This window comes from Tachysurus vachellii, chromosome 21 (genome assembly GCF_030014155.1).
Source record: "Tachysurus vachellii isolate PV-2020 chromosome 21, HZAU_Pvac_v1, whole genome shotgun sequence".
Lineage (NCBI taxonomy): Eukaryota > Metazoa > Chordata > Actinopteri > Siluriformes > Bagridae > Tachysurus > Tachysurus vachellii.
In genome coordinates this window covers 3619593-3690695 of record NC_083480.1, presented here as the reverse complement: position 1 = coordinate 3690695, position 71103 = coordinate 3619593, and the positions used below count along the sequence as shown (strand labels likewise).

At 39.2% G+C, this 71103-nt stretch overlaps 7 protein-coding genes across 9 annotated transcripts in view; 3 read left to right on the top strand and 4 right to left on the bottom strand.

Moving 5' to 3' along the window:
• Nucleotides 1-12055: 12055 nt before the first annotated feature.
• On the bottom strand, nt 12056-17097 carry pla2g10 (phospholipase A2 group X). Its single transcript, XM_060857119.1, has 4 exons — nt 16841-17097; nt 15413-15581; nt 14485-14591; nt 12056-12232 (listed from the first exon to the last, which is right to left on the bottom strand). Exons 1-4 carry the CDS (start codon nt 16869-16871, stop codon nt 12084-12086), a joined length of 456 nt encoding a protein of 151 aa, XP_060713102.1. The 5' UTR covers nt 16872-17097; the 3' UTR covers nt 12056-12083.
• Nucleotides 17098-20050: 2953 nt separating this feature from the next.
• On the top strand, nt 20051-33103 carry zc3h7a (zinc finger CCCH-type containing 7A). The gene is made up of 23 exons (XM_060897130.1): nt 20051-20225; nt 20933-21040; nt 22078-22117; nt 22199-22396; nt 22516-22674; nt 22764-22844; nt 23184-23237; nt 23353-23392; nt 23505-23788; nt 24510-24738; nt 25241-25287; nt 25391-25544; nt 25638-25796; nt 28255-28460; nt 28997-29082; nt 29234-29415; nt 29501-29571; nt 29663-29796; nt 29885-29990; nt 30086-30194; nt 30514-30638; nt 30864-31027; nt 31104-33103. The coding sequence occupies exons 2-23, from the start codon at nt 20973-20975 to the stop codon at nt 31291-31293; spliced, it is 2886 nt and encodes a 961-aa protein (XP_060753113.1). The 5' UTR covers nt 20051-20225; nt 20933-20972; the 3' UTR covers nt 31294-33103.
• Nucleotides 33104-34233: 1130 nt separating this feature from the next.
• Nucleotides 34234-37108, bottom strand: snn (stannin). The gene is made up of 2 exons (XM_060897352.1): nt 36924-37108; nt 34234-35344 (listed from the first exon to the last, which is right to left on the bottom strand). Exon 2 carries the CDS (start codon nt 35258-35260, stop codon nt 34997-34999), a length of 264 nt encoding a protein of 87 aa, XP_060753335.1. The 5' UTR covers nt 35261-35344; nt 36924-37108; the 3' UTR covers nt 34234-34996.
• A 4518-nt stretch (nt 37109-41626) lies between these two features.
• litaf (lipopolysaccharide-induced TNF factor) lies at nt 41627-44746 on the top strand. Of its 2 annotated transcripts, none has more exons than XM_060857371.1 (4): nt 41627-41755; nt 42168-42396; nt 44020-44173; nt 44276-44746. In XM_060857371.1, the coding sequence occupies exons 2-4, from the start codon at nt 42177-42179 to the stop codon at nt 44382-44384; spliced, it is 483 nt and encodes a 160-aa protein (XP_060713354.1). In that variant the 5' UTR covers nt 41627-41755; nt 42168-42176; the 3' UTR covers nt 44385-44746. The 2 variants fall into 2 exon arrangements, with proteins under 2 accessions (XP_060713354.1, XP_060713353.1); XM_060857370.1 differs by having other exon boundaries at nt 41667-41827.
• Nucleotides 44747-44966: 220 nt separating this feature from the next.
• Nucleotides 44967-47310, bottom strand: rmi2 (RecQ mediated genome instability 2). Its single transcript, XM_060857372.1, has 2 exons — nt 46914-47310; nt 44967-45198 (listed from the first exon to the last, which is right to left on the bottom strand). Exons 1-2 carry the CDS (start codon nt 47212-47214, stop codon nt 45047-45049), a joined length of 453 nt encoding a protein of 150 aa, XP_060713355.1. The 5' UTR covers nt 47215-47310; the 3' UTR covers nt 44967-45046.
• An 8177-nt stretch (nt 47311-55487) lies between these two features.
• On the bottom strand, nt 55488-66008 carry ubfd1 (ubiquitin family domain containing 1). 2 transcript variants are annotated; one of them, XM_060857368.1, is made up of 7 exons: nt 65890-66008; nt 64814-65095; nt 63542-63750; nt 63315-63380; nt 63047-63152; nt 62856-62938; nt 55488-55906 (listed from the first exon to the last, which is right to left on the bottom strand). In XM_060857368.1, the coding sequence occupies exons 1-7, from the start codon at nt 65903-65905 to the stop codon at nt 55796-55798; spliced, it is 873 nt and encodes a 290-aa protein (XP_060713351.1). In that variant the 5' UTR covers nt 65906-66008; the 3' UTR covers nt 55488-55795. The 2 variants fall into 2 exon arrangements, with proteins under 2 accessions (XP_060713351.1, XP_060713352.1); XM_060857369.1 differs by lacking the exon at nt 65890-66008 and adding an exon at nt 65609-65723.
• Nucleotides 65973-71103, top strand: part of LOC132837607 (UNC93-like protein MFSD11) — a 16411-nt gene continuing 11280 nt past the window's right edge. Inside the window, exons 1-4 of the mRNA XM_060857367.1 lie at nt 65973-66798; nt 69830-69885; nt 70051-70158; nt 70257-70336. Coding sequence (XP_060713350.1) covers nt 66709-66798; nt 69830-69885; nt 70051-70158; nt 70257-70336 — 334 coding nt within the window. The 5' untranslated portion in view covers nt 65973-66708. The remainder of the gene's footprint in view (nt 66799-69829; nt 69886-70050; nt 70159-70256; nt 70337-71103) is intronic.

Sequence of the window (71103 nt, the reverse complement as noted above, 5' to 3'; positions counted from 1 at the left end):
CTAAAACGGAAAATAACGATGTTTAATAGGCCAAAGTATGACCTACATTTTGGCCCAGTTCACCATCATTATAGCCCAGTAAGAGATCTGAACTGGGTTCTCCAAATCCTAACGTTTTGAAATAGATCAAAAACTTTATAAAGGGAGTGTCAAGTCATTCACGAACGCTGTATGGTTTAGTTAATTTTTCTACAATGCTCATACTCATAATCATAAAAAAAATATTTTTAGGCTCCATGTTCATTAGAGAATTTCGAATACAAAAACTAATGTTAGTGATTTAATGAAGTAAACAACTTCAGAAACGGAGCATCCATACTCGTAAAGAAAATCGGAAAATATATTCATTCACTCATCTTCTACCGCTTATCCGAACTACCTCGGGTCACGGGGAGCCTGTGCCTATCTCAGGCGTCATCGGGCATCAAGGCAGGATACACCCTGGACGGAGTGCCAACCCATTGCAGGGCACACACACACTCTCTCATTCACTCACACAATCACACACTATGGACAATTTTCCAGAGATGCCAATCAACCTACCATGCATGTCTTTGGACCGGGGGAGGAAACCGGAGTACCCGGAGGAAACCCCCGAGGCACGGGGAGAACATGCAAACTCCACACACACAAGGAGGAGGCGGGAATCGAACCCCCAACCCTGGAGGTGTGAGGCGAACGTGCTAACCACTAAGCCACCGTGCCCCCCCTCGGAAAATATATGTGTTTGTGAAATATAGGATGGCATCACAGATAAGCATATGATACCAAATGTCCTGGGTTTGAGCTTGAGATTAAGTTACTGTTTCTGCACATGTTTCTCCCTTGTTACCTGGTGTTTCCTTCAAGTTCTCTGGTTTCCTCCCATTTCCCAAAAAACATGACAGTAGGTGGATTGGATAAGATTCATTTCTCTTAGGTGTGTGTGTGAGTGTGTTGGTGACCTGTGATCTCTTTGACTTTCTTCCAGTGTATGTTCCCACCTTATGCCTGGCGTTCCTGAGATACGCTCCGTGTCCATGAGACCCTGACCAGGATAAAGCATTTACTCAGTGAGTCAGTGCGTGAGTCAGTGCGCGAGTCAGTGCGCGAGTCAGTGCGTGAGTCAGTGCGTGAGTCAGTGAGTGAGTCAGTGAGTGAATGAGCTCATGAGTGACTGAATGAGATTGAGAGTGAATGAATGAGTGTCAGTGAGTCTGTGAGTGAATCGGTGAGTGAGTCAGTGAGTGAGTCAGTTAGTAAATGAGATCATGAGTGAGCTAATGAGGGACTGAATGAGATTGTGAGTGAATAAATGAGTGAGACAGTGAGTAACTAAATGAATGCGTCAGTGAGTCAGTGATTGAGTAAATGAGATTAAGTGAGCGAGTCAGTCAGTGTGTATGAGTGAGTCAGTGTGTGACTGAGATCATGAGTGAGTGAGTGAGTGAGTGAGTGAGTGAGTGAGAAAATATCATTGCTGTATTTTTGCTTTTTACTCTTAATACTTGTATAAAAAGCCAAACTGAAACTTTAATCAAAGTACTTGAACTAGAGTACCTTTTTAAAACTTGTAGTGATGGTAAATATGTCTACACTGGGAACATTACTGAAATGAACATCTAGTGCACTCGTGCCAACAGTGAGCTAAATAATAAATTAATTCCCATAAAAATATATAAATATACAGCCCATATACAGCGTACCAAGCCCATCCCTTAACTAAAAAATACACAATAGTCTAAACAGTCTGTATTAAACACAGCCGCTTTTCTTGTTATAATCTGCACCAAGAATAGATGGATAAGACGGAGAGTTTTTTTTTTTCAGATATATTTGTTCAATATCCCTCAGGTCAGGCTGGACTTAGTGAGAAGTTCAGATGGGAAAGTCATTATTGACACCTCACACAGCCAAGAGGTGCCTGCCAAACTGAACTGACTCCAGATAACACAGCGATGCAGAGGCGAACTCTTTTATTATGACTTATTACTATTCCTGTACGTCTTTGTATTGTATTTTTTCTGTCTCTGGGACACAAGATAGAATGGGAAATTGTTCATATTTACTCACAGCTGAATTGTGAGTCCTGACCTGTAAAGCTAAACATCAAGCAATATTGTGGTAATGCTACATACAGAACGGGTGATGCTGGAGGGATATCTGTTTCAAATTGGCCTGTACATACACAACACAATACAACTCAACACAACGGGGGGGGTTTGAGAGAGAGAGAGAGAGATTGATGTTAAACCTTATTGTGCTTATAATGTGTATGTATATTCTTCAGGACTGTTATATATTATCTATCTGTCTATCTGTCTGTCTATCTACGTGTGTACAGCTGAGAAATCAGTCCCGATTGCTACATTATATGTCATTTGTGATGAAATCAAGACTGAATTTATCGCACGGATGCCACAGAGTATTATTTGTGTCAAAAAACAACAACAACAAAAAACTTACCCATATTCAGAGACCTGATTCTTTTCTTCCTCTCTATGATTCTGTGACATTGGGATGTTGCAAGAGACAGAGAGAGCCTGTAGGCCAGGGCATGCTGAAAAACCTTGCATGACAAGTTACCCTCGTGCAACTCAAGAGGGATATGTTTACCCTTTACCCCTGCCTCTATGGTTATATTTAGAGTTCAACATGAGGGAAAGTGTAAACCTACTTCCACTGCTATCTGACACAAGTCACAGGTGGACCACACTAATGTGACCAATCCTGTGCCTCCCGTACAGGCTTGGCATGCTCTTTACAGCGTACTCTTTATTAAATACCGCTTTTTTTATTGACCTGCGAGATTCTGAGCAACTACAGTGTTACAAAATGTAGCCTTAGTTGGAGCAACATGTTCTGAATTTAACACACAGTATACTCTGTTCTAACGGCGAGGTTTTTGTTTTACTTTCCCTGAAGCATCCTACAGGAGCCTTTCCCTAAATAATACAACTACTTTTCACCTCATTTACAACTTCATAAAGTCACATGTGGTGTGGCTACCATATTGTCTAGTAGACTAAATGATAGCAGTCTTTCTTGTGATTGCCAAATCCTGGAGTCTAAGCCACCTGATGATTCAGCACAAAGCCACAGGGTGCTTTTCAGCCTGCTCACACATGCAGGCCTGTGAGTAAGAGCACAATGAAGTGCCATACTGCCAATCTGGCAATAATAGACTTTAATAGACCTTCCCAGTAATCGCAGAGCTTCAAACAGCAGTTCATACAGTATTGTGCATAGAGCTTTGTGTCAATTTCTATCATATAACTCCTGTTTTCAGTACTTTAACAAAGCATAGCAGTTGGTTACTGATACATTTTTATGTGTGACATCAAAACAGTTCAGTTTAAAATCAATTACTAACCGGTGATCCAGGCACCGAGCACCTTCATCGCCAAAAAGATATAAAGAAGATAAGAAATGGTCATAAAATGTAACATATATTTCCCCTTTCATTATTTATACATCAATTCTGAATGTTTAATCGTTTGTCAAATGCCTTTTCATTTTATTTTATTTTATTTTATTATTTTCTTCAAACTGCTTGTGTAACTTTTTTATAACTCCCACCAGCTGCCGTGTCACCGTAGGAGTCGAGTCACCTATTTCAACCGATTCTTGCACAACATAATCACTGGAAAGTGTATTACTAACAGTTGCATAAAAAAAGATTGATCAGAAATATTTTCATGGATAATTAACAAGACGATACAATACAATACATCTGTGCTATATCCAGTGTGGATGTATATATTCATATAATGACATTCCTTTTGTACAGCTATATCTGTCATACCACTTCATACTGTATCATACTTAAATGATACATAAAAACCACACTATATATACCCTTATTCAGTTATATGTACATATTACTACACCTTCTGTATAACCTCATACCCTTATTTATTACACTGCCACTTGTAAATAAGCTATCTATGCACTTCTGGTTACATGCTAACTGCATTTCATTGGCTCTGTACATGTACCTTGCACAATGACAATAAAGATGAATCTAATCTAATCTAATCTAATGATTGGACAGACCTGAAGGTGCTTAAGAACAACACACAGCTGAGATTCTTCTCTTTTTTTCAGAGCCTCTTAAGCTACATTCATATATTCTATCACTGTAGTCTCCAGTCTCTGTAGTATCGTCATCAGTAAGTGGTTCCTACTCTACTGCTGGTTGCCGAAGTAATATCATTTCTCAGCAGGTGAAACAACTAGCATTCTAAAGCAGAGGTATGGTGAAGTGGTGGGTCAAGTGGTTAAGGCTCTGGGTTGTTTATTGGAGGATGAAGGTTCGCGTCCCAGCACTGCTAAACTGCCACCGTTAGGCCCTTGATCAAGGCCCTTAACCCTCTCTGCTCCGGTGGTGCTGTATCACAGCTGACCCTGTGTTTTGACCCCCCAACCTCCAAAGTTGGGATATGTGAAGAAAGAATTTCACTGTGCTGTAATGTATTAATATATGTGACAAAATAAAGGCTTCTATTCTAACCGTGTGTGCAAACATACTGTCTTCACTCCCATCGATGCATGAGTCGCTCCATATTTGCATGAAGTTCAACTTTTCTCAGCTGTCAGTGGAAACGCCACATCTAGTCGCAAACAGTCACCGGACGTAAGCAGCTGTCATTGAATATGAAAATCAATAATCTCTGGTCGCGTTGTCGCTACGAGTCGTTGTATCTGTGAAAGTAGCATCGTTCGGTTCTTAAAGAGAAACACCTAAATAAATGAAAGATACTGATACTTCACATGCATCACTGATGTAAACACTGAGCACAGTAAAGGACACCAGTGATACCACCAGCGTGGGATGTGGTAGCTCGGTGGTTAAGGTGTTCGACTACTGATCGGAAGGTCATTGGTTCAAATCCCAGGTCCACCAAGTTGCCACTACAGGGCCCCTGAGCAAGGCCTTTAACCCTCAACTGCTCAGGTGTATAAACTGAAATAAAAAATGTAAGTCACTTAAGAGATAAGAGTGTCTGCTAAATGCTGTAAATGTAAACGTACCAGGTTTTCCTTGTTCTCCATCACTGAATACAAAAGCTGAAGAAGTAAATAAATTGGGAAGTTTTAAAAAAATGCTCACTAGCAATTCTGACCAAGAATGTCGCACTTCTGTTTTATCTTGTATTGGGATCACCCGTAAGCAAGCCATTAGTCTACATTCTTTGTCATTGTGGTTGTCTTTTTGGGTGGTAGAAGTATAGCGACACTTTCAACTCTCATGAGACCGAGGTGCAGAAAGAAAGAGAGAGAGAGAGAGAGAGAGAGAGAGAGAGAGAGAAAGAGAGAGGTAAAACAGCGCTGACGCATGCTTGTACTATGAAAACCAACACAGCTTAGCTTTTAACCAGAACCACATGCAAGTGCAGCCATGGCCAAACCAAATGAATGAACGTTTGTTCTGAACAAAACCAAGATGTGTAACAGCAAGCTGATATTTGCTAGCAAATGTCGCTGCCGTTTTTCTCATACAGCGCATTTACACATAAGAGCTCTGCAGGTTGTAATGGAATCTCAGAGAGACTATTCCCCAGTCATATTTTTAAAAAATCCTCTCATGGCTTTCTACATTTAAAGCTTTTATTAAATAGAGATTGGAAAGGTAGGTGGGGCAAACAGGTATCCAGTGTTTTATCCCACTAGACAGATTTATGGATTCTGCACACAGAGTGTTAGAGACTCTGTGGAAACTTTGTATGCAAAGATTGATGGGTTTCAAAGAGAAAAATCAAGATTTTTTTTTTTATATATATATATCTTCGATATATATATAAACGATCAAGAAATACTGTGAGATTTTTCATCACTCTGGTTTGAAACAGGTGAGACAGGTTAAGACATGAGTCATAGCCCAGGAGAAAACCTATCTGACACTATTCCCAGCTTTAACATGTTTAGACCTCGTCCACAGAGTAGATTGAGATTTATTTTATCTATGTTTATGTCCATGATGATTATCTGGTTTAGCTTGAAGATATTGATAAGCACTTTTTTTCATTCATTCATTCATTCATTCATTCATTCATTCATTTATTCTTCAAGTTAACAGAAAAAACTCTCACCACATACTGTAACATTAGCTATAATGGAATACATGGACGTGTGAAATGGGAGAACAGAAACAGGAGTGTTTAAGATGCACAAAATGGAAGGCCTGTTCCTAGAATAACTTAATGTCAGTCATGAGTCCGCAGGTGTGGTGACACAGCACCATGTACAGCCAGGAAATGCTCAGCTCCACAGGGCACACTCCTTGGCACCGAGAGACGGTCTTTCCTGGCACGTGCGGCAGGTAAAAAACAGCCGATACGCTTTCCAGACGGCACCGTGAGATCTCTAAAGAAGGAAGAGCCACAGCAAACTGGGATCAGATTGCACCAATTAAATCATGACTAGCTGTGTTCATGTGTAGTCATAATTCTGTTACAGAGTGCTGCCATTAAGGCACAAAAATACCCCGAAGCATATAACTTTATTGTCTTATCTCTTTTTCAGATACTCTTAAATTCCTTTCTTTTTCTTTATCCAAAATATATCTTCCTCTCAAATCCTCAGGCTTTCATGTGCCAAACAATAAACTATGGGAGTAATTATGTGTTCTGCTGTTGTGAGGCTAAATTCCTAGGAGGGTTTACACATGGGTTCAAAATTACACAGTTGGCTACTTACTTACTGCCTACTTACACAGCAATTATATCCCACCCCTCCCTTTAACCCGTCTATATTAAGCAACTTTTTGTGGTGTTTTAATGCCCAACCTAAACATGATGAAATATTAAGCCAAACATTTAAGCATGATAAGATAAGAGTCGCACAACTGTGATGTAAAACTGAATCTCCTTAATATATTATAAATTATATATCCGTGGAGGAAATGAACAAATTGGAGAAACTACGTTGAGGTTTGAGTAAAGTAAGGTCTGTGTGATGGATTATTTGAGATCCACACATTGTCTACCTTATAAAACCATGATTTTTGGATAATTAACATCGGTCACGTGTTCCCTGATGTGTCATGTGTTTTGCTTTAGCTTACTGGATGTAATATGTGAATGTACTGCTTAATAAACCTAAAATGAATAAACCTGCTTCATATGAATGTATTCATATTGTTTTATGTATTATGTATTATGAATGTATCAAAATTGCTTTTAATTTAATTCTGTAAAAATACATTTTCATTTAAACTCTTAACCACAATTTTTGAATGAATGATGTGATCATTATGATGTAACATATTTTTGACATTAGATTTTTTTCCATATTTCATTGTTCATTAATCCTCCGTATCATTTCTGATTTTTTTTTATTTTTTTTTTTTTATCAATTTGCGAAAATGTCCCACAGAATAACGTACGGAATGATTTTACTTATCACGCCGTCTTTCTTTTTCAACAGAATGATGCTGTATTCCTGTTTGAATTATTACTTGGTCGAAAAGATTTTATCTTTCCTTTCTAATCTTTAACAAATATGCATGATAGAGACTAAGTCAGGTAATATCATACACAAGGAGTTAAATTAAGTCTAATAAGAAACGCCACACGCAATTTCCAGATGCTCTCAAGGGAAGTAAACAAGCAAACACGCAGCCGTAAAATTAAGAGCTTCTTCTGTCCTGCTGCCATGTGACCGCAGTGGCATATGACCACCATAACTTTCCCTGCTCATTATCTGCTGATGGTAGTGCATAATTGAGTCAGTGTTGTTGCAGTTTGGCTTGTCCGTTACCTCGGCTTGAGAAGTCTCTGGCCTGGAAACATACCGTGAGGCACTTCACATGATAGTCTCATGCACAGAAGAGAGAAGCTGGGATACAAAGCCCAATTCTATATGTGAAAAAAGCTTTTCTTACAAAACCTTTTTTTTTTTAATCAGTCAGTCAGCAACCTTAACCACAAAATTATTACATTACACCCTCTAGGCTTGGCAATGTAATTAGAATACAAATGTTGCTAGGCTATTCCTGGTTGCATTTCGTCGGTGGTACAGAGCGAAAGGCCGTGACAAAGAGGTCAGTGTGAGGCCACAACGAGGACGGATACACACCCAGTGTACGGAGGTGGATTTGTGGGTTTGTCATGAGATATAAGATCGAGCTTTAACCACAACCTATCAGAAAGACGCACCAGATAACTTTCACAACTAAAAGTCCATAGTAGACTCTGTAACCCTAACCAGATAGTCTTCAGTATAATATCAGCTATAATGCCTTTTTATTTAACATCGCCTTGGAAATAGCCTTAAACAAAATGAGGAACGGTTCAGACAGATTCATATTATTATTTCGCAAATAAAATTAAACAAGATCATAAACATTTAAACTGCAAATATTATGTCACATATAATCATACTAATTAAGTGCAATAGAAAGTATTATGTGTTTCATTATTCGTGTCCATTGCAACAGCATGGATTCCAAGCTGGTTTATACTGGTTAATACTGGTAAAGCTGGTCTTAATGCAATTAACATATATTTCTGGTTGCTTTGTGCTGGTCTAAGCTGGTTTGTATAATAGAAAAGTGAGCATTAACACCACCTACTGGTTCGCCATGTGTCTCTGTGGACTGTCTCTGAGTGATTAAGATACAATCAGAGCGGTTAGGGGGTGTTTCAAAGCGTAATAGTCATAATAATAGTGATATAGTTTGGTTACAGAGGAAATAAAACGTTTGTTTAAAAAAAAAAATAGAAAATAGAAAAGAATGTGTAGAGTTGTGTTTGAACACTAGGGGTCGCCACCGTTTCTTTGTTTTCTTGCAAGGCACGTGGCTACGCAAGCGTAAACATTCCCAGCATTCCCTGGATGTTAACACGTGGATTATGTTTAGCGTGTGCTGTACACCACTCCGACTATGGTCACGTTTATCATCCATAACTGGTCAGACATCCATAACCGGGCATTTTTCATGTTAGGCATTACTCACAGACTGGGAATGAAGACTAAATGCTCTTCTTATTCCTGCCAATAATTACATCCCATAAAGAAAATGTATGATATAAACTTTTAGTAATTGTGGATGCAGTCTAGATGTCTTTGTGTCTAGATGTCTGCCAGCTGCGCTGGTTCCTGACTGTCTGAATACTGAATACTGAATAGAATCAAAATAATGAATAGAATCTAATACAATAAAAACAATGGATTGACATTATTGCAGATTATCGCTTTTGTATCTTGGACACTGGCAAATATTCTAGTACTGCAGTCACACTGTAAATGCTGAATGTTGATTGGTTCACGTGTAATTCATAAACTATTGGTAAACTTTTTTAAATAATTAATTGAAATAGATTTAGATAATAATAGAAACACTTAAATATGGGTGGATTTTGCATGCGCTCCACCATTCTTCAGGGTTTTTCCCCAGGTATGATGGTGTGTGTGTGTGTGTGTGTGTGTGTGTGTGTGTGTGTGTGTGTGTGTGTGTGTGTGAAAGAGAGAGAGAGAGTGTGAGAGAGAAAGTGTGTGTGTGTGCGTGTGTGAGAGAGAGAGAGAGTGTGTGTGTGTGTGTTAATGAGTGAGTGAGTGTGACTGTGTGTGAGTGAGTGAGTGAGTGAGTGTGTGTGAGAGTGAGTGTGTGTGTGTGTGTGTGTGTGTGTGAGTGAGTGTGTGTGATTGATTGAGTGAGTTAGTGTGTGTGTGTGTGTGTGAGTGTGTGTGTGTGAGTGAGTGAGTGAGTGTGTGTGATTGATTGAGTGAGTGAGTGAGTGTGTGTGTGTGTGTGTGTGTGTGTGTGTGTGTGTGTGTGTGTGTGAGTGAGTGTGTGTGACTGTGAGTGTGTGAATGAGTGTGTGTGTTTGCTCCACAATACCTGGGATGGACTCCAGGGCTCATATTTATAAAGATTATAAGCCCCTAATTTAGCTTAAACATTTCTAACTAGGAATCTTATCTTAAGGGTGATTGTGGACCTCAGATCTCAGAGCAGCTCTAAACAAGGAAAACACAACAACTTTAATCTTAGAGAGGAGGCGGGGCTTAACCCTGTTACTAGGTGACACATTATTTTGAAGACTGTGATTGGTTGTTCAATAAAAAAAGAGCTGGTCTATTATAAACTTTAATTTTGTCTCTATGTTAAGATATTTCAGTCTATATTGTATAGAGATTATATATGTGACCGATCATATTAGAGATGTTTATTACATGTAATAAATGTAATGTAAACATCTCAGACACAGAGCAGAAATGTCATAGAGACAAATTATATTATCATATCTCTAAATGCCATAGCAGCAGATATGTATATTATATATGCTCTGTGTCAATGTTACCTCTAATGTGATCTCTAATGTGATTGGTCATAAGAATAAGCCCTACAGGATCTAATCTGTGTCACTTTATTAACTCACTATTATTATTAAATATTGTATTCAACACATTTTTTCCTCTGCTAAAGAAACGCCTCTTAAAAGTCCTCCTCACTACTCCTAACAACTTTAAGCCTTTAAGATTAAGAGGGTTAAAATGCTCTATCTATCTATCTATCTATCTATCTATCTATCTATCTATCTATCTATCTATCTATCTATCTATCTAATCTTGTACAGGGATTTAAACTCAAAGACAGACTGTCTCTGACGCCCTCTAGTGGCTGACTGCAGCGCAATTATTTTACCCGCCCATTCACACGTAGGTAAATGGAAAGGGACCCAAACTTCCACTATAAAATGTTCACATCCACACCAATTATTGAAATTTGAGAATAGCGTTGTCATTTTTTCACAATCAGCTGATCTTCAGGTCTCATCCATTTTTTTTTCGTCTTGGACTGAACTGTTTTATTGGTGTTATGTGAAGACGGTGAACAGGACAACGAGCCTCATGAACTTTCCAACACACCTAAATTTCCTAGCAGTTCTGTAATAAAGCAGATGATTTGTTCGCCTGTAAACTCTTCTAGCAGACTCCTGGTTATTTTCTGATATGTTGCTCATTTTGATGTCTATTCTAGCTTATTATACCGATATTGTAACTAGTGAGTGATGACATAAACCAAGAAAGATAAAACTAGCTAAGGTTAGCTAGTCACTTGTTTTTAAACGAATTCCACTGACAGAACAAGTAAAGCATTAAAAACACTTCTACATAAACAACAAATGATGCAATGAAACAGTATAAAACAGTTTTGACATTTGTGGCTACAAATAACCTGTTAAGTTTAGAATCGATTACAAACTGCTGCTACTTACGTATAAGGCTCTTAATGTTTTAGCTCCCATGTATCTAACTAGTCTTCTAACACATTACAATCCTTTACGCTCTCTGAGATCACAAAACCCGTGACTTCTGGTAGTTCCCAGAGTATCTAAGTCTACTAAAGGTGGTAGAGCATTTTCATATTTAGCTTCCAAACTCTGCAATAGTCTTCCTGATAGTGTTCGGGGCTCAGACACACTTTCCCAGTTTAAATGTAGATTAAAAACTCATCTCTTTAGTCAGGCGTACACATAATACATCCCATAATATTGTGCATTATTACATCAGACTTGCACATTTTATGAACAGCAGTTATGTTAATCCCTCCGCACTGCTTCTCCCTTTCTACCCATCCCGAGGCATCCAGAAATTGTACCAGTCTTCCATGCCATGAAGATTTTGGACCTCCACTGAGATGAGGCTCTGTGAGGATCCTGAGACATCTAGAGATGTACCAGCTCCAGTCAGACTCTGCGATACTAAGAGGAGATGTGACCTCCATGTGGTCTTTTGCATCAATACAACATTTATCAGACTGTATATTTATAATCACACCCTCCAGTGTCACCCACATGAGGATGAGGTTCCCCTTTGAGTCTGGTTCCTCTCAAGGTTTCTTCCTTTACAATATAAGGGAGTTTTTCCTCACCACAGTCACCTGAGTCACCTCAGACTTGCTCATTGTGGATAAATACATACACATTAAATTATATCTAATATTAATCTTGAATTTTTATTATATTAATCTTTATATTATTCTTTATATTAACCTTTTGTTCTATGTTTATGTTATGTTTATGTTAATAATAAATCAATTTACCAAAACTTTTAATTTTTCCATTTAATAGCAAACATTGAAAAAATACACAAAATTAGTATATATTGCAGGTAGGATATAAACAGCCACACAAAAAGTCTGGCCAATAGGCATATTTCCTGTTGTATGGGGCTTTTCTTAAGCACCTGCCTGCTTCTCTGTCACACCGGCAGAGGATTTTCTCACATCTGTCTTTAAGGGAATCTGGAATGAAGCCACAGAAAAACACATCAGCAACTGTTTATTTTTGCAAAAAAAAAACAGTACTCTTAGGAAGATTATACCAGAATGATGATGTAATATGGGTTAAACTGACTGTGTTTATTTAATACTTCTGTACACCTGCTCATCCATGCAGTTCTTCAGCTGGTCTATCATGAGGAATCAGTTCAAAACATAAAGCCATTCAAGAAACAGGTCAAGAGCTTCGGTTCATGTTCACATTAAACCAGAGGTGGGAGTAAGTCACACATGTGCAAGTCACAAGTAAGTCTCAAGTCATGAATGTCGAGTCACAGTCAAGTCGAGTCTTTTTTAATATTTGTCAAGCAAGTCTCAAGTCTCAAATTTACGACTTAAGTCTGACTCGAGTCAAGTCGAGTCCCCCATCTCTGAGTCATTTAACTCAAGTCAGAGTCAACACTCAAGTCATGAATGTCAAGTCAAAGTCAAGTCGAGTGTTTTTTTAATATTTGTCAAGCAAGTCTCAAGTCTCAAATTTGCGACTTAAGTCTGACTCGAGTCAAGTCGAGTCCCCCATCTCTGAGTCAATTAACTCAAGTCAGAGTCAACACTCAAGTCATGAATGTCAAGTCAAAGTCAAGTCGAGTCTTTTTTTAATATTTGTCAAGCAAGTCTCAAGTCTCGAATTTGCGACTTAAGTCTGACTCGAGTCAAGTCGAGTCCCCATCTCTGAGTCAATTAACTCAAGTCAGAGTCAACACTCAAGTCATGAATGTCAAGTCAAAGTCAAGTCGAGTGTTTTTTTAATATTTGTCAAGCAAGTCTCAAGTCTCGAATTTGCGACTTAAATCTGACTCGAGTCAAGTCATATGACTCGAGTCCCCCATCTCTGCATTAAAGTTGGTGTCAGATGGGCCGGTTTGAGTATTTTCAGAGACTTAATACTTAATTATTCAATCATTTCACACACAAAAGTATATAGAGTTTACACAGGATGGTACAAGAAGGCTGGAACAGAGAATGACCTGATTGATCTGAGCTGCCAGGAAGTCTAAAGTTACTCAAGTAAGCTGTTTACAGCCATGTTTAGTGAAAAGCATCTCAGAACACAAAACACCTTAAGACAACAGCAGATGTCCATATCAGGTTCCTCTACTGTCAGCGAAGAGCAAGAATTTGAGGCCACAGTTTCATAGGTAACAGGAAAGTCCAGGTGGTTATCTAACCTTTAACTGTCCAGATTCACCCAAGAGAGCCTCGGATTCCTGTTCTTTGCTGCCAGGAGAAGAACCCGATATGATCTTCTGCAGTTGCACACTTACATACACTTCAAGATTCATTGTTCTGTGCATGCTGAGATGCTTTTCTGCTCAACAAGGCAGTAAAGAGTGGTTATACGATCCTATTTATGTCCTTCCTGGCCATTCTCCTCTAATCTCTTTCTTATCTTAAAGAAATACTTCCACCCACAGATCTGTCGCTCGCTCATGTTTTTTCCTGTATAAATGCAAGAGACTGCTGGGTGTGAAAATCCCAGGAGATCAACTGTTTTGTACTGAAACATTTTAATACTTCTGGTAGCAACATCAACACCACGGTTAACACCACAGAGATCAGAGATCATTAAGTAAAGCTCTTGAACTGTATTTAAAATGCATCGTTCTGATGCGACGCGACTGTCTGATCGGATTGCTGCGTGAACATGCAGATGTATCATGTGTTCATCTGTAGTGGACGGCGTATGGATAAGGAGTTGGCTAGAGGTGAAAATTCTAGTCGCTAAAGCATTGATGTTACTTGCCTTAATTCTCTGTGTGTATATAAGAAAGAGGAACACATTTTTAGCAATAATAAACATACTGCTTATTAAAATGTTGCTATGTGACTGCTTTCTAAGGACTCGACCATAAACATCCTCTTTCACCATGTATTTAGATTCGTACTGTGTGTTTACTCTTGCAGTTTCTGTGGTTTGTACAGACTTAAAATACCCTGGCACGAGACAATAAAATGACTCTTAGTCTTGCTTAGTCTCAGACCTACATTTGCCAACCTTCTCTTATAACGGCTCTACTGTGTTCCTCAAAACCGGTGGGAATTACTCATGAGGAGATTGAGCACCGCTAGACATTTCTCATGCGTTTCCATCAGCAGGTCCTCTTTCATTCTCCTGGTTACTTTCAGCTTTAATCTGGATTACACAAGACATGTTGAAGCTTGAGTGCTATTTAGCGTTTAGCTGCTAGTTTTCATTTCTCTACTGTAACACATACCACAATCAGCCTCTTTGTCTTCACAAGTCCATTGATACTTGTCGGTTGTTGTGTGGCAGCCTGCGACTTCAGCATCTCCATAGCAGCAGTCGTGCTTGTGGCAACACCTATAAGTGGATTTATATGGATGGAAACAAGTGCATTAGAGTTTCAACAAGGATTAAAAAAAAACAAACAAAAAAAAAAAAAACGAAACACAAGCATTCTTCAAATAGCAAGAAGTAACCAAGCAGTCTTAGAAGTTGAAGAAGGAACAACAGATTGCTAACTGATCCACAGTACCATGTGGAATCATGATCAATAGGTAACAACTGTCTGTCTTCATCAAAGCTCTATGCAAACTCAATATCTCCAAAACATCACTCTCCCAGAGTGTCACCAAGATGAGGATGGACCCCTTTGACTCTGGTTCCTCACAAGTTTTCTTACTCATATTCTCTCAGGGAGATTTTCATCTTCTCACCTCTGTATCATTTTTTAAATGTATATCCCTGTATAGCTGCTTTGTGACAATACGCATTGTTTAAAGTGCTCTACAAATTAAACTGAATCTAGACTGTGTGCTTTATTCTCAAAACAATAATCTTGTCATATAATCAGATCCCAAAGCATATGATGCTTTAACTGTGATTGCAAAATCCCTTATTTCTGTCAGGAGGAATGAAATGGATCATTGTTTCCTAAAAACTGAGACTAAAATAGAATATTTTGGTTCATGTGGCTTTTTGTATGTGGTGAGCGTTGGGTGGACCTTCTTTCAGAATCCCAGAACACAGCCAAGCATAGTGGTTTGCTCAACTATATATTACATCTTCACCAAATAAAAAAAAAAAAACAAGTTCATGAAATGTCTGCATATATTTTTAAAACCCTTAGTGGCACATTAACATCATTATGATATGGGTATTTGTATTGCATAATGTCTTACCAGTCTGCCCTGTCTCTGGGCCAGCCTTTACCTCCAAGCCCGCAGTAGCAGCCATACATGAGATAGGAGAACGCCGACCTTCCTGTGGTGCATTTGATGATGCTAGCAAGCTCCAATAGACCTCTCTTACTCCTCACATTCCTCTGGTCCACCAGTGAAGCCATACTGACTAATAAGGAAAGGATTATTATTTCTGATCATCATCAGGGATTCATTAAGGGATATTTAATAGTAGTGTTGTTTCTCTCACACTCTCAGGTGTGAATATACAACGGTTTTTAAGAAAAAGCTGTATATTGTGACTAATGAGCATCAGATGGAGAGCTGTACAATGAGCGTTTTCTGTACATAAGGCATTAACAACACACAATCACACACTTCAGACTTTACAGATATCAATCAGTGCATGTCTTTGGACCATTAAAGGGAAAACATGCAAACACATTCACGAACAGGTCTGAGACAGGAATCTAATCCTAAACCCAGGAGGCGTGAGGTCACACACACTATCTAACCAGCTGTACCCTTTTTATACCTCAGTAAAAATTTAACCATTCCATAAAGGATAATTGTGACGCCAGCTGTAGCAAACCGATCCTGCACATCCTCTTCGATCATATGCCTCGTCCCCTCGCTAAGCACCTCCTCCCTTTACTTTTCCCAACGGAGACCTCAATAACTCTGAATTTGATATTATAGCTGATGATTGAGGTCAGGTAACTACCAGGCTATCACCTATCATTGTGCGTTAATTGTGTTAATGAGTAATATGTGGATTTATATTTAGATTTATTCTATGATGTTAGATTTATTCTGTGATGTTAGATTTATTCCATGATGTATTAAAAACTTTTAGAAAATTCTTGGGAGGTCTGTGGTGATGGCTCCTGTGCCGAACACTACCATCTTGATATTTGTTGTAACTGTCTGTTGTATTATACTCAAAGCTAAACATTTAAAATTTGCTTTCTATTCTGAAAAAAAAATGTTATTCATCAGGCTATTTACCTTAACCACAGGTTATTTACCTATTACCAACTGCTTCATAGTGTCCTAAGGAATATAAGCTAATATGATCTAATCATGGACTGACAGCTCCGTAGCATGTGTCAGTATTGGCTTTAGCAACCAACAACAAACTTTATAGTTAACCTCTGCACTATTAAAAGAAAACTATACTGTCAGCATTTTAAATTCTTGCTGTACCAGAGAATAACTGGAAAAAGGTCTGTAGATGACAAACAGCAGGAAAAAATACATGATCTCATAAATAAATGATATAAAAGTAATATGTATATTTTTTACATAGTGTACTAAAAATCTTTATTCTAACAGCTACATCCATGCACCTTCTCAGTTTGATGGTATTATTTATGACCAGTGGGAATTTTGATAAAACTATATTTATAGACAAAACTTCAAACTGACCTGAGAGAAGCAGGAATGTCCAATACAGCATTGTGATTGTGGGAGCTGAACTTTCATCAATGGAACTGGAGCTTATGTACTTCCACAGGAGCAGGAACAGGACGACACAGCACTGAAGCCTATAAATAAATTGTTTGAGAATAAATGGAAAAAGTTCATTTGATCTTTGAGTTTCTTGGAATAAAACGTCATTTATTCTAAAACTACTTGTTTTGAAATTAATAAATAGTTATTTTGGGAGTAACTTAAATACACAAGGTTCATAAATCACCCCAAACATTTTTGCTGTGTGTTCTTCTGCTTGGATGTTTAAAGGATCTCATGGAGGGCGGGATCTACACTGGAACGTTTTTATTGGTCAAACTCAAGCAGGACTACATACAAACCACCCCCACTGTTCTACATCATTGCCAGGCATAGAATACACAGCATTCCTTGTTAAAATCTATTCCAATAGAGTTTAATCCAACTAATTAAAAATGACCAAATGTTTAATAATGGTATCGTTATGTATTCCGCTTTGCATTTTGGGTAGTATTGATATTTTACACAGGAAGTGCAACAACAGACATAACTGCAAACTTTTTAAATAAAAAGAAAGATTAGTCCGAGAGGTAAATTCTACTGGGATTCCATTTAATATTCTACATTAAATCTACCCTGTTGACTCCTCCATTTCTAAATACTTGCTCATGAGACTTGATCATTTTGTGGCCCTGTGGAGGAAACGGCCGCACATTATTTTTTGAATAAGGCATTAATAATAGATTTTGGGTTGATTTAAGTTCCTGTATTTTTAGACCCATAAACGTGTTATATAATTATGTCCTTAGAGATATTAATATATCTTATTATATTATGAAAACCCAAAACATGTATATCTTGAGTATGTTGTCAATTTCTTTATTTTACATGCAAAATTCTTTATCCACAAGCAAAAATGGTGTAAGTCCTCATTGTGTTTTCTTTTTTTTTTTCCTGCTGAATTTAACTCATTAATTTCATCTCTTAATCTTATGAACAACAAAATAGCACAAAATTGTTGATGCTTTTTGAGGACTAGTTTAAAGATTTGTGTTTACCGTGATAATGTCTGTGTACGCAAATCCTTCTTTGTCCCTTTTCCCTGATCATGTGTTATATATTTTATAAAATAATAAATAAATAAATAAATAAATGTGAGAATAATTATATAAAATACGTTAATAATAATGTAGCAGACTTTCTGTACAAAGCACAATGTTCTTTTCTTACACACACTCACATACACACACACTCTCTCTCTCTCTCTCTCTCTCTCTCTCTCTCTCTCTCATACACACACACACACACAGAGAGAGAGAGATAACTTGTCCTTAGCATAACCTCCTCTCCTTAGCACATCTGCTATGAAAGAAGTTATAAAAACATGATACTGCGGCTGGGAGGTTTCCTGCTTCATGATAACGGTCAAGGTATCTTCTGCAGATACTAGCATTAAGCTCCACACACACATTATGTCCTTCCTTTTTTTGTACTACTATATATATTCATGTTTTTTGGAAGTTTGAAGTTTTTTGAAGTTTGGACTTCTCTTTGAAAGACTGACTGGCGTGTTTCATTGAGACTTCCCCAAGGCCTTGTGGAGAACAGAAACCGAGCAGAGGGAGAGGGGCTCAGAAATCCTGTCCAAGCAACAGATGATAGAGATCCTTCCCAAGCGGCAGATGAGAAAAATAATTCGTTACAATAAATAAATAAATAAACAAACAACAACAAATGTTAAAAAAAAAAAAAAAAAAAAAAACACTAATAAAAAACTTTTTTAAAATCTATTTAAAATGACCTTATTTATTTAGTATTTTAGATTATATACTGTATGTATACATCGCATACATTTAATCATCATCATACAATTCTTAGTGATTGTAACTTTTTTTAATAAACAACACACACATCTCTATTGTAATATATTTATTGGGAATATGAAATCACCAAATTTGGTGTTTCAGCACTTTTTTGTTTTTTCTCTACAAGAAAAAGACCAGACAAATTTGCACAAGTCTGTTTCTCTGTTCTTTACTGACAGAAGTGAAGTGTGCTCTGCTGTTGTAGCCTATCCACCTCAAGGGTCAATGTTTTGTGCATGTTACGTTGCCTTTCTGCTCACTATACTTGTAAAGCATTAGTATATGCTTTATGCTTTCAAATGACAACAACAAATAAGTTATTATACCATTCCAGGCATAAGGGAATCAATCTGGCTATTTCTCTCGGAACTTTTGTATCAACAAAGAGTTTCCATTTAATTGGAATTTAAATTTTCCATTAAATTTTTATTTTGCTTTTTGCCCAATTCTGTGTAAACTCTACATGCTCTCTGAGCACATATATTTATCTATCCATCTGTTTACATGCTATTTTTGCATACCGTGCTCTTTGCACATGCCGTCTCACATTTCAGTCGTTTGCTGTTTTGCACAATCCTTTACAATATCTCAGGTAACTGCTGCTATAACACTGTGTTCATTCCAATATTGTTGAACATACAGTATTTACACTGGCACTGTATCTGTTTATTGTCTTTTGTGTATTGTCTTGTAATTTTTTGTTTGCACCATCTTTTTTCCTGCACTGTCTTGTCTGTCTAGTCCTGCACTGTTTACACCAGGTTGCACAGATGCACTTTATGTATCTAGGACTAACTTACTTAAGTTCTTTAAGCTCTTTGTGTTATGTAGCACCACGATCCTGGAGAAACGTTGTCTCATGTCACTGTGTACTGCAACAGCTATATATATGGTTGAAATGACAATAAAAGCTTCTTCACACTTGACTCTTGAAAATCTCAGGAGATCAGGAGTGAAATAACTTTAATTGATTTATCATTAGACCTAGATGGTTGCATTCAGTGTTCCAGTTCATCTCAAATGTGTTTACTGAGGTTGGGGTCATGGTTCTGTCCAGGACACTCAAGTTCCTCCACTGTATCTTCATATGGCTCATGCTGTGTACTGTGTCATTGTCATGCTGGATTGGTCCAGTGAGGGGAAATTACAATGCTACATCATACACGAATTGTGTGCTTCCAACTTTTTTGACAACAATTTGAAAAAGAACCACATATAAGTGTAAAGGCCATGTGTCCACATGCATAGTGTATTATAAGGTTTACCTGAACGAGTCGGTTCAAAGAGTCGACTCTTTCTAGAACGACACATACATTAACTCCTGTGTCTGCTATTGGCTGTGTTCAGCAGATGGCGCAATTCAAACGTAGACAAAGTCACATTATACATAAAGACCAACTCGTCGCAACACTTTATTTGATTCCGGATGAAACCGTGGTGGAATATTTCAACGATATTTACTTCTGTTTGATTTTATTTCTAGGCACTTCACAAAGGTGAGTCATCTGAGTAAACGACACAGTGTTCATACCGCACGGTTCGACTCTGAATGAAAACAGTAGCTTGGTTAGCTTAACTTTTATTCTGCACAGCCTTTTTTTTAATATATATATATATATATATATATAAATATATATATTTATATATTAACACCTAGATATGTTTTTTCTGTACGTCTAGAAAGCTAGGGGTTATGTTTTATAGGGTTAAACGAGTTATGACTCAGAATCACGTAACATTAAACACCATAGCGTCTGAATCATTAGCATCGCTTATTACGTGCTAGCAAACGAGTAAACACCTCAAAATAAACCATTTTTAGGTGTCTAACAGATAAGGAATGAAAATAACTCGTGATTAAATGTTCTGTAGCTAGTTTTGGTTTCAGAAATGAAAGCAAATGAAGGGTAAATTTCCAGAACGCATCACATTAGCATGGCCTGTCCGAGTCCTTAGATTAGTCAACAATACAAGAACACTGTTGATAAACCACAGTCGTAAATAACTTCCATTGAGACCTGTAAGCATTAATATGAACTTAATTGGCCGTAAAACAACCCATATTTTATGTAAAGACGTAACAGTGAAGTTAGCCTGCTAGCTAGCATAACTGACCCGCCTGACGTCACAGGCTGGAGCAGGAAGTGCTTTTAATTATGACTTGGTATTAACTTGTTTTCTTCTTATAATTGGTGTGTTACAGGTTGTGATATACAGTGAAGCTTCCTAACACGCATGGGAACATGTCAGGACTGTGTCAGGACCGAAGCAGCCGGTGGCAGAGTATTGAAAAAGGCCTGCAGTTCATCCAGTGAGTCCATTTTTCTCCATAACTTCCTTAGGTTCAGTGTAAAACAACCTGATGATGATGACCACATGATGTTTTGGGATCAGAGCTGATGTTGGTCTGGATCGCCAAACAGGTATGGGATCAGATATGAGGAGGCGTGGGTGTGAGGATAGGTTTTATTATAGATAGTGTTTATTATAGAGGGTTTTTACATCTTACTGAACATTTTATTTATTGCTTGTCCATGGAAGACTAGGATTTGGGGGTTCGGTGCTCTCACGGCTTTCCGGTCAACCTGACACGGTTTTTACTTATTCTCTGTGACAGGTGACCGTAGATGCTGCGCATTAAGATTTAATGTAAAGTCAAGAAGCTTTTATTGTTATTTCAAACATATATAGCTGTTGCAGCACACAGTGACATGAGACAACGTTTCTCCAGGATCGTGTTACATAACACAAAGACAGAGCTATAAGGACTTAGTAAGTTAGTCCTAGATACATAAAGTGCATCTGTGCAACCTGGTGTAAACAGTGCAGCACAAAAGACAGTGTAAACAAAAAAATACAAGACATCACACAAAAGCGGCGCTGATCAGCGTACATACTGTATGTCTAACAATATTACGTGTGCAGAAATACTGGAACGAACACATTAGTATTATAGCAGCAGTTACATGAGGTATTGTAAAGTATTGTGCAAAACAGCAGTTGACTGAAATGTGAGATAGCATGTTCAAAGAACAAAAACAGTGTGTAAAACAGCATGTAAACAGGTTGATGGATGTATATTGGAAGTGTGTGTATTTGGTGTAGGTCTGTACAGTCCATACACATCAACTGTATAGACTGTATTGATGGCTGATGGCTTGTGGAAAGAAACTGTTACACAGTCCGGTCTAACGTAAAGGACAAACAACATCAGAAAGCATGAGAACGTCCCAAACAGCAACTTTTGTAGAGAAGAAACACAATCACGATAACACTTCAAGTATATTGGAATGTATTCCAATATATTCATCTGTGGACTTGATTTAAATCCATCCGTTTCTTTTGTAGGTCTACCCTGCCATTCAATGGCTCTCAGGAGGATTATGAGGTTTGTAGCCTTCCTTCATCCATCCAGATATGTTCATTAAAGTAGACGCATTGGATTAACGTTACTTATGTGTTTTTACAGCTGTTTCTTCAGGACCTGGTGAGGAATCTGTTCGGTGAGGGCAATGACGTGTTCAGCGAAGGAGACTGGGCACGATCTGTCGAGCTTTACACCGAAGCTCTCGGCGTATCTGAATATGCAGCATCAGAAGACATCGACGTACCTCGTGAAACGAGGGAGAGGCTCCATGCTAACCGTGCCGCAGCCTACTTACACATTGTAAGAAGAAACTGTCTCAGGCCTGGACAATAATCCAACAAATTCCCAAATTTGTTCGGCATGTGGACATCATTTATGTTTGTTTATTTATTTATTTATTTTTGTGGGTTGTTTTGTAGGGTCTCCATGACCAAGCCTTGGAGGACTGTGACCAAGCTCTTCAGCTGAACGAGAACAATTACAGAGCACAGTATAGAAAAGCCAGATGCCTTAAAGAGTTAGGGAGACACCAGGAGGCCTATGATGTCGTCGCTAAGTGCTCCATGGCAGTGCCTCAGGTCAGCTCAGTTTACACTTTCCTGATGAACATGCATTATACATTTTTTTAATGCTTTTCTATTTATATATTCTCTATTGCAATTTATAGGATAGTAGAGTGATTGAACTGACACAGGACCTTGCCAAAGTATTGGGATTAAAAATCCGTAAAGCCTACGTCAGAGGCAAGGTACGTTCTACTGAGTCATGTCTTACGTCCGGAATAACACGTGCTGTGATACGTCACTCACAAACCTCAGGACCATCATCATCTCGGGGTGTGTCGTATTTTCGCACAGTCTGAAGTGTGTAATTTCACTTCTACCACATCGGTCGCACGTTTCGACGTAAATACACATTAAAACACAGATCGAATTCAATTCGACGGCACACAAAATGCAGCGCGATTTATGGTTTTGTTACATTTCTAAAGGACGTATCAACACGAATAAATTTGTTTGTTCATAGTAAATAAATATGAATGCAAACTTTTAATACAAATTTTTATTTGTTAAATAAATAAACACAGCCTGCCTTAAACGTTTTATCTGGACCCAGTGCATCGGGAGCAACAAATGAAAAGGTCTGAATAATAACATAATCATCTTGGTTTCTGTAATCTTTTTTTTAAATTGAATGCTACAGTATACCAACTACAATTATTATTTTTTTGTTAATTATTATTACTTTTTTAACAGTTTTCTCAGAGCTCTTCTTCCGTAGAAGACATCGAAATAGGTAAGACCTGTTGCACTTGTTTATTATTCATTTATTTCTATACTATCGGATGAAAAACCCTTTCGCATCCCCGAGGCCAATGACTCTACAATCTCTTTTCTCTCTTTCTCAGACGAGTGTCTACATGCTCAGGCCACTGGCACTTTGTTGCCAGTTAATATGCCAGTGTGTCCTCCTGGGAGGCAGATAACTGAAGCGGAGCCTCAGCCTGTAAATATAATATCCACCATAACCCCCGCTGTCCTGTCGAACCCTGAGCCCCATTTTTTGGTCCTGCCTGTGGTAAACGGATCCAAGCCCAGCGATTCTTTTGCACAGCTAGACTTGGACGGAGAGATTTTAGGAGATGATCTGGATGAACTGCTGGATAAAGCAGCTCCAGCTGACCCTCCCATGGTATTACAAGTATAATCTCTCATTTTTAGAGCATTAGATTGTTAAACGTCTTCTATTTCTCTTATGAAAGATGTTAGATTAGCGCTCAAGATACAGAAATGATACTTTTACACAGATGATGCATGATTGAAAAAAATGTATTCTTTAAAGAAAAAAGGAATCGTGACATTCGTAGGGATTTCCACAATTGCTCATACTTCTGTGTGGAGGAAACGTAGTCTGTGTGTTCGTGTAACCTTGAGAATACCAGCTCTATTATTGTATCTGCTGATTGGCAATCACAGAGTCGACTTGATTGTTTGTTCAGTTTTGGCGGATAACAGACCTCAGGCCTTGTCACTGGTTACGTAGATGTTCCCGGATGAAACGTGCATCCGTGTGTCATATGAACCGGTTGTGAAGGTTAGGATCAGAAAACATGACCTGAATAGAAAGTTAAATTGTACTGAAAAACTGTAATAGGTTTAAAATGTCTGATGTTCATTAATGCTCATTAATAAATAAAATGTTGTACTTGTTGGTAAATCACTGTGGTATAATAGCACAGGTAACTCTCTTAGCATCAGGTAACTCTGATTTAGGTTGTGCCATGTGAACTTCCTGTCACGTTTCATGTACGATTAATGTACAGCATTCGCAGTTTTGATTTTGAGAATTCTTTTAATTATATAATGTATCTTGGTTATAATTTATTTATTTTTTTTGTCTGTCACCCCTTAAGGTCATTCCGACAGTGACGGGTCCTCTTCCCTTAACGAGCAGTATGGTAACTCCGTCCTCCGTGGCCGCTACCCTTGGGTCAAACCCCTACATGCTCATTACTCCACAGTGCACCGTGACTCTGCCTGCACCTTATCACAAACCCAACGCATCCTACCCCTTCAACCTGAACACCTTCCCCTCACAGCTGGATTCACTGGACAGCTTGTCTATTTCTGATTCTCAGCCTGGTGTGTTGCTTCGTCTCTTCAGCGTAACCGTTGTAGTCATTGTTCTTATTTTGTTCGTCTGTATTTTTTTACCACTTTTTACGAGTAGAGCTTTCTTTTTTTTCTTTTTCCTCCTGATCATGATTTTTCCATTTTCCACATCAGTAGATTTTATACTTTTCACTTGGTCGGTCGGTCGATTCTCTTGGTGACACACATGCATGCACAGCCTTAACCCCCAACTACATTACCCAGAATGCAGTACTTCTAAACGTTAACTCTTTGTCTCTTGACTTTAAATTCTACATAATAAACATCACTGGATCTCAGACAAGTCAGGAACCAGTAACTGTAAAACGACCCGTACTTAAGTTGGACTTTTTTTTTTTTTTTTTTAAATCGGGAAATTGTGCTGAGAATTTACAGGAAGTCAGCTAGGCTCTTTTTAGCCCTTTTAATGGCCTCTTTTGTCTGTTTGCAATTCTTAAATGACACATTTCTTTTTTTCCAAAAACTGCAACAGAACCAGCCTTTCCACTGGAGATGGGTTTCGGCCAGCATTCCTTCATGGTGAGAGCTTTCTCTTTTTGTTTTGTATTTTTTCTTTCTCCCATCTCTCATGGAGTTAGATTATTGACACTGGCATGTACTTTTAACATTCTTGCATTTTTAGATGGCCAGCAGTGAAAGATCCCTGCCCACAGTGCTACCCATGGGAGCAAGCGCTTATACACAGGAGCCTCCACAGCAGGCAGACATGGCCACAAACCCACTATCCGAAAGCCACGAGTTTAAACAAGCCTGCTCTATGTGCTACGTTAAAACCGGTAAGAGACGGCCGTGCGGTAAAGCAGCGCGTTCGCTGTGTCGAGCAGCGCTTTCACAGAACACAGCACTTTAACAGCTCTTTGTACCTGCAGGTCCTGGGGTATTAGACTACACCTATCAGGACGATGACCATAAATGTAAGAAAGACTTTCTGATCGGAAAAATCAAACACGCAGAGAATCTGCCCTGGAAATTGATTCGACCGAGACCCACAAAAAACCAGTACATGGGGCTTTATTATATTTGCAAAGGTGAGTATTTAAATGAACACATTTTTTAAACACGATTTGATAAATTTACATTATGTTCTTTCGGTTGGACCTGAATATTTGAAATGTTTGCATATTAGTTACAATAAAATTTAACTATGTCTGGGCTTTATTTTTCATAAGGTATGTATTTGTTTGGGTTCAGTTGCCATCCATACCTCCTCTAACAGGCCACACTGTACTACAACCAGTAGGACGGAGGCATTTGTTTTTGTATTAATATCGTCCTAGACGGACCATCGCTACAGATCGGGCTTATTTTGTTCGCCCCAGAGAAGTCCAGCTTCTCTTCTCAGTCCCACACCTGAATATATATCCAACATCTTCACCTAGAACGACTATTAATTTTATAAAATAAGTGTGTGTGTGTATATATATATATGTACAGTATCTGACAGAAGTGAATACACCCCTCACATTTTTGTAAATACTTTATTATATATTTTAATGTGACAATACAGAAGAAATGACACTGTGCTACAGTGTAAAGTAGTGTACAGCTTGTATAACTGTGTAAATTTGTTGTCCCCTTAAAATAACAACACACAGCCATTAATGTCTAAACCGCTGGCCACAAAAGTGAGTACACCCCTAAGAGAAAATGTCCAAATTGAGCCCAAAGTGTCAGTATTTTGTGTGGCCACCTTTATTTTCTAGCACTGCCTGAACCCTCTTTGGCGTGGAGTTCACCAGAGCATCACAGGTTGCCACTGGAGTTCCTCTTGCACTGGTGCATGTTAGAGACCTTGCGCTCCTCCACCTTCTGTTTGAGGATGCCCCACAGATACTCAATAGGGTTTAGGTCTGGAGACATGCTTGGCCAGTCCATCTACTTTACCCTCAGCTTCTTTAGCTAGACAGCGGTCGTTGTGTCATGTCGGAATACTGCCCGGCGGCCCAGTCTCCGAAGCTCTGCTTCAGTATCTCACAGTACATGCTGGCATTCATGGTTCTCTCAAATGAACTGTAGCTCCCCAGTGCTGGTAGCACTCATGCAGCCCCAGACTATGACACTAATGCCCCTTTTCCCCTAATGCCCCTTGCCCACCAAAAAGAACCGGGTGCTGGTTCAGAGCTAGCACTGGTGCTGGTTCAAAGTTGGTTCCACTGGCGAACCTTCTAAGAACCGGTTTGTCTTTCCACCGGCTAGAGAGCCATCACAGAGCCGAGTGTGACGTCACTATACGTGTCACGTTACACAGCAACTTTAGCGCAGCAGCGGCAAACACATCAACAATGGCGGATGTTGCTTTACTGTTAATGCTCATGGCTTTGTGAACCTACATTAACACCCAAACTCGGCGAATCCAACGTGTACGTGCAGCTCCATGTAATTTGTATAAACGGAGGTTGTTATCGAGAAAGTACATAACGTTATTTTATCATTAACACAGAAAAAAGTTAGCCTTGGCATGTAGCTACTTACTATCATGTGTGCTGATAATGTATCATATCGTGGTAAAGTAAAAGTGTATTAAACATTAGTATACTTAAGGTACATTATCAAATGCGCTAACAGTAGCCCCGCCCACAGCCCCTGACACAAGCGGTTCTTAAGTCTAGACCAGCAACGTTTTGGTGCTACTTAAGAACCACTTTTCCTGGTTCAGAGCCGGTGCTTTGGCGGTCGAAAAAGAAAGAACTGGTTCTAAATTAGGCTCTGGCTCCGAACCAGCACTGGAACTGCCTCGGTGGAAAAGGGGCATAACACCACCATGCTTGACTGTAGGCAACACACTTGTCTTTGTACTGCTCACCTGGTTGCCGGCCACACACACTTGACACTCACTTCTGTGAGATACTGTGTGTGTATATGTGTGTGTGTGTGTATATACACATACTTAAAATATATAAAAATATATAGATCTTGCGTCTGGTTCACAGAGGTATCTTACTAATATGGTCAAAGGAAGATTTTCCTCCCCATTTTGAGATTTGTCACCTCTGGCTTCCTCATTAAACTTTCCCGCGTGAACCTATCGAGCAACATGAGAACCTCCTTAAGAAGCAAAGCAACAGGTTTCAGCCGATTCACATCTCTCCATCTCCAATAAACTCTTCTCTTCCTTTCAAGCTCGAGTCCTATTCTTTTCTTCTACTCCATCACATTGGAAAGGCTTCTGGTTAATGATGGAGGCCAGTGCAGGACACTCGAGTTCTTCACTCCAACCTTCACACACCATGACTTCATGGAGCTCTGTGCTTTGTGTACAGGTTCATTGTCATGATGGAACAAAGGTTTTGTTGCAGCGAAGGGAAACTTTAACAAAGACCTCCTACACAAGTCTAACAGTTTGGTGAAGAATCTCTTGTGTGTGATGGTCAGGGGTGTGGAGTGTGATTTGTAATCTGCATACGGACGATAGAATTGTCTGCGCCCATATACGTATTTTCCAAGTCTGCCACATTAACATCTCCTCTTTTGCTTAATCGTTTAAAGATGTGGCTAACGGAGACGAATGTAAGTACCCTGGTCACTGCACATTTGCTTATTGCCAAGAAGAAATCGATGTCTGGACTCTGGAGCGCAAGGGCTTAATCTCCAGGGACCTGCTTTGCGATCCGAGTGGGAGCCGAACCAAGCTTAATTTGACCGTTCCCAGAATCCTACAGGAGCACCAAGGGATATTTCTGTTCCTCTGTGAGGTGAGATCACGCATTAATTACCTACAGATTTGAATGTTGTTTTTTTTTCATGTCTAACTTTTTCCGAGTACATTTAATCCTTTGCTAAAGATAAATGAAAGTAAAACTATGGGGCAGACAAACATAATTCAGCACCATGAATTCATATAGTTTCTGCTAAAGTGCAACTTCCTCCTTTATAAGGAACAAGAGTCTTCATACAAGTAATAAATAATTCAAACCAGCCTTGGTTTAATATTTGGACCTTGCATTAGGATATTCTCGTATATTCTGACCTAAAAACGCACAAGAGTGTTAACTCTAGCAGCTGTATTTATTTGCCAGGACTCTTAAATGTCAAAATCTTTTATTTATGAAGTTAAACACTGCAGCAGGAGAGAGATTTTTAGCTTCTTGGTATTCAGGATGTAGAAATACCAAAGGAAGAAGAATCGTCAGCGCCCCGATACGAGACCAGGTCGTCCGTGCTCTATTGCCACAGTAAAGCATGTGTTCCATGTTATAAAGACCTCTAATAAGTGTGACCTGATTTGTAGGTGTGCTTCGATCACAAACCGAGAAAAATCAGCAAACCCGGTGTCTGCTCTCATCAAGTGAAATCGCATGGGTTTGATCAGAATAAGTAAGCATCTCTTCTCATAGTTCTGGTGCTGATTTCTGTGTCTTTGCCTTAAGTCACGGCAAACTTCACTCCTCAGTCGCCCAAGCCGTAAACGCCCCTGAACGCTGGCTTTGTTTTTTTTTTTTTTTTTCCCCCCTCTCTTTCCAATCAGGTGCCTTGTCCATCTATTGAGGAATCCTACGCTGAAGTACTCCAAAATTCGCCAATACCATCCGCAGTGCCAGCTGGATCTGTGTCGGCACGCGGTGCGCTACGGCTGTCAGCGAGAGGATTACTGCTTCTTCGCCCACAGCTTCATCGAGCTCCAAGTGTGGATAATGCAGCGTGACAAAGGCGAGTCCACGGCTAAGTACCGCTATAGTGCAACTATAGACGACCTGCACGTTTTGACTGTTAATTTGTTCATATTTGACAACAGGTATTACACATGAAGCTATTGTCCAGGAGGCAAAGAGCTTGTGGAGTACTGAGCACAGCTCACAAGAACAGGTGAGGTTTTTTTAACACTACGTTCACGCCGTTTAATCCTGGAACGTGTTTGTGTTCACCCCTGGGTTTACCTGTGTGTCGTGTTCCTCAGGAGCTGCAAGCCGTCATGAAGTTCGGCCCTCCGAACCTTAAACTGCAGTTTGTATGCGGGCAGTGCTGGAGGAACGGGCAGCTCAGTGAGGCCGACAAGCAGAAGAAGTACTGCAGCGCCAAGGCCAGACACCCGTGAGTTTTTGACTCGGATATAAACCGGAGCTTAAAGTTTTAGTCCTGATGAAGCGTGTGAGATGTTTGCTCCTTTTTTTTTTCTCAGATGGTCCAAAGAGAGACGAGTGGTTCTGGTGAGCTCGGTGGAACGGAGGAAGTGGATAGAGGTCCGTCCTCTCCCAACAAGAAAGCCTGCGCCTGCTCAGTTTGAGGTGCGCTTTATAGCACCAAGAAGCGATGGATTCAACGTTATTTCTTATTATTTATCGTGTGATATTTTTCAGCCGTGTAATTTTTCCATCCTCAGATTTGCTTGCACGTGGCTGCAGGTAAAAAATGTCAGTATATTGGGAACTGCACTTTTGCCCACAGCGTGGAGGAGAAAGATCTATGGACGTATATGAAAGATAACAATAGTAAGTCCACAGATCTGACCTTCTATCCATGACGTGTTATCTTAAGAATTCTGACACATGCTCTTCCAGTGGGCTCTTTCAGTTATACTGCTCTTTAGTAAACCAAAAAATTCTCCAGATTTAAAATAGCGTGATTGCAATTTCACTAATTCAAGTAGTTTTCCACAAATAGACTCTTGAACTCAACCAAAATGTCTGTGACTGTCTGTCTGTGTGTGTCTGTCTGTCTGTCTGTGTCTGTCTGTCTGTGTGTCTGTCTGTCTGTCTGTCTGTGTGTGCGTCTGTCTGTCTGTCTGTCTCTGTGTGTGTGTGTGTGTAGTTGCAGATATGGAGCAGCTTTATGAGAATTGGCTTCAGTTTCAGAAGCCAGGCAGCAATGACGAGAGCTCAAGGAAGGAGAATGGGAAGCAAATTCACATGCCCACAGACTACGCAGAGGAAGTGGTAAAGGAACAACCCCAGAGTGTATATTTGATTTAAAAAAATAAAAAAAAGATTTGTTATTCCACCAATTATTCCTAAATATGATGCACTACAATGGAAAGAAACTGCGATTCCCAACACAGGAAGAAGGCAGAAAGACATAAACCTCCTTCTCCTGGTACCCATGCACACCACGACTACACAGCCGTGTCACAGCTCACGATGATGATTTTTCTTCCTCCCCAGGCTGGTAACCACTGCTGGCTGTGTGGGAAGAACTGCAATAGTGAGAAACAGTGGCAGCAGCACATCACCTCAGAAAAGCATAAGGATCGCATGTTCAACTCTGAGGACGACCAGAACGGCTGGCAGTATCGCTTCCCTACTGGGGTTTTTAAAGTCTGTGATCGGTGAGTTCGCTTCCAATCCACACCATTCAAGACGTGTTAAACATGGACATGTATTTGATAGATGCGTCTCTTGCAGGTTCCTCAAGGGCACGTGTCCCAGCGGAGAGAGGTGCACTATGGCCCACGGCGACGAGGAGTTGAAGGAGTGGGTGGACCGCAGAGAATTTCTTTTGATGAAACTTGCCAAAGCCAGAAAAGATCACTTGATAGCGCCGAACGATAACGACTTCGGCAAATATAGTTTTCTGCTTAAAGACATTCAGTAAATTGCATTTATTAATTCAAGAACGTGCCAGAGATGTTTGAAAATCACATGTCTGGGATAGAGTGTTGAAGCGGACAAGCTTCGGTTCAGTTCGACGAGCTTCAGTTCGAGAGCTGAAGCTTTTTTTTTTTCCTCTGGTTGATGTTAACAGTAAACACGGAGCTGGTTTATTTAGCGCAATCTGCTAAATTATGGCTGCGTAAATGTTAGCATTTAACACGGGGGTTAAACTCATGTTCCAGCTCTAAGTGTTATACAACGGGCCTCTTTTCAGATTCCTTGACTTGTCAGGCCAAAGACACCAAAGAAAGAAAGACTCCAGTATAAATGATTAAATGATTATATAATTCTATTTGGTCATGTGATCGCAACAGGCTTTAAGAATTTATTGGGTTGGTTTCTTCCCATTTTATTTGAAATTGCATTGATTTTTTTTTTTCTTTCTTTCTGTCTTTACTGTTATTTTCTATTCCCTGGTGTTAGTATTAAATTAGCCTGTTGGTAATGGTCACTTTTCTGGTCTGTCACGTGACAGGAGCACAAACAACGTTAAGCGTTGAGCCACGTATGAGAAATAAGCTGAAAATAATTTCAGAGATAAACGCTTTGTTGGATAGTTGGAGATTTTTTGCTCTGAGATTAAGCTTCAGCATGATTCAGAAGTTTCTTTGTTTTTTTTTTTTTTGGGTTTTTTTTTTTAATATCTAAATGTTTTCCAGCTTTATGGAGCTCTCGTTCTACTTATTTTACGTTCTGATTTATTCACCAGTCTTGTGAAAAGCGCCAGTGCTCTTACTACGCTGTAATATTTATATTATCCAGGCATCTATGACAGACGCACATGAGACAGCGAGTCATGTAAGATTGGACCCTTGAGGTGCTGCATTTTCTCACACTCACACAGGACTCACACACTCACACAGGAAGTGTACGTGTCAACTGGCGACGAACGAACATGACTCGTTGTAGAAAAGCATGTTTTACTGCCTTGTCTATCCGACCTTTACGGAGCGTTTTAAACACAATTATCTTTCCCTAACTCTCTGTACCGACAGTGTAAATGCCATAAATTTCATAAACACCTCATCGTACTATAAAGAAAGACGTCACTCCGCGCTCCATATTACGGAAACAAATGATGTTCTGTATAGATCTCAGTATTTAATATTAATGTCCAGGTCTCACACTGTGTGAAGGAGCAATGCTGAAACAAAGCATTGTTTGTTTTTGCATGTTTGAATAAAAAAAAAAGCTTATTTTTTTTTAACACCAGTACATCGGTTATGTCAATTTAAAGTGTTACTGTGCAAATCACGATCTCTAAACCCCAGAGACCTAAAAAAATTGCCAGCGTCTGTTCAACCGTGCAGGAGAACTTCACTGAGTAACTTAGCCATTAGTCAGATGGTGTGTTTTTGAGGTTGTATTTCAAATTATGAGTCATGGCTTTGCTTGATCTTGGGTTGAAGAGAAATCACAGAATCTCTGATGTTCTCGCTTCCTCTGGCCTCCTGTCAAGCAGCTTTTGTCCATTTATGTTACCGTTCATTTATTTATTTTTCCCCTTCTTACACAGTTCACTTAATTCTTCACTTCAAATTTACAATCCTTTGTTTTTCTTTTCAGATACAAATCCTTTTTTTTTTTGGTTTGTTTCGAAGAGAGATTTTCAGATCTGATCTAGTTCGAGGTTGCTTGCTGAACCTTAAACCCTTAGCCACAGCCGTTAGGAGATGGGTTTTGTTTTTCTTTCTTTCTTTCTGCTTGACTGATCCAGACTAATGTGTGAATAAAACAGAACATGTTCAGAATTTTGTTAAATTGTTCTATTTTTTTTTTCCCCTAACAAAAAACCGTATGATAAATCTAATCGCAGAATGACTTGAGATCCTCAGAACTGTGACTTCACTTAGTCTTTTATTTCACACAGAATGAATATCATATAATCTTAAATGTAAATTTCAGGCTCTGTGTGTTAATTAACATTAAACCATCTGTGTTTAAGAAGGACATCTGTAATTAATTAATGAGATGCTGAAAGTGAAATGATCCACACTAAACCCCAACCTTTATCCCATTTCAGTCCCGACTGCTCGGCTTACTGTCTCAAAACGTGTGTGTGTGTGTGTGTTCCAGTATAAGCTTCACATCCACTGACATGATGAACAAATCATTCTTGACTTGATTACTAAACATATCAACAATTAAACCGGTTTATTTTGAGTCTCCTCTACTGTCACCGTGTAGACGTACAGCACCCTGGAATACCAGAAAGTGGTTTAATAACCTTTTCTGAACCATTTCCGTTCTAGTGGCATAAAATTTACAGCTAAACTAAAAACTACAGTCCCTTTAAACACCAAGGATATTGCTACAAATTGATAATGTAAGCAACAATAAACCATTTCTAAGACACGACTAAGAGAAACCTTATTCTAACCTTAGTAACCTTTCTATCCTCAGTCTAGATTTGCCATTTAGAAAGAATTATTACTCTGACCAATCCTGCCACAATATTGTCTAAAACACTTAATAAATTCTATTTCTAGGTTAGCTTGTATATTATTTAGAAATGACTAAATTAAGCCAGTGTCCTTGACCAGAAGAATGCATGCGTTACTGAGATGAACGGATGACCAGGTAAACGTGTAACTCATGTAAAAGCGACCCTCCTCACCCAGTGTGCTACTTTTTATTAATAAACATGGTCTTTGTTTGTCCTGCCAGCTTCATACGTGATCACATGACAGAACCTTATCGGGTCTAGAGAGATCTTTACAAAGGCAACATGGACACATACAGCTACATCCATCTGCACAGCTATACATCTCACACCATCTCAGAACTCGGCTTGCACGTGTGTTTGACCACATGGAGTTCGAGCGAAATCTGTCCGTGAACCAAATGTATTCATGCAACATAATAAGACCTAAGAAAAAGATCACACACAAATCAAAGTTTATTCACTCATACAGGAAATCCACAAATTCTCACAAAGATGTGCATCGGTCAGTTTCAGCATGACAGAAGTGAAAGACATATATATATATAAATATAAATAGAAACAGCTTTCATGAGACCTCATCTAATTCCATACACAGCAATGTGCTCAGCCACCGTAACGATCACCTCTGGGGTCTTCCTGGTGCAGCTCCACACACTGACACCCAGTCACTGGCTTTCGTTCACGAAGGCTTCTTAGCAGATCAGAGCATCAGGGCATCTAACGTCACGTGTAGAAATTAAACACGACTCGGATTTCCGTGCTAAAAAACGAGACGGCAGAGAGCCTTCCATATTCACTTACTATGATGATGTACGACTGATTTAATTGACATTAACATAGAGACTTTACACCAGAGCCTGCTCTGGCTAAAACTAGAGTTCATCTAAAACAGCACATAAGAAAAAGTATCTGCACCCAAGGACATAATTCAGCAGATAAATAAATGTCAGCAAGTTGTAAATTAAAAACCAAACAAAAACAGAAATGTACCAGTTTCACATTCTAACAGGGTTCCACTGGACTACCACAAAGTGCAAAAAACATTCAAGGAGACTTTTTACAAGCAGCTGGACAAAAACATACGTTAGCTTAGTTCTTCTACGTTTGATCTGAAACCAGTTCTCATTACAATAGGATGGAAACTCCATGAATCAACCACATTCCCACAAGCAGAACAGGGTTTGATGGAGGAGAACAATTAGCTGTGGCTCTCTGTGCCTATTGGAGCAAGTTTGCTCTTATGATCAGCCCGAGGGACACGGGCTGAGTACTGCACCAGGAGGAAGGGCTCTTTGGTTTCACCCTCACCAACGATGCTCTCCTCATCCTCTGACTGAGTGAAACGTTGCAGTCGCAAGTAGCACCAGCAGCCGAAGATCAGCGCTCCCAGGGCTGCAATGGCTATCAGGGTCACTATGATCGTCACGACACCGGTGGTGGGGCTGTGGTCCATTATCGACATTTTCTGCGTCGAGGAGAACTCAGTCTAACGAAAGCTTGGGTCCAGGTACAGGGTTGTCTTCCTGGTCTTCAGAGCTTAAAGAATCTGATGAAGTAAAACGATAGTAACGCAAATGAAATCTGCTCCAGCATTCATGCTAAAATACAACTAAAGCATGTTTTATAAATATCTCTGTATCTGATCTGTGCAGCATAATGACACAGGACTTCATGAAGCTCTGTGCTTTGTGCACAGGTTCATTGTCATGCTGGAACGCCGTTTGAGTTCCAGTGAAGGGAAATGCTAATGCTACACCACACAAAGACATTCGATACAACTGTGTTATTAAAAGTTTGGGGTAACAGTTTGGTGAAGAACCTCATATACATATAGCTGTGGTCAGGTGTTCACCTGCTTGGCCTACTTTGTTTACTGTTGATGATGTCGGCAGCCATGTTGTAATGACGTCACAATCGGAGAAGATACGCCAGAGTTCCTATTTATTTATTTATTTATTTCTGTAATAGCATCTAAGGAGTTATGAGTTACAACATCTAGTCGTATGCAGCACAAAAATGATATACATAAACCATTAATACGCAGCTTTATAAGCAACCACAAAGCCAGTAATGAGTAGTAAAGCAAAGCAAACAATACTGAGACAATCTGTTTGAGTATATTAATTGGAAATTGGTTTGGACTTACAATAATAAGTATTGCAATAACAATAAAATTAGTGAAGTATATTTTAAAATTATACACCTAATTTATCCAACAATCCAATTTCTACAAAAATCTAAAAATAATATATCAGATTCTTGTACATTCTGTAATATAAACACAGAATCTGCTGTGCACTTTTTTGCTGATCGTACGTACACTCGGATTTTTTTTTTTTTGGATTGATGTCGAAGATGTTTTTTGAATCATTATGTGGAACAAAAATGAATATACAGAAAAAAATATGTTATATTTATTTATGAGGAAAATAGTGAAATAAATAGTGAAATATTTTTATTTTAAACCTTTTTATTTTATTTGGAACGTTTCATATCCATAAATGTAAAGTGATCTGAAAAGAAACCAAACATTTTACATTTTGAGCTGGAAATGAAAACCTATTTTGAAACTTTAAAAGCCGAAAAAGCGTAAAAACTATGGACTTTTACAAAGCTGTTAATTTATATCCTCTTTTCTAAATAAATTGTATTGCTCGATTCCCTTCTTTGTATTTTTTTTTATTAATTTATGTTGTTATTATTTTAAGATTTGAATAATATGGCATTGCACTTTGTTATCTGTTATCATTTGTTATTGAAACAATAAAATAATAATAACAATAATTATAAACAAATACATAAATAATAACTAAATAACAATTAATAAAATAAATAAATAAATAATAAAATAAATAAATAAACAAATAAATAAATGACTAGTGTAACACCAGGCTCTTTATTAGAAGAGATCTGTGGTTATGTAGGTGTTATGAAACTCCAGCATCCTCATGACATCCTCATGAGAAAGTGCACCTAAGAAAAACAAGTGAAATGGAAACATTTTGCGCAAAAGGAGAACGCAAACTCTCCGAATCTGCGACACCTGGAACGAGCGCAAAAACGAGCCATTAAAGCAGTGAATCCGTCACATTTACACAGTGTGCCATGGAGAAGCAAACACTCACCACATCAGCTAATAATAGTGCTGTGTCGAGTCATGATCCGATACACCGTCTGCGTCGAGCCACACCGTGCATTACGTAACATTACAGTGCGACTGTATTACGTATAAAAACACACAGCGTCAATAACAAATACATTTCTTAAAAATAAAAATAAAAAGACAAGGAAGCTGTTGAGAGAGCTGTCACTTGACAGGAAGTGACGAATCCGCACCCAGCCAATCAAACACTGGCTCATGCTGACTGGCTCATGCACACTGGCACACACACTGACACACACACACACACTGGCTCATGCACACTGGCACACACACTGGCACACAGACACACACACACTGGCTCATGCTCACTGACACACACACTGGCACACAGGCACACACACACTGGCTCATGCTCACTGGCTCATACACTGGCTCATCCTCACTGACACACACACACACACACACACTGGCTCATGCACACTGACACACACACTGGCTCATGCTGACTGGCTCATGCTCACTGGCTCATCCTCACTGACACACACACACACTGGCTCATGCACACTGACACACACACTGGCTCATGCTGACTGGCTCATGCTCACTGGCTCATCCTGACTGACACACACACACACACACACTGGCTCATGCATATTGACACACACACTGGCTCATGCTGACTGGCTCATGCTCACTGACACACACACACACTGGCTCATGCTCACTGACACACACACACACACACACACTGGCTCATGCACACTGACACACACACACACACACACTGGCTCATGCTCACTGACACACACTGGCTCATGCTCACTGACACACACACACACTGGCTCATGCACACTGACACACACACTGGCTCATGCTGACTGGCTCATGCTTACTGACACACACACTGGCTCATGCTCACTGACACACACACACTGGCTCATGCTCACTGACACACAAACACACACACACACTGGCTCATGCACACTGACACACACACTGGCTCATGCTCACTGACACACACACGCACTGGCTCATGCTCACTGACACACACACACACACACAGGCTCATGCACACTGACACACATACACTGGCTCATGTACACTGACACACACACTGGCTCATGCTCACTGACACACACACACACACTGACACACGCACACTGGCTCATGCACACTGTCACACACACTGGCTCATGCTCTGTGACCAAAATTATTAGAGATTGCATGTGTGTTGAGGTTTTTTCACACACACAGACAGAGAGTACCTTTGTGCATATCAGTTAGGAAAACTCACGTGTGAATATGAAATGGTGCACTATATGGCCTAAAGTATGTGGACACATGAGCATCGTTTACATTTACATCATTTGGCAGACGAGCCTTTATCCAAAGCAACTTACATTATATCTTTATACAACTGAGCAATTGAGGGTCAAAGGCTTTGCTCAGTGGCCCAACAGTGGCAGCTTGGTGGACCTGGGATTCAAATTCATGACCTACTGATTGGTAGTCAAACACCTTAACCATGAGGCTACAACACGTCCATCACACTCATATGTGGGTCTTTAGATTTGTGGTTAATTAAACACACGCAAGCCATTCTGGTAAAACAGCATCACACAAATGACCTCAGCTCACAGATGAACAGAAATATCCATCAGTGCGAAGGTGAGATTTTGGAAAGTTATTGATTATTACAAATTATTGTCAAATTATTGATTGGTTCCCACTCGGATGACAAAGCATTTCTTTGGAGATGAAGCCGTTGTGATTTAGCAAATGAAGAGAGATGATAAAAACAACACAACACAAGTTAGTAATATGTCTTCATGGAGCCTTGTTCCTTGTCATGCTGGACTCTTAGTTTCAGTGAATCCTAAATAATTTTGTGTAACCACAGTTTTGGAAGCCCACAAATGAAAGTTTTATCCATATATACTTGAAATGAATGTTATAATATTTTAAAATATTATTATTTCTCACAGATGTACAGCATAAACATCAGTAAATATTTAAACCTAATTAAAGTGTGTGTGTGTGTGTGATTGAGTGTGTGAGTGTGTGTTGTATGTTTATGTGTGTGTATATGTGTGTATATGTGTGTGTATGTGTGTGTTGTATGTATGTGTGTGTGTGTATGTGTGTTGTATGTGTATGTGTGTGTGTTGTATGTGTATATGTGTGTGTGTCGTATGTGAGTGTGTGTGAGTGTGTGTGTGTGTGTGTGAGTATGTATAGATGTGTGTGAGTATGTGTGTGTTATGTGTGTATATGTGTGTGTGTGTGTGTGTGTGTGTGTGTGTATTGTACACAGGGAGGAGCTCCAGTGTCTGTGTGTGTATGTTTGTGTGTTCGCGACGCGGAATCAACGGGGAAATCGCGCGGCGGTGGGACGTGTTTTTACATCAATGAAAGGTGGTGTTCTGATGTAACTGTGTTAAAGAAGATGTGCTGAACAGATCTTGAAACACTCTTCATTAACAGAACACCACCTTTCATTCAATTTGCGGGGCCCTACACAACTTGCGTAGTGCGCGTATAGGGCCGATCGGCCCTGTGTGTGAAGTACCCTCATGCTTCCAAAGCTCCACCATCATCCCCGTCCCAAAGAAACCCAAAATTACCAGACTTAATGACTACAGACCTGTGGCTCTAACGTCTGTGGTCATGAAATCATTTGAAAGACTGGTTTTGGCTTATCTGTAGGACATTACTGGACCCTTAATGGACCCTCTGCAGTTTGCCTACAGAGCAAACAGGTCTGTGAATGATGTGGTCAATATGGGACTGCATTATGTTCTGCAGCATCTGGACAGACCAGGGACTTATGTGAGGATCCTGTTTGTGGACTTCAGCTCTGCTTTCAACACCATCATCTCATCACTCCTCCAGCCCAAATTAACCCAGCTCTCCGTGCCCTCCTCTGTCTATCAGTGGATCACCAGCTTTCTGACAGACAGGCAGCAGCTAGTGCGACTGGGGAAACTCAAATCCAGCACCCGCACCATCAGCACTGGCGCCCCTCAGGGTTGTGTCCTCTCCCCACTGCTCTTCTCCCTCTGTCAAGCTCCTGAAGTTTGCAGACGACACCACACTGATCGGCCTCATCCAGGACAGTGACGAGTCTGCTTACAGACTGGAGGTTGAACAGCTGGCTGTCTGGTGCAGTCTTAACAACCTGGAGCTGAACACGCTCAAGACAGTGGAGATGATAGTGGACTTCAGGAGAAACCCCCCTGCTCTCCCCCCACTCACCATCATGGACAGCATTGTGACAGCAGTGAAGTCATTCAGATTCCTGTGAACCACAATCTCCCAGAACCTGAAGTGGGACATTCACATAGATGCCATTGTGAAAAAGGCTCAGCAGAGGTTGTACTTCCTTTGCCAGCTGAGGAAGTTCAACCTGCCACAGGATCTGCTGAAACAGTTCTACACTGTCATCATCAAATCCATCCTCTGCACCTCAGTGACTGTTTGGTTCAGCTCAGATACCAAATGTGACCTCAGAAGACTACAGAGGGTAGTCCGGACTGCTGAGCAAATCATTGGCACAACTCTCCCCACTCTCCAAGACCTGTACTTCTCCAGAGTGAGCAAAAGGACAAAGTCAATCACTCTGGACCCCTCACATCCAGCACAATCACTCTGGACTCCTCACATCCAGCACAATCACTCTGGACCCCTCACATCCAGCACACTCACTCTGGACCCCTCACATCCAGCACAATCACTCTGGACCCCTCACATCCAGCACAATCACTCTGGACCCCTCACATCCAGCACAATCACTCTGGACCCCTCACATCCAGCACACTCACTCTGGACCCCTCACATCCAGCACAATCACTCTGGACCCCTCACATCCAGCACAATCACTCTGGACCCCTCACATCCAGCACAATCACTCTGGACCCCTCACATCCAGCACAATCACTCTGGACCCCTCACATCCAGCACAATCACTCTGGACTCCTCACATCCAGCACAATCACTCTGGACCCCTCACATCCAGCACAATCACTCTGGACCCCTCACATCCAGCACACTCACTCTTTGAACTGTTGCCATCTGGTCGACGCTACAGAGCCCTGAGCACCAGAACGACCAGACATAGGAACATAGGTTTCTTCCCTCAAGCAATCCAGCTAATGAACAATTAACACCATGGAACACACAACACCTAATTGCACATTTCACACTTGTACATTTGTACTATGTATACCTCACTTGCACACCTATACATACATACATACATACATACATATTGTCTATACTGTTTACTGTTTACTTCAATTGCACATTTTACAATTGCACGTGTACATACAAATTGTATATTGTATACTTCAATTGCACATTTCTCACACTTGCAAATTTGTACATACAATTTCGTATATGTCATTCTGTTACACTGTGGAGCTTCTGTCAAATTCCTCGCATGTGAAAACATGCCTGGCAATAAAGCTCTTTCTGATTCTGATTCTGTTGTATACAGGGAGGAGCTCCAGTGTGTCTGTGTGTGTTGTACACAGGGAGGAGCTCCAGTGTGTCTGTGTGTGTGTATATGTGTGTGTGTGTTGTACACAGGGAGGAGCTCCAGTGTGTCTGTGTGTATGTGTGTGTGTGTGTTGTACACAGGGAGGAGCTCCAGTGTCTGTGTGTGTATTGTACACAGGGAGGAGCTCCAGTGTCTGTATATGTGTGTGTGTGTTGTACACAGGGAGGAGCTCCAGTGTCTGTGTGTGTATATGTGTGTGTGTGTGTGTGTTGTACACAGGGAGGAGCTCCAGTGTCTGTGCTGGAAACCACGTCACTGAACGCGGAACTTTTCAGTAAACGACAAAACGACCCTCGGTAATGTCACATTAATCTGCTGTCGGTCTAAAACACACTTTAAATCCGTCCTCCTAGTTTATTAGACGAAGTGTAAGTATAATATTTATTAGAATTGTATAATTGGAGCTATTTCTTCAGCGTGTTGAGTTAAGTTTCGTTTTGACTTGTTTTTGTGGCAGTAAAGCGCGCAGTTTGATGACGTTAATGAGGAGATTTGTCAGTTTATTCGCTCTACATGTAATATAGTGTGTACATGACGACGATTATGATGATGTGTGTGTGTGTGTGAGAGAGAGAGAGAGAGCGTGAGAGTGAGTGTGATGTGAGTTTGATGACGTAAATGAGGAGATTTGTCACTGTGTATTCGCTCTACATGTAATATACAGTGTGTACATGACGATGATGATGATGATGATGTATGTGTTTTCAGACTGTCCCAATGGCGAGCGCTCCTCCTCCGGACTCCAGTGCACAGATGGGCTATGCACCTCCGCCACCGTCTTACGCTGAAACTATAGGCGCAGGGGCCCTATACCCACAAGGCACTGCGTCTCCTCCACCTCCAGTCTACAAAGAAGGAGCTCCTTATCCAACACAGCCTTATACACAAATGTATCCACCGCCTCAACCTGTGCCGTCCATGGCCAGCCCACCTATGGGTGAGGAGATGCTCACTCACTCACTACCTCACTCAGTCAATCCCTTATTCACTACCTCATTCAATCCCTTATTCACTCACTCACTACCTCACTCAGTACCTCATTCAGTCAATCCCTTATTTATTCACTCACACTACCTCACCCACTACCTCATTCAGTCACTCACTCCCTCATTCACTCAATCCCTTATTTATTCACTCACACACTACCTCACTCACTCAATCCCTTATTCATTCATTCACTCACTCACTCACTCTACTCACTACCTCACTCCCATGCTCCACTATCTAGATCATTCTCTATATCACTCACTTTGAATTCCTAGGTGTGTCAACACTGAACGGAACATTTGTACCATTGCCAAAGCTCAGGTTACAAACTCTGTTAATGCTGATTTCTGATAAGATTTCTAAGATAAACTCTGAGCATTTTGAAATAGAAAAAAAGAGACTTAATTACATTCGCAGACCTCATTTAGAAAAACATTCCTACACACTACGAACTAAAAACCCGTAACATCCTGAAACGACGACGTCACAACGAGAAAGCCACAGACTTCAAATAGAAACTTAAGACTTCAACATACATGAAAATGACACTAGCAGTTATGGCATTGAAAAAAACGATCAGACCTCAAAATTCACAATTTACTAATTGTTTCTGACCTGACAAACCATGTGTACATTTAATCCTAGCCTAAATCTGTCTTCTTTCCAGGTCTGAATCCTTACAAATCCTTTTTAGCTGTTTGTAAACAAATAAATACGATATACTGTGTTGTGTTCCAGCTGCTCTTTATGTTCACGTTTACACTGAGTCAAAAAACTACAGATACTTTATGGCTGTGATTATTAATGAGCCGAACCACAAAGATTGAAAGTATGAAAATCTGTTTCTTTTCTGCCGAATTTAGTTTCTGATTGTGACATGAGACACTCTGTGCTTTATTGCATCTTGTGGTTTGTCTCACTGTAGCATAGAGGAGCGTCCCATGGTTTGGTCTCACTACACACAGCTGCATAACTTCCTGTGATTTTTGATTTTGCTAGATCAAGACTTTGACATCCATTTCCTCTGGTTTTATGGTGTCAACCATCTCATGTTCTTTCTCTCTCTCTCTCACAGGACCCTCATATGGTGGTTCCTTTAAATAGATATATTCTTGTGTTCGGTTAATGTTGTAGTTATTTTTCCTGGAATATATTCATCAAGCCTGATTATTTATGATTAGTGTTGGGTCTGTGGTCAGGTCGGAGAATGCAGGAGCTCTTAGTTACACAAATCCACTCGACTATAAACTGTTGTAGAAAGGACATTATTTACATTGACATTATTTCCTGTCCAGTGTCACCCAAATGAGGATGAGGTTCACTTCTGAGTCTGGTTTCTCTAAAGGTTTCTTCCTCATATTATCTCAGGGAGTTTTTCCTCACCACCGTCACCACAGGCTTGATCATCAGGCTTGATAAATGTCAGAGATAACGAACTAACTTCATTTTTTATTCTGTTTCTATACTTCTTTAAAGCTTCTTTGAGACAATTGTCAAAAGTGGTATTGAATTGAAACGTCTTTGATAATGTGCTGAATTTCCCTGGTCCTGACACCTTGGCCTTGTCTGTTAGTTTCAGTGCAGACGGTGTACGTGCAGCCGGTTTCGTTTGCAGACGTTCCAGCGCAGACCTGTTGTCCTGTGTGTTCTCAGACTGTGGTAACGCGACTGGAGCACAATCCAGGCACCATGGCCTGGCTGGTCTGTGCAGGCCTGTGCATTATTGGGTAAGATTTATAACTGTAAATAAATACAGTTCTTTTAGCCATGTATTGTATCTCTTTTGCTCAGGATGTAAGTTTCTGTTCTCATTGTGGCTTTCCTTTCAGCTGTATGTACGGGTGTTGCCTGATCCCCTTCTGTGTGGACAGCCTGAAGGATGTGACACACTTTTGCCCCAACTGCAACAGAGCTATTGGCTCGTTCAAGCGTCTCTAATGTCCTAAGCGAGCGCGTATCCATTGTACCTTTTTATACCTTCAAACATTGTGCGTTTTGTATTAATGCAGAATATATAATCCACTTTATAAAATTAACTCAATTCTATTCAATGTAATCTACTTTTCTTCTTCTACTATCTTTGCACTGCACATTTATACAAAACAAACTGTTACGATCTAAAATATAATTAAAGATGTATAACTAAATAATGTTTAACACACCTGAGGTCTAGTTAGTTTATTTACATTTTTGTTAGCTGTGATGGACTGAATATGTGAAAATGGATTCTTAAACTTTTCAATCTGACTAAAACGATAACCGCTCCCTGAAAGATGAATAAACCTCCAAAGTGCCTCATAGCTTTTCTTTTATTCTACAAGTAACGATAAAGATGTGTGTCGGTGCTCATCTGTTTCTTTCTTGTTCACTGCCTTCTTGTTATAGTGTTGTATTGGGACATTGTTACTTGTTTACTCAGTCTTTTAAAGTTTAGAGTTATATAAATGTACTTTTAATGCAATTACTGCGTATAAATATCACTCACATGAAAAATAAAGTATTATTAAAAAAAGGGGAAAAAAACAAACCACTGGTATGAAAGTTTCTTTCAGAAATGCAGAAATCATTACCAGTGAAGTTCTGGAAAATATTACAGTTCATTATGGCAAAGTTTGTTGGAGATCTTCAACTTCATACTTCCACATTTTCCTGTGCACGGCTGCGTTATCTGAAAGATCTGCCATCTTCACTGCACGAAGCACAGGCTCGGGGCTGTGTGACTGGATGACGCCCATAACCATCACGTATTTCCCTGTGGGGGGAAAATCTCTGTTTACATTTACACATGCAAGTCAGAAACTACAAAAATGATCAAAAAACACACTTAGAACTGGGGATGGGGCTGTGTTCAGAATTATCGGAAAATGCCTTATGGTCTGATGAAACCAAGGTTGAACTTTTCGGACATAATTTGGTTATTCATATATTAAAAAAGGTATGTTTGGCACAAAAACAACACTGCACATCACCAAAAGATCATCATATGCACAGTGAAGCATGGTGGTGGCAGCATCATGTTTTGGCTGGAATTGGGCCTTCAGGGTGGAGCGAATTATGAACAGTTCCAAATACCAATACCAATGTAGGCACAAAACCTTCAAGCTTCTGCTAGAAAGCTGAAAACGAAGAGGAACTTCGTCTTTCAGAACGAGAATGAGTCCAGTTGTGCCATGCTGATAGACTCATACCCAAAAAGACTGAGTGAATAATAAAATCAAAAGGTGCTTCAACAAAATATCAGTTTAAGCATGTGATTATTTATGCAACCACATTATATTAGATTTATATTTTTACATTTACCGCTACACTATTTGATGAGTGTAGACACGAATAACATCAAAGTACAAAAAAACTACTACTAATTACACCCATATATATACTTGTTGATCATCTCGTTCCAGATTTATTCTCTTTCCCGTTATAATCAGCTCCACTCTTCTGTTCTGTGATGTCTTTCCACTACATGATGGCGCGAGTCTGTGTGGATTTGTGTTCATTCAGCTACAAGAGCATTAGTGAGATCAGACACTGATGGTATAAGAGTGAGGAGGTCTGGGGTTCAGTCGGTGTTCAGTGGGGTTGAGTCAGAGTCAGGGCTCAGTGCAGGACACTCCAGATCTTCTACTCTAACCTTCACACACCGTGTCTTCACGGAGCTCTGTGCTTTGTGTACAGGTTCATTGTCGGGGATCTTTGTGTTACACACGCTTATCCAAAGCAAATTACGTTTATTTCCTTTATGCAACTAAGCTACTGGGGTTAAGGGCCTTGCTCAAAGGCCGAGCAGTGGCAGTTTGGTGGTACTGGGATTTGAGCTTACAACATTCCTTTAGTCTGTAGTCCATCGCCTTAACCACTGAGCTACCACTTAGCAGTTCCAGCATACAAAGACATTCTAGAAAATTGTGTGTTTTCAGTTTTGTCGTATTATTGGAGCAAAACAACTGAGAAACTGCGACAGTTAAATCTGTAGTAAATAGTCACAGATGTTTAACAGTAAATTTGCATGTAGGATTTAGGGATGCGGTAGCCTACTGGTTAAGGTGTTGGACTACTGACCGGAAGGTCATGAGTTCGAATACCAGGTGCACCAAGCTGGGCCCCTGAGCGAGGCCCTTATAACCCTCAGTTGTATAAAAATGAAATAAGTTGTAAGTCAGTCTGGTTCAGGATTTCTGCTAAATGCCGTAAATGTAATTTGCAAACTTACTAAAAATTCTATTCTATGAATCACAAATTACTTTTTTTTGTGTTTGTTTGGTTTTTTTTTGTTTGGTTACCAAATGGTGTAAACGAACGACTGGACACGTGAACACACGTGTGTATGTTGACCGATCTAAACTATAGACCTCATTTGAAGGTAACTCGTGTAGCTGTGTTTACTCTCCACGCTGTGGGCCGCCATGATATTTTGACGTCACTTCCTGAGCTCGTGACGCACGAGGTGAGTTTGAGTTGCACACTAACCAGGCTGGAGACAGGGCTTTCCTCTGGGGATGTTGTTCACACCGGTGATGTGGAAGTTGCCCGTGTCGTCTACAAGCAGTACAGAGTTTTGTTCAGTGTGTGTTTCCACCACATTGCCCTGCATCCACACCACCGACACCGTTAGCGACCCTCCGCCTCCCAGTCTCCGGATACTGAGCTCCATCTTCCCGCTGCCCACAATGCACCCGGTCCCCTCTCTCAGCTGGCTGGACAGAACTTTTACTGGAGGTCTTCTCATCTTGTCACCATGATTACTCGATGCATTCGCAGCTGTCATCATCTTACTGTCAGCGTCCTGAGACGTTAAAAACACAACCGGAAATAGCAACAAAACAACAACAAACACGCGGGAGATGTTTCGAACGAGCGTGTGAAGATTTAGCCAATCAGAGTGCAGAGATACACCACGAACCAATCTCTGGGCTCATTCTGAAAACCACTTCCGGATATGATCCGACTGCCTTTATCCTCATTTTAAAATAAAAGTTTTAAATAAATAAAAAATAATAATAAAAGATTATAATGGCGCCTAATCTCCTGTGAGACCTAACTGTCATCTGCACTATTTTATTTATGTGTATCTATATATACCCTACTGTACATTCTGCGTAATATATATTATATGCTAATATATATATTATATATATTAGGCAGAATATATATATATATATATATATATATATATATATATATATATATATATATATATATATATATACCATAACCTTATAACCTTCTACTAGTTGTTCCTTTACAACAGTGTCTGCACATTTTCTTCAGTCGTAGCCTTTGAACCATTTACTTGTACTTTTCAACAATGTCCACACATCTCTGCACTGCTATAGCCTTTATATTTATTCACTGTACATATGTTTACATGTATATCTATATATATTACATGCTGTACATATGTTTACATATATATCAAGATATATATTACATGCTGTACATATGTTTACATATATATATCAATATATATATTAAATGTACTGTGCAAAAGTTTTAGGCAGATGTGAAAAAATGCTGTAAACAGAATGCTTTCAGAAATATAAATAATGAGTGTTTATTTCTGTCAATTTACAAAATGCAAAGTGAGCAAACAAAAGAAAAATCTAAATCAAATCAATATTTGGTGTTACTACCTTTTGCCTTCAAACCAGCATGAAGTGACGGCACGGCCCCCACAGAGCCCTGATCTCAACATCATCGAGCGTGTCTGGGTTTACATGAAGAGACAGAAGGATGTGAGAAAGCCGACATCTACAGAAGATCTGTGGTTAGTTCTCCAAGATGTTTGGAACAACCTACCAGCTGAGTTCCTTAAAAAACTGTGTGCAAGTGTACCTAGAAGAATTGCTGCTGTTTTGAAGGCAAAGTGTGGTCACACCAAATATTAATTAGATTTAGATTTCTCTTTTGTTTATTCACTGCATTTTGTTCATTTATGAAAATAAATATTTAACACTTCCATTTTTGAAAGCATTCTTTGTTTACAGCATTTTTTCACACCTGCCTAAATCTTTTGCACAGTACTGTATATCTATATATTACATGCTGTACATATGTTTACATATTATACCTATATATATATATATATTACATGCTGTACATATGTTTACATATATATCTATATATTACATGCTGTACATTTGCTACATATTTATCTGCACTCGTCTATTTGCACAGTTGCTACTGTTTGCACTTCTGGTAGATGCCAAAATGCATTGCTTTGGTGTACCTGTTCTATGCAATGACAATAAAGTTCTATCCATCCATCCGTCCATCCATCCATCCATCCATGCATGCATGCATGCATGTATGCATGTATGAAAGTCACTGGTTTTACTTTTATGTGGATTGAAAAAGAAAGACCACAGTTGTCTGAATCTGAGTACCTTTGAGTAACTGATTGCTCAGCAACATGCTCATTTATTCACCTTCAGGGTTGGGTACACATCTAGTATGAGATCTTTTCTATGCACTATGGACTATCTTTAGATATTTGTATTTTATTTTAATTTTATGATGGAATGGTGAGAGGAAAAAAACCCAACTGATTCATTCTGTACTCATCCAAACTACGTCAAATTAAATGCTATAGAATGCCAAGGTCCCACCTTCCACTGCTAGCATTGCTTTACAGTACCATCTGGTAATACTGCATTTGACTTGCCTCTTTAGTGGGAAGTCAAAGGTTGTACTCTGAATGAACAAAGCAGGGAAACAACAAGAATGCATCCAGCTAACTGTTTGTAAGTTTAAATTTACATCCTCAGAACAGCAAACTGCATAGTCAGTGCTTAGCAGTTGAATTGAAGTTGATACTGTTGTTTCTTGTGCATAGACTATATCTCACCCTGCGATGGGTTGGCACTCCGTCCAGGGTGTATCCTGCCTTGATGCCCGATGACGCCTGAGATTGGCACAGGCTCCCCGTGACCCGAGGTAGTTCGGATAAGCGGTAGAAAATGAGTGAGTGAGTGAGTGAGTGAGACTATATCTCATTTAAAAACACTATTTTGTTTACCTTTGATGATGCTTTCTTTTGTGTATGCACCCACTTATTGAGCCATTCAAATGATTGGTGTTTTGAACTGTTTCATTCACAATAGCAAAGCCAGCAAAAACAACAACAAACAAAAAAACAAACAAACAAAAAAAATTCTAGGCACAGTAGAAAAATTTAAAAACAAAACTCACTTTTTTACACATCAATTATCCAAGTCCAACAAGCTAAAGAGTTTTGCCATAGTACACACTATGGCAAAAACCATTGGCAAAGTCATAGTTTAGTCATCCTGATAAGGAACAAAGAAAATCTAAGGTCTAGGCAGTTTGAACGTTTTAGAGGAAGCATAGCCACTATTACTCTCTTGGTTCCTTAATCACAAGGCACCTATCCTGATACGCACATCTCCAACTTCTGCCTACTGATGTCCACAGGCTCTTGGGCAAGTCAGGACTGTATCACTGAGATAAATACGCAGAAAACCTAAACGATGGGCACAATTGCAATATTCTGACACAATTTTGGAGAAAAAAAAAAGACAGAAAACCTAAACCTTCCTATAAAAGTTATGTCATTTCAACAGGTCTTTTCTTGCATCTATTGCTACCTCAGTCATGTGGTATCTGTGGCAAGAGCACAGTTTCTGGATCCTGTACATTGTGGGAAGGTTTAGCAGTAAATAACAAGTTAGTCATGGGCACTCTATGGAGTACAAAGGGTTGTGGATGAGAGCAAATAAAGATATTCTGTGCAAAGAGAAAGACAAAGAAAGTCACTTGATCTCATTCCCCATGATAGTTGTTCATGTTCATTGCTGTAGTTAGATGCAGTTTACCAGCTCTAGTGGACTGTTAGCAATTCTAGCAGGTGATGTGCTCAGTGTACACCCGGGTACCCCTGCTAACTCTCTGGCACCACAGAGTCCTTAAGGCTGCAAGAGAGGTATCTGTGCTGATTTTCTATCTCCGATTGGACTTCTTCTGTTAGGAATGTCCTAAAAGAACAGAAAATATTTCCATCTATGCAATTTAGGGTCCAGCTGCAGGAAGCCTCAAGGAATCATTCAAGGTCATGGAGTGATTAGCAGAATCCTGTAGTTAGTGGCAAGTAGGTCAGTAAGGCAGCCTGCAAACATCTTAAAAACATGCATGGTGTAAGGAATATGTCAAAGAACAGGACCTTCTGTTCTTTATTGGCAAACCTTAAGAACTATCTGTGTTTTGATGATTTGGGAAAGAATCAGTGTCACACTTGTGCACTTAAGTGAACCAGTAGATTGGTTGCACAGTTTGAGTTATCTACATCAACTGTAATACATGAAAAGGTGGATAACGAGGAGCCAGCTTAACTTTCACAGGTCTATAAATGGATGAAAAAATTAAATAATGAGCCCTTGAACCCCCAAAAGGTTGAGATCCAGCAGCAGCTTGAATATCTGCAACATTCTCATCAGGACTCACTAATCTGATCAAGCCTGTAAGCTTGTTGTTGCCAAAACAGACCCTCCTGAATGTTCCGGAGCTGAAACCAGAGCTGAGAACATCATCTCAACTGGTATGCAATAAACAGTGCGTGGTATGTTGAGGGCCAGACTCTTAGCCATGTTAGCAGAATGTTAAACTCGGAATCCAGTTATTAGGGAATTTGTACTATCTGAAAACATGAAGAACACAGAATATTAAATTAAATCGAGTCAAATCAAATTTTATTTGTCACATACACATACATACAGAGAAATGCTTTTTACGTCGTTCCGGTATTTAAGCATAAAAAAGGAATGGAATTAAGGATAAAAATAAACCCAAAAGGAGGTAGATAAATTTTTATTTATTTAGTATAAACTATAAAATATGGGGGGGCACGGTGGCTTAGTGGTTAGCACGTTCGCCTCACACCTCCAGGGTCGGGGTTCGATTCCTGCCTCCACCTTGTGTGGAGTTTGCATGTTCTCCCCGTGCCTCGGGGGTTTCCTCCGGGTACTCCGGTTTCCTCCACCGGTCCAAAGACATGCATGGTAGGTTGATTGGCATCTCTGGAAAAATTGTCCCTAGTGTGTGAATGAGTGTGTGTGTGTGTGTGTGTGTGTGCCCTGCGATGGGTTGGCACTCCGTCCAGGGTGTATCCTGCCTTGATGCCCAATGACGCCTGAGATAGGCACAGGCTCCCCGTGACCCGAGGTAGTTCGGATAAGCGGTAGAAGATGAATGAATGAATGAATATATAAAATATATAAAAATATATGTATATTTTATATCTAATATATGTAGATATTTGCAAGTGGCACTGTGCTGTGCAAGTCCAGAGTTAAAGTGACAGTCCAGAGTTATAGTGCAAAAAAGTTTGTCCTGGTTCAAACTTCGAATGGCCTGTGGGAAGAAGCTTCTCCTCATTCTCTCTGTGTTTGCTTTTAAGGAGCGGAAGCATTTCCCTGAACGCAACAAAGAAAAGAGTCCATTGTTGGGATGCTGAGATCCTTTACAATCTTCCTGGGTCTGGTCCGGCACCGCGTGCTGTAGATGTATTGCAGGTCAGGGAGCTCAGGTGGATGGGACGTTCAGCTGACCGCACCACCCTCTGGAGGGCTCGCCTGTCCTGCATGATGCTGTTCCCGACCCAGGAAGTGATGCTACCCGTCAGGACGCTCTCAATGGTGCAGGTGTAGAAAGTCTTCAGCACCTGAGAGCGAAGTTTAAAGCCCCTTAAGCTTCTCAGATGGTTCAGACGCTGCCGGGCCTTCTTCACCAGGGTGTTGATGTGACAGAACCAAGACAGGTCCTGTGTGATGTGAACGCCTAGGTACCGGAAACCGTCCACTCTCTTTACTGGGGTCCCGTTGATGTTTAGCGGTTGGTATGACCACTCCTGCTTTATGCTGAAGTCCACTATCAACTCCTTAGTCTTGCTGACGTTCAGGAGAAGACCATCTCTCCAGGTTTTTAGTCTCCTGTAGGTAGGCCGTCTCGTCTTTGTTGGAGATCAGGCTACCACAACAGTGTGGTCAAACGTGATGATGGTGGTGGAGTTGGAAGTTGTGGCACAGTCGTGTGTGTACATTGAGTACAGCAGGGGGCTCAGAACACAACCCTGGGGAGCTCCAGTGCTTAGAGTGAGGGTGGATGAGGTGTGTTTTCCCACCCTTATGGCTTGTGGTCTGCCTGTTTGGAAGTCGGAGATCCATTGACACAGTGGCAGTGGCAGTCCCAGGATCTCCAACTTAGAGGTGAGCGTGGAGGGAATTATGGTGTTAAACGCTGAACTGTAGTCCACAAACAGCATTTTTGCATATATGCAATATGGATTTGGCACGAAAATAGATACAAATCTGAAATAAGAGAGCAGCCACTGACCCACTACACGCTAACAAGGGAAAAGTGACAAGCAATATACAATATCTGGACAAAGGTTTGTGGACACCTGATCATCATACCCATATGGGCTTGCTGAACATCCCATCGAAAGTTGGCCACCAACTGCTAAAACAACCTCTTCTCTTCTCTTCTCTTCTCTTCTCTTCTCTTCTCTTCTCTTCTCTTCTCTTCTCTTCTCTTCTCTTCTCTTCTCTTCTCTTCTCTTCTCTTCTCTTCTCTTCTCTTCTCTTCTCTTCTCTTCTCTTCTCTTCTCTTCTCTTCTCTTCTCTTCTCTTCTCTTCTCTTCTCTTCTGTGAAGTCTTTCCTCTAGATGTTAGAGCGAGTCTGTGTGGATTTGTGTTCATTCAGCTACAAGAGCATTAGTGAGATCAGACACTGATGGTGTAAGAGTGAGGAGGTCTGGGGTTCATTCGGTGTTCCAGTTCATCCCAAAGGTTTATTCCAAAGGCTCTTGAGTTACAAACTCCAACCTTGTCTTCATAGATGAGCACTCACATGATGTAACAGGTTTGGGTTTCTTATTACCAGTGAAGTAAAGCTGGAAGACATTCTAGAAAATTGCTCACTTTCAACATTGTTTAGAGAACAACGGTTTGGGGGAAGGTCCACATATGGGTGTGATGGTCAGGTGTCCACATACTTTTAGCCATACAGTGTAGAAGAAGACACACAGAAGTAGAAAATAATGATGCTCATGATGATACCTTCAGCTCTATATCATTTTCATATAGTCTGACATGAGGCGAGAAGGAGAAAGTGAGTGACTGCTGATAAGGCCATCCTTAAAAATATTCTTGTTTGCCGTAACCCGACCGACCCTGTCAATTTAGGGCCGACTCAAATAAATTTTTTTTTTGCTTTAAGTCCGACCGACTTGCCAGTTAAGACGTCAGTGACGCCACGATATGCTAATTTGTTTAAAGTCGAAACCTACGTAATCACCATCACTAAAATTGTACTTTTTTTTTTACATTGAAAAAATAGACCTAACCTACCGACCCTTTTTTATTTTTTATTTTTTTTACTGTTACTGCAAACCAAAATATTTTTAAGGATGGCCTCATGGTGGTATTTTTTGCAAATACTCAGTCATACATCACTACTTTGCTGAAGGATATCTAAATGCCTGCACATGCACACAAGGAAACACATACTGGCTGTTTTATCCTTTACCATCTTTTTTATTTCTGGTACTGAATTTCATGACAAAAAGTGTTGAAGTATAACATCTTCTCGGCCTTAACATCCATTCGGACGTCCACAGAGGTTTTGTGTACCGTTATATGAAGATGGATGATAGTAAGTGGTTCAAAAGTTAAAGGGGAGTAAGAGGTTTTTATTGTCTGTCTCAGATTATGCGCCTGTACCGATTACGTGCAGCAATTCATCAAAAAAAAAAAGAAGGTATTTTATGTTTAGATCCATAAAATCAAATCTATTTATTCTGGATGGCAGAAGACAAGATTGGATTAATTTGTGTTCTTTATTGACACAATCAGTCATAGGTCAGGCTGCATTTATCCATCTGATTTGTCAAGTTGCCAAGAGCGGCACTTTAGTGTTAGAACAGAAATTGTCACTGAACGTACGTTACTGTTTCAATTAAATACTGTCATGAGGATATCCGTGTTGACCTGATTATTCTTAATTACTCGTAAAATAAAATGCTTATTACTGGTTAGCACCATAATTGACATTGCACAAGTGTGACCTGGTTGTGTAAAGCAATCAAACAATAACAAGAGGACCATTGTTCCAAATGAGAAAATATGGCATTAAATTGTGCTGAACAATTGTTTTCTTTCACACTAGAACGTGGTTGAGGTTGTGAGGCAGGCAGCAGAATGCAGAGGACGCACAACTTAACGTCATGGGTTGTCACGAAAGAACAAAAGGCAAGGGTAAAGATTTCATATCGTGTTTGAGAGAGTGGTGTATATACAGGACGCTAACAAAACAATGGAAACACCTCAGCAATACTGGGGTATGTTTAGAAAACAAATGGACCGTATGAGTGTCATGTGCCGAAAATTCCAATGCAGATATTAAACGTCACTTATGTGAGAGAAGAAAGTTTTAACAGATTTTAACCACTTCACGTCCAAATCATATCCCCAGGCGCCTACTGTACGTACAACATTCAAAAGATCTTCAGCTCTTGGTATTCGTTCAAGTACCTTTTCCACTTTTATTGCTTTTTCAATTGCAATTGCTTTAGACAATAAATTTTGTTAATTTTTTTTTTTAACATGAAATCGCTGTCATTTTAGATGCTGATCATTTTATATGAATATGTATTAAAACTGAGCAAGTCATTTCTGAGCAAGAAATGAATTAAAGGCATGGTGGATATGCTTTTTACGGTGTTTCCATTTTTTTCATTGACCTCCAGTACACATACTGTACATCAACAACTCTTCGTTCACTGCTAATTTCTAAATCGAGCAGAGATCTCAAAGTATTTACTGCGTTCAATGTAATTTATGTCAATTTATTTGAAATTTAAATTAATATTAATTATATGTGGTACCATTGTATGGCAAAGTATTTTTGAAACAAAGAGCAACAAAAAGAATTCCCCTCAGTACAATGAGCGGTTATGAACTTTGGTTTGATTGAACTGTATGATGGTACACCAACAAACAGTGCAAGATAAAAATCTCCCTGGTTCATCAATCATTTTCCTTAAATAATATTTTATTTCTTTCACATGTATTTGTAAGTTCTGTACAATTCTTTGTTTATCCTCGGAGTTGCTTAAAAATAGGTGAGATGGGTTGAAAAAAAGGGATTATGCCATTTAGTGCACTTAAAACCCAAGAAAAAAAAAAAAAAAATTGTCCGCTGGAATTCCTTCAGTTTTTATATGGCTGAAAAAAAAAAATAAAAATTCAAAACGTTCCTCAAATTCATTACACAGGGTCCAGTTAAGCTTGTTGTCTTGCTCTAGATCCCAATTCCTCAGTGTCAATTGAGGAGGCACATTAAAAATACTGCCACTTTCCAAGGACTGTGTCTTTGATTGCATCAACATACTGTGCAGGCACCCAGTAAACCCAGTATTGAGAGGCTTCCGTCGGACCCAGTTGAAATGCCTAAGGAAAGTAAAGAAAACATTGAATAAAACATTGGGGATATCGACAGGAAAATGTGATTTAAAAAAAATCAAATGAATTCATACAGTGGAATTCTTTTAAACATGATCATGAATTTAACTCACAGCTGCTTTAAGTCATTTCTTTAAAGAACACTTTGGCTAAATCCTGATGAAACGAAGAAATAAAACATTCCCTTTGTGTATCTTGTTAAGGGGGAAAAAAAGAAAAGCTGTAGGTATAAACGAGTATTTCTCATGAAATAGGGATTTTATTCTGACCAGATTTTAAATGATTTATTTGCGGTCTTGTGTTTTAAAGCAAACAGTTCTGTCTTCATTATGTAGATATGAATTATCATAAAAATATCCATAACTTCTTTACATTATCAAAACATAAAGCTTGATTAAACATTTCAATTCCTGTGTCTATTAAAAAAAAACAAAAAACAAAAGAAAAAACAACTTTTCATTGAAAAATATTTAGAATTAAAATGTAAAACCCCATGTATCCCTAAATGTTAAAAGTATATGTGCTGGTTAGCAGACTTTTTTGTTACAGCAAGAAGCCAGCAAGAAGCCCATTATATACAGTCAGGCCCATAAGTAATCGAAATGAGACATAAGTGGAGATTTTCAGCTTTAATTCAAGAAGTTTAACAAAAAGATTGCATTAACCGTTTAGGAATTATAGCCATTTTCCCACAATCCCTCTATTCTAATGGGCTCAAAGATCATTGGACAAACAAACAATTATAAATATAAGGACTGTTTTTAATAATTGGACATACAGTAACTCCTATGCAATGACTAGCTGAAGTGTGGAACTCATGGACATGACCACATGCAGAGTTTCTACTGCCTTGACTGCAGAAGTCTTCAGTTGCTGTTTGTTTGTGTTTCTTTCTGCCTTTAGATTTGTCTTCAATAAGTGAAGATCAAGCTGTTAGGTTGACGACAGGCGATTGATTGGGTTTCTTTCACAGGTTCATTAACCATCTGTATTGTGAAGAATCATCCTTTTGACAGCGTTTGACTGAATCTGAGCACACTGTAAAAAATGATTGTAAGGCTAAGCAAAAAAAAAAAAAAAAAATTATATATATGTATGTATTTTTTGCAAATAATAATTTTGTTAAAGTGAAAACTTTAGAATATTAAGTAAAATCTATATAGGTACTTAATTTAAACTGGCAAACCATTAAACATCCAACAGTTAAGTAAATTTTACTTAAGATTCTTTGACAAATTTAAATAAATTAATAGAGTACTTGTGTTCCTTTAGAAATTAAGTAGAATTTAAGATGACTAGGTCATTTGCGCGAGCGCGAAAAGAATATATCCCGCGATCATCAACAAGTGCTTCTCAAATGCATTTTATTTTGGAATTTTGTATTTAATGTATTTGGTAATTGTGTTAACACTGAACAATTAGTTCATTCTGTATATTTTATATTTGGAAATTCGAGTCTTTGATGATCTTTAACCGTACCACAATTTAACATCTCTATGTTTTACATAAAGACACGTTAGTCTTGAATGTGTTACTTTACTCGTGATATGTTTTGGTTTGATTACATTTTGTTGGGATAAAATGTTCTATAGATGTTCATGGATTCTTACAATATATATCTATATATATATTTAAAACAAAACAAAAAAAAAGGTAGTTTTGTTGTATTTTTGAGCTTTTTTTTTGAAATGTAAGTCTGAGTAGTGGTGGCTATACATTTTGCAAGTCAAAGTCCTCTGTAAATTCCTGTTAGCTGCAGACACGTTGCTGTGAAGCTAGCATGTTAACTTTAAAAAACAAAACATGATGCGCTACTTAGCCTCTTTTCGGCCAGAATTAGTACACAATCTTTTAGGAGTAGGGAACCGTGTCCTTAGTTCAGTGTCTGTTTCTCTCTCTCTCCTTTCCTTGGGGAAACACTGTTCTTTTATCATTTATTTATAACACCTGTAAGTTGAAATCAAAAATGTCCATGTTTGGCTAAACAATATCTTTAAGATATATAATTTCTGCCCCATAAGCAATTTAAAAAGTTAGCAAATCAAATATTCAGTTTGAAATATATTTACTCGGCTCACTGTCATTCCAAAACATTTTCTTCTTTCCCCTCATCCCCCTAATCCCATCTAATTTCCCTTCATCCCTCTTGTAAGGATGGCAATCAAGAAGACTTCGGTAATGATGTCATGACAATTATTGCCCATGGAGATGAGGAGCCAGTCGGGTGCATTGTTCTAGAAGGAAGCAAGGTCCTAACAAAATGTGAAAATACTGCAAAAGCTTGTGCTATTCGTGCCTAAAATCTACAGTATCCATCAAATCTGAAATACACTTTTGAGGTTTTTCCAAAACTCTTTCTGGATCTCGATGGACAGAAGCTTTCTCCTAATGTACGGTCTTAAAAAAACCAAGCTACTCACTTGAAATGTTTTTGTTCTCTGGATGTTCATAGGCATTAATCAGTCTTGTTTTAGCCAACTTTGTTTATACACTGTTACATTGTGAGAAAATGTATAGCCTGAAACATGCAGAATGATTCTTGCTGTTACCATTTTTACTGCTTTTATTTTTCAAGTATAAAATGTAAAGGTGTAAGAGAGTATTTAAAAATAAGCAGTTTGTTAAAGAAACCAGTTTTTTTTTTTTTTTTTTTACGTTTAAACTATTTAAAGAAAAAAACAGCACTTGGCCGTGGACTTGCTTAATTTACTGAGAAGACAAGATTTATTTCTAACAACAGTCTGTAAATATCAGTTTTTTTGCTCAGGTAAAGATTCTGTCCAGTCGTTGCATAGACATGTAAGTTTAGATGGCTTGAATAAGCAAAAGTTTTATAATCAAAAATGTTATTGCACTTTACTGCAGCTTGAGCTGTTTAAATTCAGATTCTTATTTTTAAGCATTGATCTGTAAAAGCGTGTTAATTCCTTAAAATGAATAACTCTTGATTGCACATTTACCCTCACAGTACTACTGTCATATTGTAACAGTGACTCGTTTTATTTAGCTTAAAATAATTAACAACACTGAATAAAACAAGTCAAATTTAACTAGATTTGTGAAGTTCGTCATGACAAACTTTGATGTTGGCTTTGACAAAGCAAGTATTTGCAAAGGCCGGTGTTTTTTGGAGGCGAGTGGACATACAGTAAGGATCAGTGTTACGTTTGGAGGCAAGTGGACAGAAAGCTAGGGTGCCAAAACATTTGAAGGCAACTAGAGACAAGCATGTGAGGTTATCCGAATACTCTTGAGGAAGTTCCCCTCATTGTTCTGAGTGTTTTGATGTCACATGTCCATGTTGTAAAAAGTTTTTAGATTTTGCATATATTGGGGGCGGGGCTGCGGCACAACCGAAAGGCCAGTCGGTACACCAATTTAAACTTTGTTCAGAGTATCACCCTAAAGGAGCTGGCCGAGTTTGGTGTAGATAGTTCAAAAGCTTGCCTAGTTATAAACATCCAAAGTTTATAATGGGAGTCTATGGGAAAAAGGCCAATTTGAGACCCGGTACCGGAAGTACCGGTACTCGGATCGCTTAGAAAAGTCATAGCAACAAACTTCAGACCAGGGTCTACAACATATCCAAATTTGGTGCATGTGGCTCGAAAGCCCTAGGAGGAGTTACTATTTATAAATTTTTGTCTAAGCTTAAATAGGAAAACATAATGTTGGCTTCTACAAAGCAATATAATTAAAAGAGAAAATAGTTTTACTTAATTATATCAGTTAATTACATCAAATAAGTAAGTAAATACTACTGAACATAATTTAACAGGCTATGTTACATTTACTTTTTTTCATTTTCCTCAACTTCCTTAGGTAAATTTTACTTAATTTTACAAGTCACTCCTGGTCATGAAACTGCTCATCGGTCAACTGTCCAGTTACTTTTGATCCTGTGAAGATTTACGGCAACATTTACGGCATTAACATTAACATCAACATTTAGGGCATTTAGCAGACGCTGTTATCCAGAGTGACTTACATTTTCTTTTTATTTCAATTTATACAACTGAGCAATTGAGGGTTAAGGGCCTTGCTCAGGGGCCCATCAGTAGCAGCTTGGTGGACCTGGGATTCGAACCTATAACCTTTCAATCAGTAGTTCAACACCTTACCCACTGAACTACCACATGCCACATTCACAGAAGGACCACCAAGGCTACTGTGGCACAAACTACTGAAAAACTAAAGTCTGACTGGTGAATTCATGAATTCATTCTCCATCTCTTTCTCAAGTACTATGTAAATATGTAAATCTTTACTATTTAAATGTTTACTGTTTAGATGATCCCGGATGGCGGCATTGGCATGACTCTCTCTAGTACTTACTTTCCTTTTGTTTACTTTGTGTGTTTGGTCACGCTACCGTGATAACTTTATTATTTATGTCTGTACTTTTAAAAGTCGCAAACAGCTGGAACCAAATTTCTTGTGTGTGTAAACACACTTGGCCAATAAACCTGATTCTGATTCTCATGCTAGATCATTCATACATACATACATATATACATACATATACATACATGATCTAGCATGAGAATCAGAACCAAATTTCTTGTGTGTGTAAACACACTTGGCCAATAAACCTGATTCTGATTCTCATGCTAGATCATGTATGTATATATGTATGTATGTATGAATGTACCAAGAGCACTTTAAAAACGACAACAAATTCCTTGTGTGTCTGAGAATAAACCTGATACTGAATCAGATCACACGGAGCATTACAGTGTGCTGATTCCAGCACAGCAATGAAGGCACCTACAACGGACACAAGAGCATCAGAACTGGACTGTGGAGCAATGGGAGAAGGAGGCCTGGTCTGATGAATCAAGTTTTGTAAGTGCGTATGAATCACCTACCCAATGAAGAGACGGCACCAGGATGCGCTATGAGAAGAAGAAGGGCATGAGGAGGCAGTGTGATGCTCAGAGGCAATGTTCTGATGGGAAACTTTGGGTCCTGCATTCATGTGGATGTTTCTTTGACACATAGCACGTACCTAAACACAGTTTTACATGAAGTTCACCCCTTCATGGTAACACTGTCCCTAAATGGTGTTCTCTTTCAGAAAGATGATGCTCTCTGACACACTGCATGGAGGCTTCACCTCTCTCTTTCTCCCTCTCTGTCAGTTATTACATATAGCATTTATATTACATGCTCATAGTTATCATACCGTTGATTTCATGAGAATGATCCAAACCCACATATTCAGGTTATTTATTTTAGAAGGAAGGCTGCCATTTAAACAAAGCTTATAGTAGCAGTGTTCATGGGAACACATTAAGTACAATGCAAAACAGCCCAAAAAACCCACAAAGGAAACAGCTTTGTTTCACAACAGGTGCTGCCAGAGTGTGGGTTTCCCGTGCATCTGATGCTGCTCTACTAGATAAAAGGGATATAAAAAAGTATACACACCCCTTCTAAAATGGCCTGTTTATAAGGGGCATGGGTTCAGAATGAAGCACTTACCATTCACATTTAACCTCATATTAAAAAGTTATTATAATCCACCTGTCCTCAATCGGCTGATTCTGAATAACCCCAAATCTGTAGGATTATCCTGACACCTATGGGGTCCACAGAAAGGTATCAATCTGGAGACGGGCAAGAAAGAAATTCTGAGTGATGAACATGAGGTGCCAAAGTGACATCTCCAATGACACTGGTCCAAAATAGTCAGGAGGAAGAAACTTATAAGAGAGGCTGCCAAGAGACATGGTGGCAACATTAAAGGAGGTGCAGAAGTATCTGACAACAAGTGCTGGTCAATACCGGTGTATGACAACAACATATCATGAGTCGTGGACAAAATTTTGACAAAACAGCAAGACAGCTTTCCACCCAAAGAACACTACACTCACGGTGTAGGCTTCTTCAGCTGAAACTGGGGCTCTAGTCAAGAGGAAAGGAATCAATGATCGCTCCAAATACTTCATTTAAAAGACTCTTTTTTAAAAAAATAAAAAAAAAAAAAAAAAAAAGCACTAAAGGATGGATGGATGGATGGACAAACAACAACTCCATTTGGTAACAGATGAGAAAAAATAAAATAAATAATAATAAAATAAAGCATCCTGTAAGTGGCAGCTCTGCAGGGTTAAACACTCATTCCACACTCCAAAACATTCCCCACACCACCACCACCACCACCACCACCACTAACCTGAAATGTTGGAACAAGGAAGGTTGGTCCATGGATTCATGCCATTGGTGCCAAATTCTGACCCTACCATCTGTGAGCCACAGTGGAAATTCAGATTCATCAGACCAGCTTCATCAGGCTGTGATTTTCTTGCCTTCAGCTGTCCTGTGCACACAGCTTTCTGCAGCTCAGCTTTCTGTTCTTGGCTGACAGAAGTGCAACATCATGTGCTCTTCTACTATTATAGTCCATTCAGATATCCATCTCAGCTTTGACCTCCTGTGTGATCTGAGAGGCTTATCTGCTCACTATGGGTGTAATGAGTGGTTATTTGAGTCACCGTAGCCTACTAATCAGCTCGAACCGGTCTGCCGGTTCTCCTCTCTCATCAATAAGGCATTTCGCCCACAGACCTGTGGCTTACTGGATGTTTTTTCCCCCCCACACCATTCTGTGTAAAATCTACAGACCATGGTGTGTGTAAATCCCAAAAGATCAGCAGGTTAAGAAATCCTCAAAACAATCATGCCGCTGAGTTCATATTGTGACCCCGTATTCTGATATTTGCTATGAAAATTGACTGGAGCTTCTGGCCTGCATGACATCTGTATGATTTAGTGCACTGTCCTGCTGCGACATGACTGAGTAGCTGCATGATGTCAGTGTGGATGGAAAAGTCTTCATTATAAAGATGTTGTGATTGAACTGGTCTGTGTGCAATTTGGACAAACCCCCGAGAATTTTTTCAAAAGAACAGCATACGCAGAAAGGCAAACATACCATCATATGGTAGTCCTCATGACCTTCAATTGGCTCAGTCACAACATTTTTGATGGACCCCATCGGGATTTTTTCTGTTCTTTCTGCAAACCAAACATAAAAAAAAGCAAACTAATGAATGAATTAACAAACAATTGTTAAACAAAAAAAAAACAATGACTTAAATAAAAAGAAAACGACGATGTCATCACCCTTTGTTCCAATCCACAGCTGATCCTGTTCCAGTTTGAAAGTGAGCCGTACTTTTCCGCCAGATTTGTTGTACATTCCAGATAAAGGCACTGTTGGTAAACGCTCCTATATGCGTGAATAAAATAAATGAATAAATGAAAGTTGGGTTCATAAACGTTCATCAAACACCTTTAATAGTTAATGCGTTAAAACCTGTTAGTAAGCATAACAGCACTGCATATAATAGATAAAAGTTTCATAAACAATCGACGGTTCAACATAGATTACCTTTGTTCCTTTTACTGACGGCATAACATCCTCAGGTTTTCCTTTGTCCAACACTTTCCTATGTTGCTACAACGGGAAATGATTTATACGTTATGACAACGTTAATAGAGCGATCGAGGCTGAACCGATTATGGATATACTTTTATGTTTATCTCTTTGATCACGCTGTACTACCGAGAGTGATGTGGAAAAGAAGGAAATAAATAATAATAAATAAGGATTCCCACCTTTTGTCTGCACAAAGGCTCTTTTTTGTTTTCCTCAGCTTTGACTTCTTGTTGAATTACTTCCTTCGGTGTATTTACAGCTAGTACATCATTTATTGTAGACCCAACCACCATTATTTTCGCACCATTTGTTACTTTAATTTCACGAAGTGTTTTGTCCTCTGGTAGCAGTCCTTTGTACATCACCTTCTGCATAGCGGGTGGAAGACCTACGCGAGAGAATTCACAAAGTGAACAGTGACCATAAGTCTGTGGACTCCTGACCGTCACACGCTCCTGTCCCCAATTTGCTCTAATAATAACCTCCATTAGATTTTGGATTGTGGCTTTCTAAGTTCTTCCGATCCAACCTTTTCAAAACCAGGTCTTCATGGAGCTCTGTGCTTTGTGCACAGGTTCAATGTCATGATGGAACAGTGTTTACGTTCCAGTGAAGGGAAATTCTAACACTACAGCATATTATACAACAGAGACATTTTATACAATTGTGCGCTTCAATCTTAGTTCCAACAATTAGGGAAAGAACCACAAATGGGTGTGATCGTGAGGTGTCCACAAATCTTTAGGGCGTATAGTGTAGATAAAACTTAATGCGCAAATGTATTATAACCTCTTTCTAAACATTTGCGCAATTTGTCACCAATGCAAATTCTGCTGAATGGTTGCAACAATATTATCCGTCACCACTGCAGAGAGAGTTTGCCTTGTGATCCTGAGAGGTAGCGAGCTTTACCTCACACACACAAATGAGAATCACTACCGTTTACGTCGCACATATTCGCTTTATACAAATGCACACAATCATCCTCAATCTGGAATTTATAGTTTGTATTTTTTGTATTTTCCTTATGTCCTGGAAAAAATTATGAGTAGCAGAGTATAAATTTTAATAATCTTGAAAGACATTTTTAGCAGCTTTGTAGCTTTTTAAAAAAAAAAACAGAAAAAGCATTCATGACATTACATGAATCTTATGTGTAGCCCAGAACCTGCACATCATGTCAAAATGAGTAATTAGCACAGTGCTTTTTAAAGTGTGTGTGTGTGTGTGTCTGCAGAGACAAACATTAAAAGAGGTATAGGTTCAAAATACAACTGTTTACATATAATTACTAATACTAAAAACTAATAAATCTGTATTGTGATCTGAGGTTTTGTTAGTGATACGGTGCGAACTTGTATTGCATTTGTTCAAATTAATTTCTGAGGAAAAAAAGGATGAAACTGCTATTATGTGCTGTATTCAAACCCTTGACTAAAGGCATTTCTTACCGGTAAGTGTGTGAATTCTCTCTTTCAGCTTAGCTCCAGTTCCATCTAAAGGTATTTTAAGATCATATTTGTTTTTATTCCAAATAATTTTCAGTTCCACCATCTCCTTCCCCTCGTCGCTTTCGTCTCCGTTACTGACAGCGGAGACCTGAGACGAGGAGGTGTTTTCTCCATCGGTGACGGCTTGTTCGACCCCTGCTGCGTCTCCTTTACAGCCTTCGTCAGACGAGACTTCTGATGCTTGGAGGCTGACTTCGGTTTCCATTTCCACTCCCTCACTTCCTGCATGATCAATGACAGATGGATGCATTAGGACTGTAAAACAGATGACTTCCAGACCCTCAATTATTCAGTATCAACATTTGCTGAATATAAAACAATAAACGCACCACTAACATTTGTATATGTAAAAAAAAAAAAAAAAAAAAACTTAAATTCATTAAGAACTTTATAGTAAATACCTTTTAGACTGATTAAAAACTGATCATTATGATGATTAGTGTTCATTTAGAAAACACTGCTACAAACCAGCACTTAAAAAGCACTTGTTATGTCATGATGTCTTCTGTAACACTAAAACAACTGATCATTTACATCATAATGTGTTCAAAATATACTTTTTTTGACTATTTATAAACAAGCGTTCTTATTCAAAGATGAGATGCTGATGCTAAATGATTAGCCTGTTAGCTAGCTAGCTAGCTGACGTTAGCAAGCTAACGCTAAACCATCTAGAAAGGTCTCCATGGTAACCCGGCTAGTTAAATAAACGCCAACACAACACGGTTCACTCACTTTGTGCCACTGCGTACTTTCTAACCAACCGTCCGGCGTTTTTATTTATATTTTTTTATTTCATTTTAAACCTGAAACCGCCTGACTGGGTTAGCCGTTAGCATGTGAGCTAACAGAGCCCCTTAAGTTCGTTAACAGCTTTTGCTAGTGGTTCAGCTTTCGAGGTAAATTCGCTGTTTATCTACGAGAAACAATCCCGACACGTTTAAATCGTATTACAGAGACGCGACGGGATTTAACTGAACAGTCAGAACGAATGCAGGTTTTCTGCATGAACCTACCATCCTGAGCCGCCATGATGATTGTGTACAATATGAGGAATGCCTGCTGGGAAAGAACGCGCTGTCATCACATGAACCACGCCGGCTTCCGTACGTGATTCCTTCGCGATTCCGAAAATCTGGAAAAATCCATTTGTTTATTTTATTTTTTGTTCTTCATTTTGTCCGAAACAAAGCGTTCATGTTGGTACTTATAAAGCGTTTGTTTTTTTTAACTCTTTATCCAAAAACTAAAACTTAACTTAAAGGCAGAAAATAATACAAAAGCTTTTTATTGTATATAGCTTGCTATAGGTAAAAGGTTGTAACTTCTATATTAACACACACACACACACACACACACACACACACACATATATAATGTGACAGATCATTAGTAGTCTAATTACGAACTTTAAATAGTTTTAAATTGCATACTTGGTTGATTTAGTGCTAAAATATACAAAATCCTGACTTCATAAAGAGTCTAAACTAAGGCTAAACGTGTTAGTTAGAGTTCTGTTGTTTATGTCAGACTACACTCTTAAAACCCAACCATTTATTGGGTCCTGGGAAGTTTCCAAAAGAGCCAGTGGAGACAGACCTAAGTGATCACATGCTGGTCAGATCTGACATTCCTGCTGTGTGTGTGTGTGTGTGTGAGTGTGTGTGAGTGTGTGAGTGAACTCATTTAGAGTTTCCAACCAAAACCCCACTTGATCATATGTAACACTGATTAGAGATTATTGTTTTCCTGAAATGGATCTCAGTTTTTATTAAGATTGTTCACAACCAAAGAGAAAGAGAGAGAGAGAGAGAGAGAGAGAGAGAGAGAGAGAGATGGCCGACATCAGAACATATAATGTAGTGATTCTGGGAATAGCATTTTTACTCGTTTTTACAGCCTTCACCACCTGTGGAAATATAGAAGTGAGTAAGATCTTTGTTAATAATCTATTCTTAACGTCATATGAATGTTTGCTTGTAATGTCAGAGATATTTAACCAGAGCACTGGGTTTGTATCATGTCAGATTTCTTCAGTTAAACTGGAGTCTATACCATGTTTATTGTGGTTAAAGAGTTCTAAAAGACAAGCTCTGACTCTAGAAAGGTTTAAGAGAAATCAAATTAGCTCTGGATTTTCACAAAAAAAAAAGGGAAATGTTCAAAAATATAAAGTGTGTGGATTAGTCATGTGTCAAAATTTAAAGTAAATCCACTTAAAACACTGCTTCATGATCAGATCAGATCTAATCTCTGTCTGATTTCTTGCTGTGGATGCATGTTATGTGATGTTGACTGATGCAACACAGATCATGAGATCATGTATGATAACAAGGGGCACGATCTTAATCTTAAAACAAAGTGCCATTGCTTTCTATGGAGGTTTACAGAAAGCCCATGAGTTGTTTCTTTTTGTCTGTGTTGTGTTCTTCTCATCGCCTAATAAAAAAAAAATTATATTTTTACATATATTACATTATTGTGACCGGTGGTATATTATGTATAGTCTTAGAGTCTGTTGGTGGTCTGAAACATAATGCGGTAACCCCGGAGACGTCTCATGATGGCTGGCAATGAATCTGGAGACTACTGGTTCATGATCACTAAGGTGTCCACAACAGTATAGTTGCCAGTTTCTTCTTCTTAAGTCATTTTTCTTAATTAATGGACACTAATAAGGAAATTGTCTAACATCATCCAGTCATGCCATTTGTGCCTTTTCAGACTCCGCACTCACAGGACCTGGCTTTATCCAGGCAGGGATTTAGCTTTGACTCCAGGACTTGACTTCCTGAATGATTTTTGGGACTTTTCCACTCGACAAAGGAGTTTATTGTTGGTTGTTTTTACGTCTGTGAAAAAGCTGTTAGTTAATCGCTGGAATCCTCCTCACATGGCAGACGAGGGCTTGGACATTATGTCTGCAGAACCGCTCATAGACCTTGAATGTGTGATATGCTGCTTGTGATATCCTATTGATATTTGTCTTTTTTTATTTTTATTTGTGTGTTTTGTGTGTAGCCCTGGAGGCTGTTGTGGGTTGGATGGGTCAGGGGTGGATCCTGGTTTGTTTGTTGGTTTCTCTTTCATTTGAAATGAAAACTTGAATTTAACAAACCAAAAAAAAAAAAAAAAAAAAAAAAACGACAAAAAGCACATTTCCTTCACTGATTACAGGTAAACCAGATGTGCGTATACATGATGTACAGCATGTAAGACTAATCATAAATTTCTATACCAAGAGAAAAATAATTGATATGGTGAAAACCTCTTTTGTTTTCTTGAGAATAAGAGTAAAAAGAAATATCTCCTGGCCTTTCTGGATTTCTGTAGGGTCTGAGATGTTGACAGCAGATACATACAGAGAAGATGCCTGTAGTGGTCAGTGTTGGACTGAAAATAGAAAAGATTTGGAGCCACATCTTAGTAGATAGTCACGTGTGAGTAATTTTGGAGAATTTCCGAGCATGACTTAACATAAATAGGTTCTTAACAACTTCTAAAACATCTTCCATCATTGCATGAAATGGCCACGTTTCAGAAATGTATCTTCATTTCCAGTGCAGTCTCTGGAGTCCCGTCGTTATTACAGTGTGTCTGTTGATATTTCACTGCGGACTAGACAAAGTGGTGTGTAAAACTCTTACATTATGAAATTATCCTCTGAAATCAGGCTGTGATATTATGGATAAAGATGGATAACGCCAAAAATGGCCAAAAGTTTGTGCACCCCTGACCATTACACTTATATGTGATTGGTAAACATCTGTACTGTGAAGGCTTTCCACTAGATGTTAAAGTGTGTCTGTGGGTATTTGTGTTCGTTCAGGTACAAGAGCATTAGTGAGATCAGTCACTGATGTTGAGCCAGGAGACTTCAGTTCCAGTTCATCCTAAAGGTGTTCAGTTGAGTTGAGGGTTGAGTTCTTCAAATTCTTCCAGTCGAACCTTAACCTCCACACCATGTTTTCATGGAGCTCTGGGCTTTTGTGCACAGGAGCATTGTTTTAGTGAAGGGCAATTATAATGCTAGAGCATACAAAGACCTTCTATACAATTGTGTGGTTCCATCTTCATGATGATTGGGGTGCACATACTTTTAACCATATAGTGTTAAAATCTTATACAGGTGATTTGGTGTGTTATATTATGAGATGGCTGTCTCAAGGTGTTTGATGTAGCTTTGATGTATTTCTTTGGGCTGATATACTAGTTCGAGAGGATTCCTTGTCTTGATGTTCATGATGGGATTATTTTCCAAGCTCAAGCACCATCACGTTATTATGTTGGGTTTGTAGAAGCCAACATTCTGTTTTCCTATTTAAGCTTAGACAAAAATTTATAAATAGTAACTCCTCCTAGGGCTTTCGAGCCACATGCACAAATTTGGATATGTTGTAGACGCTGGTCTGAAGTTTGTTGCTATTACTTTTCTAAGCGATCCGAGTACCAGTACTTCCGGTACCGGGTCTCAAAGTGGCCTTTTTTCCCCATAAACTCCCATTATAAAATTTGGAGGTTTATAACTCTGCAAGCTTTCGAACTATCTACACCAAACTCGGCCAGCTCCTTTAGGGTGATACTCTGAACAAAATGTTAAATTGGTGTACCGACTGGCCTTCCGGTTGTGCCACAGTCCCACCCCAAAAATATGCAAAATCAAAAAACTTTTTACAACATGGACATGTGACATATCAAACACTCAGCACAATGAGGGGAACTTCCTCACGGGTATTCTGATAACGTCACATGCTCGTCTCCACATGCCTCCAAATGTTTTGGCACCCTATCTTTCTGTCCACTTGCCTCCAAAAGTAACACTGACACTTATGTCCACTCGCCTCCAAAAAGCACCGGCGATTACTTCCCTCGTCAAAGCCAACATCAAAGTTTGTCGTGACGAACTTTACAAATCTAGTTTTCATTGCATTAGTAATTTGCTTCATTTCTCTTCAGCAAACTGTGGTGAAAAGTCTGGATAACGCTACGTTCAGTGGAAGCGGGTATCACAGGTAAGTAAGGATTTTTCTAACGGAGAGATGGAAATACAGAGAGAACAAAAGTAAAGTACTCCTTTCTTGTATCTTGTCCTGACTCCATCACTACAGAGCTAAGTCTGAAGTTTATAACTCCTGCATTTTTTATTTCATTTGTTTGCATTTATTTGACTTTTTCAGCCTTGGCGTAATATATGGAGTTTTTTCCTTTGCAAATTTATTCGCTCCCTCTGTGGTAGCGGTAATCGGACCACGGTTTAGCATGTTCATCAGCGGACTCCTTTACAGGCAAGTACCACAAATTACACAATATATCCGGTAGAGCATATTTATTATAGTACATATTTGTTTAAATATCTTATTTTTTTTCTTTTATTTTCTTTTAGTGGTTATATAGCTGTATTTATAATTCCATCGACCTGGTCGTTTTATTTCACCTCGGTGCTGATTGGGATGGGAGCAGCCTGTAAGTATTCAGTGTCCTCGGGTGTTTATTCAGCTCTGTTTACACGTTAATAATAAATACAAAAAAAAATGAAAGGGATTGTTTAGGTTTTTAATTAGTACTGCCACGAATAATCTATTTCACAAAGCAGATCTTTACATCTAGTCAACAAGAGATGGTAATAACTGAATTTATACAAATGAACCAGTTCAAAACTTTACACACCCTTCATTCTTGACACCGTGTTTATTGCTATACGGATGATCGGCGACCGATTCGTTTAGGATTTGTGAGGATTAGTTATGAGTCATAGTAATCTTATTTTTTTATTTAGTACTACCCTTCAGAAGCGATATAAGATATTTCCATCTTTCCCAGAAGACAAAATACCAGATTAAACTTTTCATCGTGTTTAAAAGTTTACACCCACTAACCCCTTTGGGTTAGGGGCGTGTTTGTTTTGGTGATTTCAAATGTCAACATTGGCTTTCAAACATTGTGCACCCCACCTTTAATGTATCACGTTACCTTGTTTAGAATCAGTGACATTTTTCAAACAAAGCTTTTTTTGCTGGAAAACCAAATTATATGCAGTACCGAGAGGATTTTTCTGAAGAACTCTGGGCAGTTTTACTTCTCAAGATAAACAAGGGTCAGATGAACTTTCACTATCATAAAAATGTATTTCGTTAAAAACATGGAATTTCCCTCCGTTTGGTTGTGTTCATATTCAGTATCGAGTGCCTTTGTCATGTCTCACTCCACAGCGGTGATTAATATGAAGCTCA

Coding starts and splice junctions, on each gene's coding strand:
- pla2g10 (XM_060857119.1), bottom strand. CDS start 16,871: ATGCTGTATTGGACATTCCTGCTTCTCTCAG. Junction 15,582..16,840: donor GACATTCCTGCTTCTCTCAG/GTCAGTTTGAAG, acceptor TTTCCTTATTAG/TCAGTATGGCTTCACTGGTG. Junction 12,233..14,484: donor AGACAAAGAGGCTGATTGTG/GTATGTGTTACA, acceptor GCTTCATTCCAG/ATTCCCTTAAAGACAGATGT.
- zc3h7a (XM_060897130.1), top strand. CDS start 20,973: ATGTCAGGACTGTGTCAGGACCGAAGCAGCCGGTGGCAGAGTATTGAA. Junction 24,739..25,240: donor TATTTCTGATTCTCAGCCTG/GTGTGTTGCTTC, acceptor AAACTGCAACAG/AACCAGCCTTTCCACTGGAG. Junction 29,991..30,085: donor CTGCGCCTGCTCAGTTTGAG/GTGCGCTTTATA, acceptor TTCCATCCTCAG/ATTTGCTTGCACGTGGCTGC.
- snn (XM_060897352.1), bottom strand. CDS start 35,260: ATGTCGATAATGGACCACAGCCCCACCACCGGTGTCGTGACGATCATA.
- litaf (XM_060857371.1), top strand. CDS start 42,177: ATGGCGAGCGCTCCTCCTCCGGACTCCAGTGCACAGATGGGCTATGCA. Junction 42,397..44,019: donor CATGGCCAGCCCACCTATGG/GTGAGGAGATGC, acceptor CTTGTCTGTTAG/TTTCAGTGCAGACGGTGTAC. Junction 44,174..44,275: donor GCAGGCCTGTGCATTATTGG/GTAAGATTTATA, acceptor CTTTCCTTTCAG/CTGTATGTACGGGTGTTGCC.
- rmi2 (XM_060857372.1), bottom strand. CDS start 47,214: ATGATGACAGCTGCGAATGCATCGAGTAATCATGGTGACAAGATGAGA. Junction 45,199..46,913: donor AAAGCCCTGTCTCCAGCCTG/GTTAGTGTGCAA, acceptor TTCCCCCCACAG/GGAAATACGTGATGGTTATG.
- ubfd1 (XM_060857368.1), bottom strand. Junction 62,939..63,046: donor GCTGTGGATTGGAACAAAGG/GTGATGACATCG, acceptor TTTGGTTTGCAG/AAAGAACAGAAAAAATCCCG. Junction 55,907..62,855: donor ATGAGGACTACCATATGATG/GTATGTTTGCCT, acceptor TACTTTCCTTAG/GCATTTCAACTGGGTCCGAC.